General features: G+C 46.9%; 1 protein-coding gene across 1 annotated transcript; it reads right to left on the minus strand.

The window, feature by feature from the left end:
- Positions 1–9754: 9754 nt before the first annotated feature.
- On the minus strand, positions 9755–51367 carry LOC147747296 (uncharacterized). The gene is made up of 4 exons (XM_086925199.1): positions 51340–51367; positions 12881–12982; positions 12002–12130; positions 9755–10209 (listed from the first exon to the last, which is right to left on the minus strand). Exons 1-4 carry the CDS (start codon positions 51365–51367, stop codon positions 9809–9811), a joined length of 660 nt encoding a protein of 219 aa, XP_086781325.1. The 3' UTR covers positions 9755–9808.
- Positions 51368–72089: the final 20722 nt, after the last annotated feature.

Here is a 72089-nt window from a genome sequence, read left to right on the forward strand (position 1 = left end):
ATTTTTGGGCCTGTACTTGTGGCCTTTTCACCAGGGGTATTTGAGTCTAGCATGGGCCTAGTCTTTCTGTGGGCTGTCTTGAATTTAAACATCATGGAGGCCATGGATGGAATGGGATTGTACTGATTTTTCTTTGTTTTTCGAATTTTTTTTTTTTTTAAATTTTGTGTTTTTCGATTTTTGACCTGTTGTTGGGGCCTTGACCAGGGGTAGTGAGTGGTGCATGGGCCTAGTCTTTCTGTGGGCTGTCTTGAATTTAAACATCATGGAGGCCATGGATGGAATGGCATTGTGCTGATTTTGCAGTGTTTTTCGATTTTTGGGCCTGTACTTGTGGCCTTTTCACCAGGGGTATTTGAGTCTAGCATGGGCCTAGTCTTTCTGTGGGCTGTCTTGAATCTAAACATCATGGAGGCCATGGATGGAATGGGATTGTGCTGATTTTGCAGTGTTTTTCGATTTTTGGGGGTGTTCATGGGGAGGGACATGCCATGTGGCTGGTGGCCATTTTGAGTGCAGCTACAGGCACTGGCCATGTGCTGGCAGGCAAGTGGCCATTTTAAATGCAGGCTTTGTTGTTAGGCCTCCAACCATTTTGCCTACTTTTCAACCTTTATTTATGCCCAGGGGTAGTGAGTCTTGCATGGGCCTAGTCTTTCTGTGGGTTGTCTTGAATTTAAACATTATGGAGGGCATGGATGGATTGGGATTGTGCTGATTTTGCAGTGTTTTTCGATTTTTTTGTGCTCTATAACTGAACTGATGTTCCTCTGTCTTCCATTTTTTTTAGGTGCACAAGACTCAAGAGAACCACCAGTGCCAGGAAGAAGTCCTGCAGCGGTGTGTGTGTGCAGCATAATGTCACGCGACGTCACGTCTGGCCTCAGACAACTCTACAATTCGTGCAACTGCGGCCTGCTGTCTGACCTGCTCTGAAGAAGATGGCCCCAAAGAAAGTTCTCCGTAGCTCCTCTAGCAAGAAAGTTGCTAGTAAGGAGCAGAAGAAGCAAGTTACCAAGGAGGCTGGTGTGCCACCCTCCACTTTTTTTGGGAGCAAAAAAAAAAGTACGCCTGCAGCAGCAGGATCTGCTGGGGACCAAGCTGAGAGCAGCACCCCTGCTCCATTGGGTTCAGTGCCTCCACCACCACGCCAACTTAAGTCAAAGCCCTTGAGTGCTTCAGAGGCAGTCAGTGTACTTCTCCAATCACCATCGACCAGTGATGTTGGCTCATCGCAAGAAAGTAGCAGCAATGTCCCTGAATCAACACAGGTTGTTGTAACTCATCTGACAAGTGTTGAACAACCACAGCCGCAACAACAACACCATGTGCAAGTACACGCCCAAGTACATGTGGAAGGAGAGGCAGCAAAAGGAGATGCGCAAGCAAAGGTGCATGGAGGTTCACAAGTGCCCACAATAGTTGTTCCTCCCGAAGTAGGGGCACATTTGGAAATCGACATTGAAGCTGAGGTATCATTGGAAGCCACTCCTCCTGATGATCATTCATTGTCTTCCACATCCCTAGCAAGGAAAAGATCAAGGGGGTGTCTACATCTTCTTCAAGCCCACCTCGTTCTGGTGCAAGTGATCTGTCTTGGGAACCACCACAACTGCGGTCTGACAGTGAGGCAGAGGCACACCATGATCTGACACCGGCACCTAAGCGTAAAAGGAAGGTCGTCCAAAAACTCAAACCTATGGAGTGTGATGAGGCTCAACAAGAAGTGACAGATACTGCTGGTGATGAAGCCTCTCACGATGACGACGAGCCAGTCATCACAAAGGTCACTGCAGCCCCACCGGGCATGCAGCAAAGAGACATTTTGACCCTATCCCGAGAAGCTGCTGAGCGTGATGATGATGTCGGCGAGGAGGCAATGGAAATGGAATCATTAGATTTGGAGTTAAGTAGTACACCAAAACCTACCGCTTCCATATTTCTTCGCAAGAAGGTACCCACCTCGTCCTCGACCTCAATTCGTGGTGGTGAAAGTGCAAAACGTACTGAAGTTCGGCAATCCACATCCTCCACTTCATCTGTCATTAGCAGCAGGACCACCACCACCAGTATCGCCGCCTCCTCCGGCCCCCGAAGACATTTCAAGTCTCCAGTTTGGGACTTCTTTAGTGTTTGCCCAAAAAAGGAAAACGTAGCCATTTGTAGCCTTTGTAAGCTTCTAGTTAGTCGTGGTAAGCTTGGTTCTAACTATGGTACCGGAGGCCAGAGAGGTCATCTTGAGAGAGCGCACCCTGTCCAATGGTTTCCGCACCTAGAGGCGGTCAAGAAAGCCGGAATTGCACGTAATGAAAACGTTGATTTGTCATCTGCTGATGACGAGGAGGTACAAGAAGACGATTCAAACACTTCACTTACACCCAGTTCCCATGTCAGCAGCACACCCCATGGGAGCCACACTAAGAGTGTGGGAGAGAGTGAGACATCAATGCGGAAAAGTTCATCAGCGAGCGTAACTGGGTCGAAGAGATCATCATCATCCCGTAAATCATTGGTCCAGGGCAACATTAAAAAGATGTTGTTTACAGAAGCGCAATATGAACGCAACCACCCAATGACCCGTCTGTATAACACTAAGCTGGCTAAAATGCTAGCTCTGGACCTTCTCCCTTTTTCTTTTGTAGAAGGGGTTGGTTTTCTAGAATTAGTGGCAGTGCTCTGCCCTAAATGGAAGGTTCCTAGCCGGTTCTATTTTGCCCGAGTTGCGGTTCCAGCACTACATGAAGATGTTCTGAAGGTGATTGGGGCAGCTTTGCAGAAGAGTGCTGTTCACACTATACATCTGACAACAGACATGTGGACCAGTGGCGCAGGCGCTGATTACATGTGCATCACTGCACACTGGGTCTCTTTTTCAGGGGCTAAAGCAAAGCTAAACTCAGGTGTTGACACTAACATTGTTTTTAAAGGTGCTCGGAAACATGCAACACTAGCCATGTTTGGTTTGGAGAAACGTCACACAGCAGAAAACATTTTGGATGTCTTTAACACAAAGGTCCTTAACTGTCTGTCCCCACTAAAACGCAAGGTTGGTTATGTTTCCACGGACAATGGCTCCAATATAGTTAAGGCCATGAGGGACGGTTACTATTTCAGAGTGCCGTGTTTGGCGCACTGTATAAACCTGGTTGTCCAAAAATTCTTGGGTAATAAACGCAGTGCAGCGTACAGTGTATTGGAGAACTGCCGAAAAATTTGCAAGCATTTCAGGCATTCTTTTAAGGCCCGGAAGCAGCTGAGGAGCATGCTATATCAATGTCAAATGCCAGTGAAAGCACTCATCCAGGAGGTGGTAACACGTTGGAACTCAACCTTCTACATGCTTGAGCGTCTGTATGAGCAGTATACGCAACTCGATCAATATTTCTTGAAAGAGGGTATAGAGGAGCTGAGGATGGGTGGGCCGCAATGGAACATAGTTGAAAGCCTAACACGCATGCTTCGTCCTTTTGAGGTCTTCACGCGTGCAGTCAGCAAGGAGGACTCTAATTTGGGAAAAGCTATCCCATTGTTGTACATGCTGGAGGACCAACTGAAGGAGGTGTGTTCTGTGTTTCGAAAAGATGACAAAAAGAAAGACTCTTTGCTTCTGGCTGAGCAATTATTAGAGCTCCTACAAGGTGATGAACGTCTTCAAAAGATCCACTCAGAACAGCATTACATTTGTGCTACTATTCTGGATCCACGCTACAAAAAGGCGCTGGCAGGCAGAGCATTCTTTCCTTTTGGTGATGAAGATGTTACAAAGTACAAACGTTGGCTAGCCTTGTCAGCCAAGAAGTTTGAAACAGAACGGCTGGAAATTGAAGGAAATGGCAGTACATCAGCAGGCCATCCCCAGTCAAAACAATCCACTTCTGCACCTGTGGCTGTGGCACAAGTGACCTCTCAGCCGTTAAAGACACCGGCAACCGGATCATCTGCACGAAAGACAACAGAAACATTGGAGGCTGAAGAGGATTGGCTAGCTCTGCGTGGGTTTGGTTCTCAAAAGGTCAGAGGCACAGCAAGAGCTACGCAAAGTGGAGGAACCTTGGACCTTGAGTCGATGGTGAAGGACTATCTGAATGACTCCACAGAGGTCTATGTTAATTCTGACCCATTGGCGTATTGGCATGGGAAAAAAGAATTGTGGCCACAGCTCACCAACCTGGCTATAAACTACTTGTCTTGCCCACTCGCAAGTGTGTCTTCTGAACGGGTTTTCAGTGCGGCTGGTGGGATTGTAACTCCCAAACGGAGCCGCCTCTCGCCCAAAAATGTGGAGAGGTTAACAATGATCAAGATGAATCAGCACCTCATACCACCAGATATAAGAGTACGAGAGAGCGTGCCGGATGAAGAGGAGGTGGCCAGCACCATAGATGAGGGAATTTCTACTCTGTCAGGTGGCACTGACCTCACCCTGGCTGAATTCGCAGAGTATGATGACGAAGCCTTATTCTTATTCCTGGACCGTGATACCGACTTCGAGCCCTGAAAATGAGACAACGAATCAATAACTTTCTTTTTCATCCTTATTCACTTTTATTCCTGTGTGTCTGTCTTTCTTTGTTGTGCACAGTTAATATAATTCAAACTTTAATCAGATAATCACAAAAACAAGCCCATCAGCAGAACTGTCTTCACTTGTTTGCTAATTTATTTGAAGGTGCCGCAGTCTGCATTCCTCAGGTTCACAAGTTCAGAAGAACATGCTCCTCTATCCTCCAGACTCCTATTTCCCTCAAAGCAGAGGGCTGGTTTACGCCCAATGAAGAAAGACTCAGCACTTGTGGGGGTGTTGTTCTACCTCTTTGCAGGTGAGTTGACGGGTCTGGGGCCATTGCTGGGAAGCACTAAAAGTGGTTTGGACCAAATCCGAGGCGGAAAAATTTTTGTGTTTTTGATGACTTGCTTGCCTTTGAGGTGCTCTTAGGGGGGGTTCCGTCTGTTTGTGGGTGAGTTTCGTGGTCTGAGAGCATTGCTGGGACACTCTAATCTTGATTGCATTTGCTTTTCAGGAAATCCGTCGTGCCAACCCCGACTTATGGCCTAGCTACGCAGCGCGTTTGGACCGAAGGCCCAGAAATATTGCAAGTATGAGATTTTGCTTTTGACCTGTTTGGGGGTGTTATGCTTCTTGGCGGGTGGGTTGCCGGGTCTTGGGGCATTCCTGGGAAGGTCTAATACCGGGTAGAAGTGGTTGGGACAAAATCCAGGCCGATTTTTTTTTTTGGCTATTTCTGACATTTTGCTCTATGTAGCGTTTTCGGGGGCCTGTTTGGGGGGCTTCCTGGTGTTTGCGGGTGAGTTTCGTGGTCTGGGAGCACTGCTGGGACACTCTAATCTTGATTGCATTTGCTTTTCAGGAAATCCGTCGTGCCAACCCCGACTTATGGCCTAGCTACGCAGCGCGTTTGGACCGAAGGCCCAGAAATATTGCAAGTATGAGATTTTGCTTTTGGCCTGTTTGGGGGTGTTACGCTTCTTGGCGGGTGGGTTGCCGGGTCTTGGGGCATTCCTGGGAAGGTCTAATACCGGGTAGAAGTGGTTGGGACAAAATCCAGGCCGATTTTTTTTTTGGCTATTTCTGACATTTTGCTCTATGTAGCGTTTTCGGGGGCCTGTTTGGGGGGCTTCCTGGTGTTTGCGGGTGAGTTTCGTGGTCTGGGAGCACTGCTGGGACACTCTAATCTTGATTGCATTTGCTTTTCAGGAAATCCGTCGTGCCAACCCCGACTTATGGCCTAGCTACGCAGCGCGTTTGGACCGAAGGCCCAGAAATATTGCAAGTATGAGATTTTGCTTTTGGCCTGTTTGGGGGTGTTACGCTTCTTGGCGGGTGGGTTTCCGGGTCTTGGGGCATTCCTGGGAAGGTCTAATACCGGGTAGAAGTGGTTGGGACAAAATCCAGGCCGATTTTTTTTTTTGGCTATTTCTGACATTTTGCTCTATGTAGCGTTTTCGGGGGCCTGTTTGGGGGGCTTCCTGGTGTTTGCGGGTGAGTTTCGTGGTCTGGGAGCACTGCTGGGACACTCTAATCTTGATTGCATTTGCTTTTCAGGAAATCCGTCGTGCCAACCCCGACTTATGGCCTAGCTACGCAGCGCGTTTGGACCGAAGGCCCAGAAATATTGCAAGTATGAGATTTTGCTTTTGGCCTGTTTGGGGGTGTTACGCTTCTTGGCGGGTGGGTTGCCGGGTCTTGGGGCATTCCTGGGAAGGTCTAATACCGGGTAGAAGTGGTTGGGACAAAATCCAGGCCGATTTTTTTTTTGGCTATTTCTGACATTTTGCTCTATGTAGCGTTTTCGGGGGCCAATTGGGGGGCTTCCTGGTGTTTGCGGGTGAGTTTCGTGGTCTGGGAGCACTGCTGGGACACTCTAATCTTGATTGCATTTGCTTTTCAGGAAATCCGTTGTGCCAACACCGACTTATGGCCTAGCTACGCAGCGCGTTTGGACCGAAGGCCCAGAAATATTGCAAGTATGAGATTTTGCTTTTGGCCTGTTTGGGGGTGTTATGCTTCTTGGCGGGTGGGTTGCCGGGTCTTGGGGCATTCCTGGGAAGGTCTAATACCAGGTAGAAGTGGTTGGGACAAAATCCAGGCCGATTTTTTTTTTGGCTATTTCTGACATTTTGCTCTATGTAGCGTTTTCGGGGGCCAATTGGGGGGCTTCCTGGTGTTTGTGGGTGAGTTTCGTGGTCTGGGAGCACTGCTGGCTATATATACTTTACTTTGCAAGAGGTTTGAAGCAAATCCATGGTGGCAGAGGGGACTTAGGGCCTAGCTGCAGAGCGCGCGCGGAGTGATTTGGGAAATTTGTGAAAAATTGACTAAGTCCCCATTTTTGTACTTTTGCTCTTTGGCTGTTTGGGGGTCTTCTACTCGTCTTCTCCTGGGTTTACGGCTCTGGGGCCATTGCTGGGAAGCTCTAATACCGGATAAAAGTGTTTTGGACCAAATCCCAGGCGGAATTATTTTTGTGTTTTTGATGACTTGCTTGCCTTTGAGGTGCTCTTAGGGGGGGTTCCGTCTGTTTGCGGGTGAGTTTCGTGGTCTGGGAGCACTGCTGGGACACTCTAATCTTGATTGCATTTGCTTTTCAGGAAATCCGTCGTGCCAACCCCGACTTATGGCCTAGCTACACAGCGCGTTTGGACCGAAGGCCCAGAAATATTGCAAGTATGAGATTTTGCTTTTGGCCTGTTTGGGGGTGTTACGCTTCTTGGCGGGTGGGTTGCCGGGTCTTGGGGCATTCCTGGGAAGGTCTAATACCGGGTAGAAGTGGTTGGGACAAAATCCGCGCGGAAAAGCCTTTAGTTTTGGCACTTTTTGTAACTTAGGGTTCGTTAGGGTTAGCCCTAGCAGCAGGATTGCATGTGTTTCGGGGTGTTCTAGATTTTTCAAACTGAGTTCTGGGGTCTTAGAGCACTCGTGAGAATGTGTAATTTTGGTTGCAAGTCATTTGAAGAAAATCCATGGTGGGAAAGGGGGGATTTGGCATAGTTAAAGAAAGCCTTTGCCACTATTCTTAACTTAGGGTTCGTTAGGGTTAGCAGTATTTCTATTGCATGTGTTTGAGTGGGGGGGATTTCGAGTCTTGGAGCGATGCTGGCTATGGCTACTTTTGCTTGGTTGCTTGCAAGTGGTTTGAATGCAATCCACGGTGGGTAATGGGTAATTAGGGTACTTCGGCCTACTTTTACTTTCAAAGTAAGTTTTGTCACCAGTTTTCTGCTAGGCCTCGTTTTTTGAGATTTGATTGGGGGTCTTCTACATTTTTGCGACTGGCTTTAGTAAGGGTCTGGGTGGGAGCACTGCTAGGAAGATCTAATTTTGTTCTAAAACACAGTTTACAGTACACCTAGCTTGAGGGGCAAGATCCGCTACATTAATTTGCCCATACTTATTTATCCTTCAAAAGGTGACTCAGAGTACGCACTTTCAAAAACATTGTACTGTCTACTAGGAAAAACAAATTGTGACTTTTTGCACTCCACAGCCTACATACCTTATATTTATTTATCAGTGGTGTTGTAATATTATATCACTTCCTGTTTTTCGTTGAATAATTACAGGCCGGGTTTCAGTCTCTGCAATGGGGAAAAAAGGATGGAGTCAGGCTTCACAGTAGCGAGCCACAATTCAGCATCAGGCAGGCAGTGGACAGGGTGTCTTCTGGTGACCAACATCGGTGGACGAAGCGTCGGCTGCAATGGAGGAGTGCCGCTAATAGGAGGATTTTTTTTCTGCGGGCAACTTACTTACCACTTCCAACAGGACCACTACAACCACATAGATACAGTATCCCTTGCCTTTTTCTCTGACTGTGACTGCATTTCTTGCCTCTCTCTCGGCTTCTACATTGATCCCTTAACACATCACTTAGTCCACTCCACTATCTGCACCACACATAGTCATTTGTAAGTGCTCCTACGTAATTCGCAAGTCGCAGCACGCCCCAGGCCGTAGAGGACTGGGATGGCCCCAATGATGAAGCATGTCACCAAGGGGCAACCCTGGTGAGTGAGGGGACACCTAGAAAAAAAGCAATTTCTCCTTTTCTATCTACTATACCTTCTGTCAGGTTACGCAGCCCCTAAGCGCCTACCGTACTATGAAACTACATTTCCCATGAGTAGGCGGGAGACTTGCAGACTATTTAGTGAGACTATATGAGAGTACCCTTGTATGTTAGGACAGCACTTCACTGATGCCTGTCTTGTCTTCTGTTACAGGTCTCCTTTCCCTGCTGACCCTACCTTTACCCATCCCACATTTTTTATTTTAGTTTGTTATTTTTCTCCCTCGCCTAATGCCTCGAACACCCTGTGTTTACACTTCTGGGTGTTGGTGACATTTGGAGGTGGAACCATATTTGCATCGACTGGATCACGGGGAGTAAACCTGACACCTTCCAGACCAACCCCATTGAGTGTTGTTGTGAATGGATTTATAGTGACCAGCAAGGCTCTCGGGTATCTGGCTACAGAGACCTTATGTTGAATATCGTTATCAATAATTCCACACAGGCCCTGTACTGTCGCATTCTTTCTTTCCACAGTTGTCGATGATATATTCTTACTCTGCTTGACAAAGAACCATTGCTAATGTGAAAGAACTTCAACCGAATTAGTAGTTATACTTTACCATTTGTTAGGCTACAATGTGGCACTGCTCTACTGTACTTCTGTCACCTGCTATATTCTCAGTTGTACCGTTGAATTGCTCAGGAGGACAAACCAGATTTCATTTTCTTTTTTTTCATAGGCATGCAACTGCCACTGTGTCACACCACTAGTACCACCGCTATGAGGAAATTTTATCCGACCAAGATTGCCAACGTTATTCGGTGTTTCCCGTGGAGCCAGCCCTGGGCCTAGCCCTACTTTCAAACACAAATTACAGGTAAGATAAGCGTTTGGTGGTTTGGGGGTATAATGGAGTATTAGTACGAGAGACGAGAGACTGAAGGTAGTACTACTAAAGTCCTAGGACTCTTGGATTCACTTCACTTAGTCTGTGAGAGGCACTTAGTGTTGAAAACATTTGGGCATTTACACTTAAAGGAAGAAAATGGAACTAAACTTTCAGGAAAACAGTCAACGTTAAACCCCCACCCACCAGGCAAGCAGTAAAAAACAGGTATGCTCAGATAAAGTTTGAAAAAGTATATTTATATCCCTAACAAAATAATCTCCCGCAAGACCCTCCCTAACCCCAACGATTGTCCTTCAAAAGTCCCCAAAAACCCAACTCCCAATTCCCACCCCCCAAAAGTCTCTAAAAAAGGGGCAAGGGACACTATGGGTGGATGCTGTTAACTTTTTGGGCCAGGGCATCATGCTCCTCGCGGAGCAAGGCGAGCTCCTGCTGAAGGCGGGACACCATCAGGGTAGTGCGGCGCAGGCGTGCCTTCACTGCCTTGCAGGTGCAAGGCCTGTGAGAGGCAGCTGTTGGCCTTGCTGCTCGGCGGTGGCGTTTGCCTTTGGCAGCCCGGCTCAGTCTCGGTGGACCACTGTGCTGGGTGGCAGCCCGTGGGGCCACGGAGGCCGATGCAGACGACGTTGTCGTAGTTGTCGACCGCACACTTTCCACGTCCTCCAGGGCCACCAGCCGCCGATATTCCGCAACAGTGGCCTCGATCCTCCGTTGCCGGGCCGCTCTAGCCAGCTCCTTCCTCCTTGTTCGTTTGGAAGGAGAACCTATATGAAGAAAGAAAGACATAGTCTGTAACCAATGCTCTTTAAGATTAACTCAATCATTCAGCAGAAATTTGTGCTGCAGTACAACTAGCAACTTGCAAGCGCATTACATAACTATTGAGGCCAGTATCTATCTAACCTCACACTTCTTCATCCTTGCTCTAACATTAGTGGGAGTTTAAGGAACAAATTCTATGAGCACTGTGGACTTCCATTGGAGTCGACTATGAAAGTACACCAGTCTTATTCTTCTTCTTATCTCTTGTTTTGGAAAATTGGTACGTTATTTTCTGCAAGCCGGCATAATGCCAGCGCGGTAAACTTGCACCCGAGAAAAAGAGACGCACGCCATGAGGAGTGACCTAGACTTGCGTTGCCGTTGCGTTACTGTACCCGTCCAGTACATGCAGGTGGTGAATCTCTTACTTTTCTATTACGGGTGGCACTGAGAATACTCTGTTACAACTCAAGGGCTACTGCTTAATTAATTTAACTTTCACCCTACAGTGGAAATGAGTACTAGAAATGGAAAATTGAAGAAGATAAATAATCTGATTATCTATCACTTCACATGGGATGTTTTTGCTTATATATGGGATGACTTTAGGTGCTTTGCTTTTTATTGAGTGACCAGTGATACATCCACACATGAATGACTGAGTACTACTAAACTTATTAAGAGAGGTAGGGAGTGGCCACCATAATAACCGGATCTATGCAGTGCTTGCAATACAAACTACTGCTACTATTTATGGTAGTATTTGGACAAAATTAAAAGTTCTTTTCCTTGCCTTTCCTACACTGGAACGGACGTGCGGGTGCAGTGTTACATGCTCTTCAAAGTTACACTTAGTTCATCCACTGACCATCTACTCTCTCTAGATCATGGGTACTCACAAACTTTCTCTCAGGGGCTACATTTACAGTGTAGTTTGGGGCCGAGGGCCGCACTGGTGGGGGCGGAGTCAGAGGGGGCGGGGCTAAAGCAAAACGATAACTTGTGACCATGAGGTTGCACACAGGTCCCTGCAGCAGATGCCCTCATCCACTGAGCCACCAGACCCAGCATTTACATACATCTCTCTCCCTCCTGCTCTCCCTCCTGCCCTCCCTCCATCTCTCTCTCCCTCCTGCCCTCCCTCTCCCTCCCCCTCTGTCATCTAACTGTGTGTGTGTCTATCTGTGTCAGCCTTCAGCCCGGGTTGAGACCGCTTCCTCAACGCGCACACACAGACAACAACACCAAAGTACTTAACAGGTCTTTAAAAGACCATTAACATATTATTGAGGCTTTGTTTGTTTTAGCGCCCCTGCTTCTCCACCCTGACAATCACTGCTTGCCCGGCCCCACAGAGCAGAGGCTTTGTTCTATTTCACCTCTTTGTGGCCTTGCATCTCCACTCTGCTCTGTGGGGGCCGGGGGAGCAGTGATTGTCAGAGTGGAGATGCAGGGGCGCTAACAGGTGAAATACAAAAAAGCCTCTGCTCTGTGGGGGCCGGGGGAGCAGTGATTGTCTGCAAGGTCTGCGCACCGCCAACGAAGGCTTGCCGGGCCACCACCGGCCCGCGGGCCGTACTAGGAGTACCCCTGCTCTAGATACACATATGCTATCTAAGAGTCAGATAGTAGCATGATCCAGGTATATGGACACATACAGTTTCTGTGTCACCCACCCAGGCTGTTGTCCTTCCACCCATCATTGCTTCATCATTCACCCAGCCATGCATCTCATATTCTTGCCTTCCCAGCTAGTCTTCAATCTCAATAAGTAAGGAATATATAAGAGCTTACCTCTGGCCGCCACCACCACCGTCTCAACTCTCACAGCTGCCGCCGCCGCCTCCTCCCCTGAAGAATCGCCCTCCGCCTCCGTGTCGAGCACCACCACCTCCACACTGGCCCCGCCACCAGATGTTCCACCTACAAAGTACATTTAGGAATGTTAGAATGAAGCACTCACTAGTCACTAGTATTTGGTCTAGGAATGAAGACATGTGAAAACAATGCAATTTGTGACTGTCTACGTTAAACTTAAAAAAAATGTCCCTTTTTCCAGGGAAGGTTGTCTTGCTGCACTTTTAGGCACAACTGATGAAGGCTGTTTTTTTAACACGCACCATTTTTCTCCACACAGACAGAAGATGGACTTCTAACAACAAGATCAAGTTGAAACCAGGTGAGAGCTCGGCTCGACCACAAGAAATGTCTTCAATTAATCGTCAGCACTAACCACTTTTCCATTATCAGTTAAACGTTTAGTTTTATTATGACTTCATTTAATAAATGTGTTTACTTTTAATAAAGCTTTTAAACTTAAATACAATCTGTGTTTTTTGGTCCAGACTAGAGTGACTGAGCGAAAGGTTTTGCAATTTTTGCAAGCATGAGTCCAGATAGAACAGTTCAAAAGACATTATGGACAATCCCAGAGGACTGCACTAAGTTGATAGAGCTATTGCTGACTAGAATCATGGGAGTTTCGCCAACCGTGCAATCTTAGTTAGCTACACAGACAGACTAATAAGAATAATCTAGTAATACCACAGGGAGTCATAGTAGAGGCAGGATAAGAATTTAGATACAGTCTACAAGAAGAGCAAAGACAATTTTGAAAAAAGTCAAATGAGGAACGCTAGGAAAAATGGGTACTAGTCTAAAATGAAAACTTACTGGGGCCAGCAGAGGAGCCCTCGCCTGCCCGATCCTGGCCCTGTTGATGAACAGCATCCGCCGCCTGCTGCTCCTGTGTCCTCCTCTCGCCCCTGGGGGGAGCTGACGTACAACATGAAAGAAAGAACAGAAAACATGGATGATTGTTGCTTGTCAATGTCAACCAAATCAAACATTTCAAAAGAACAATAACAAAATATTTCTGCGAAATTATATTGATTATGGTTACTTTTCATTTATTTGCGGACCTGTGACTTCGAAAGTCACGTAACTCACTAAACAAAGTACTGAAACGTTCACCTAGGACTGGCAGGCAGCAGTCCGCAGGCAAGACGCAAAGTGACAGACAAACTCCATTGTGATTTCAGTCAGATCAGTGACAACACTAACAGTTGCCTGCTACATTACCAGTCATTTAAATAGTCAAACTATCAATCCACCGCCACTATTTTTCTTATTGTCAGGGTTACAAAGGAAGGGGCAGATTTAAGCCCTTGCGGCTCTTTTGCGCCGTTCTTGCGTGACTTTAGTGACGCAGCAGCTAAACAAAAAAGGGCGCCATGGTGCGGCGTATAATATTATAACAACGTGACGCATTTGGGAGATGCATCCCGTTATAAAGCCCTGCGCCATCAGGGGGCGTTCCGGCGCAAGGGAGGGCATTCCTGCGCTGGAACACATCCTAATAGTGGCTGAGGGAAATCTACAAAATATCAATCAGTCACCTTTAGGACAATGATGCGTCACACAAACCCTGCACCTGCTTGAAGCAGACGTACGGCTTGACCCAGCATTGGGGAGATAGGGTACCCCAGAGCATTATTGGAGCTGCGCCATCGTTGCGACGCAACTCCAGCAGTAAAGCTTCGGTGACGTTTTGGGCCCATGGTGCGCCGCATTGCAAATACGGCGCACCATGTTTGGTGGTGGTAGCGGGCAGCACAATTAATGGCGCATCCCTGCTACTTTGCAGGGATGCGACGGTAATTGCAATTCTGCCCCTTAGGGGCATACTTACTTACGCGTTCTGGCGCATCTCCAGAGATGCGCCAGATCAAATGCGTCACGCAAAACTACCCTTGCGACACGGCAGATGTGCCTCATTTACAATGCGGCGCGCCCTGGCGCAAGGGTAGGCACTTGCGTGAGGCATCTCGTCACGTAAGAGCGGCGCATCGCTGGAGTCACGTCGCCAACGCAATGCAACTCCAGTAATGCTCAGGGCCACCCAATACTTAACATGCTGTGTCAGTCCTTTCGCCTGCTTCGAGCAGACATAAGGAATTGAATTGACGTAGCAGCGTCGCAGAAGTGCCTGCGTTAAATCTTGTACATTTCACGCAGGCAATTTTGCGAGGCGCACAGCCGCTGGACCGCGGCGCCCACCCTGCGTACTAGGAACGCACCCATTGTGGTGCAGGCCCATGGCTTTATAACATGACGCATCTCCCTAGATGCGTCATGCTGTAAATGACTCGCAGGGATGCGGCACGTTTACGCCGCTGTTGCGTCACGCAAGGCAACGTAAACGTGGCGCAAGGGGCTTGTAAATGTAATCTGCCCCCTAGTGTCTAGCATTACGCAGTTCTGTAAAGTACACTCATACATAATAGTTACTCAGGCCAATGAGACCACGAAATAGAAAACAAATAAGCATAGTAGCAACGCCACTGAGAAGGAGAGCAGTGCACCTGAAATGCACAGAAGATTTTGAAATATAATTTAACTACAATGTAATCGTCATCAGCGGCATTATTGGCTTGCTCCATGTAAAAAACAAATATTTGCAATACAACAACACAGAGCAGGAGAAAACATCATAGTAGTGAGTGATTAAATGGCTACTACTACTCACCAAGCCCGGGGATCTCCAAGCCGAGCTGGTCCAGCAGGTCGCGCTCGCGGTCCAGGAGGTCCGTCCAGCGATGGGTGACCTGGCTGTAGGTGCGCTGGACCCCGTAGAGGTGGGATATGGCCCAGCACACCTTCTCCCACCGCTTCCGGCGCTCCCGCATGTTGTACCCGCCGGCCGCGATCCTGCCGCCTCCCGCGATGGTCCTGGGCAGGCGGCGCTGGACGAAGTAGACCAGCGCGCCCACTTCCTCCGGGCTGAAGATCTCCCGTCGCGTCACCTGCTCCCCCCTCAATCTCCCGCATGCTGTCCTGCCACTGGGTCCAGCACTACTCCCCGCCGCCGCTGCGGCCCTCAAGTGCCTGGGCAGCTTCACGGCGCCTGGCTTGACCATGGTCTGGGCAGGTAAGGTAGGAAGAAGTAGAAAATTAAGAAAGAATAGGATAGGGAAGAAGAAAAGAAAAGAGTTTAAAAAAGTAGTTTAAAAGTAAAGAAAAATAGCAGAAAAGACAAAAATATACAGCTAGGAAAAGAGAGGGATAGATAAGAAGCAAAATCGTAAAAAAAAAAACTGAAAACAAGCAAAGGATGGCAAAGATACCAAGAGGATTAAACACCATGCCCAGACACAGGAAATGAATGAAAAACAAGATGGCCGGCGCCCGTTCACGAGCGCGAAAGAAAGTTCGCGCGAGATTTTCCTCGCGATCTCGTGCGAACCTGTAGATTTCTCGCGCGATCTCGTGCGAACCTCTACTCGCAATGCGCTTAGTGCGCGAGATTATACATAGCGGGCGGAAACGGAAATACGTCACGGAAACAAAATAGCCGCGCCCGTACTCGACCTTGGGGTAAATTCGCGTGTTGCGCTGCAAGCGGCTCGCGAATACTGCAAAAAAACTCGCGAAACAACAAGCCGCAAAAAAAATAAAATGCTCATTCGCACGAATTGGCGGCTTCCGCGGTCGGTTTCGCACGACGCCGCGCCCCGCGAATAGCGCGAAAAAAACCGAAAAACGATTTCAGCAAAAGCAATGAGCAGGTGCAAAAGGTCAACCTCATGATTTGTAACGATTCTTTGTAGTGCTTCCTGAGGGGGCCCTCCAGAATTCGGTTGCCTGCTTGCAACTATTTTGTGTGACCCTGCTCTGACCTTAACTGTATGCCACAAAGGTCCTGATTTACAGCTAAAGGAGCAGACAAGCAGGTGCCAGGCTGGAACTTTAAATTCTTTCAGTGACACATTAATTAGCCCCTAATTCATTATTGTCAGTTGGGGCAGGGCAGGTGTTGTAACTAATTTTGCAACAATGAAAGCACTTAGCAAGTGCAAAAGATCACTAATCAGGGCGCACTAAGGAAGCAGGTGCCAGCTAAAAAAATATTCTGTGACACATTAATCAGCCCCAAATTAATTCAGGTCACTTGAGGCAGGGAAGGTGTGCTTTGCTTTGCCGAAAATAAGGTACACTGGACAACCAGAGGGTGTGGTGATGAAACAGAGGGTGGCATGGGTGGGCCAGGGGGTGGCATGAGTAGTCAGAGAGTGGCAGTGGTGACAGAGAGTGGCAGTGATGAAGAAGAGTGTCCCAAACAGGCTGGACATGTAGAAACAACAAGTTCGCAAAACTTGCGACCCGAAAGGTAAGTTCGCAAATTGCGAAATTGTAAAAACCCTCGCGAACTGGCAGAAACACGGGCGAACACAAAAAAAAAAAAATCCGCAAATTCGCGGGAATTCGCGGATTTTGCGGATTGCGAATCCGCAAATCCGCAAAATTCGCGAACGCGAGATCCGCAAAATTCGCCCATGCTTACCTGGTACTCTGCCCCGCAGCCTCTCCGTTCTTCTTCGGCGCATCTGATGGTAGTCCCGAGGTTTCAGAGAGTCAGGATGGGTGGCTGCTCATTTAGTGTTGCAGCGGCCAAACTTTGGAACTCCATGCCACTCTCCTTGAGAAGCCACAGGGACTACTTTCCGTTCAGGAAAGCGTTAAAAACGCATTTGTTCCCTAAAAGTGTTTGAGCAACGAAGAGTGCAACCGTTCAAGTTCAAAGCGCCAGGATGCCCTATGGGTGACAGGACTGCGCTTTATAAGTACACAAAATAAAATAAATAATAATAAATAAAATTTGCAAAAAACACGGTTGATGGACAGAATGTAGAACAATGTCATACATTCACCCCAGTACAAGGATCTGGGCCTAAATCCATCGTTTTTTTGCACTCCACACCACCCTGGGTTAGACACTGGCTATATGCAAATCAGCTCTGACCCTGTGCCTCATGGGAACAGTCCAGTCCGAACTACCAAGCCATGTCTTTCCCAGACCAGAATCAAGCATCCAAGGACCGGTTTCTGGCTATCAGCCTTCATTCAGCCTGGACAGCTTGAATCCAGTGGTGTGGAGAGCCTGGGACTCACGTCTGAGTATACCCAGCCCACTCAGGGTGAAATTTGCAAAAACCACAGTTGATGGTCAGAATGTAGAACAATGTCATACATTCACCCCAGTACAAGGATCTGGGCCTAAATCCATCGTTTTTTTGCACTCCACACCACCCTGGGTTAGACACTGGCTATATGCAAATCAGCTCTGACCCTGTGCCTCATGGGAACAGTCCAGTCCGAACTACCAAGCCATGTCTTTCCCAGACCGGAATCGAGCATCCAAGGACCGGTTTCTGGCTATCAGCCTTCATTCAGCCTGGATAGCTTGAATCCAGTGGTGTGGAGAGCCTGGGACTCACGTCTGAGTATACCCAGCCCACTCGGGGTGAAATTTGCAAAAAACACAGTTGATGGACAGAATGTAGAACAATGTCATACATTCACCCCAGTACAAGGATCTGGGCCTAAATCCATCGTTTTTTTGCACTCCACACCACCCTGGGTTAGACACTGGCTATATGCAAATCAGCTCTGACCCTGTGCCTCATGGGAACAGTCCAGTCCGAACTACCAAGCCATGTCTTTCCCAGACCGGAATCGAGCATCCAAGGACCGGTTTCTGGCTATCAGCCTTCATTCAGCCTGGACAGCTTGAATCCAGTGGTGTGGAGAGCCTGGGACTCACGTCTGAGTATACCCAGCCCACTCGGGGTGAAATTTGCAAAAAACACAGTTGATGGACAGAATGTAGAACAATGTCATACATTCACCCCAGTACAAGGATCTGGGCCTAAATCCATCGTTTTTTTGCACTCCACACCACCCTGGGTTAGACACTGGCTATATGCAAATCAGCTCTGACCCTGTGCCTCATGGGAACAGTCCAGTCCGAACTACCAAGCCATGTCTTACCCAGACCGGAATCAAGCACGGTGATGGATTAAACCCAGATCCTTTGACTGGGTGTGAGTGTTTGATTGATTCATATGCTCCGTCCATCACCACCCCCTTTTGTACCGCTTTTGGCCGCCATAAGTGTGGCAGGGTATGCTCAGACGTGAGTCCCTTGCTCACTTTGCCACTGGATTCAAGCAAGCTGGGCTGAAGACGGCTGCAATGCCAGAAACCGGTCCTCGGAAGCTTGTTTCCCGTCCAGGGAAGACGTGGCTTGGCAGTTCGGGCTGGACTGTTCCCATGAGGCACAGGGTAAGACTGATTTGCATATAGCCATGTCTGAACTGAGGTGGCAGAGTGGGCTAAAGAACGGTGATGGATTAAACCCAGATCTTTTGACTGGGTGTGAGTGTTTGATTGATTCATATGCTCCGTCCATCACCACCCCCTTTTGTATAGGTTTAAGAGGCAGCAGCAGAAGCCTTGTCCATCTGAGCTATCAGGGCATCAACCTCCTCTGGGTCACGCAGGTTGTGAATCTTCTTCCTCCACATGAGTATTAACATCGCAGGAAATTTCATCTGTATATTGGCCCCCTTTTTCTGTAGGTCTTTATCCTCGTTCCAATATCAGACCTCACTTGATAGGTGAAATCTGCGTACTTCAGAGTTTTCTCCCTTAGTTCACAACCTCGGACCAGCCCCTTTACTGCATAGGTAAGGAAATTTACAAGGATTTCTCTAGGGGATTTCCTGTTGGCTGTTAACTTAAGCGGATCTCTAAGGACTCTTTGGATCTCCTTATCCAAGTCCACATTCGGTCTATCAAGCAATAACACTACTCTCAATAATTTACTGACAAACTCTTTCACATCCCCTTTCTCAGCACCTTCCAGGATATTAAATAATCTAAGATTGTTGTGCCTTGAATGACTTTCCAACCTTTCAAGATCCTCATGAATTCTGTAGCTTCAAAGCCTCAATATCCCGATAATTTGTATTCACCATTGCAGTTATTTGTTTCAAATTCTTCTCTAGGGTTGACATATGTTCTGCAAGGTTTTCTAGTTTTTTGTGTAAGGCCACTCATTTTTCTTGTATGCCTTTCTGATTTACTTCTGTTATCTAAAATGTATTATCATATAAGATCTTATATTCAGCAATATTTTCTCTAAAGGGTCTTGTGTTCCTCCACCGAGTTGTGGGTTATCTTTCAAGACTTGTAGGTTATGTTCATCAGAAATGTCTGTGGTGAGTGTCCCCACTGTTTGTTCTGTTGTGCCCTACTCCTGTTCATCTAAGTCAGCCAGAGGATCAAAACGATTTCTAGTGGCAATGAGAGTTTATTTGGTCCTTAACAAATGTCCTGGTCACCCACCTCCTTAGCTACATATCTCTTACTCCCCTGCATCTCTTCAGCGATTTTTGCCTACTCCATGATTCTAAAAAAAGGAGTTAAGCGAAAGTGCAGGCTTAAAAAAAGTGGGACCTTCTTTTGAACCACAATGTTTTGGCTTAGCAGTGCTTTTTTATGCGTTTTTTTATTGAGACGACCATGATCGCTTCCTTCCCAAGGAGATCTTTAGCCCTTAGGCTCCATACCCTAAATAAATTGTGGATAAAACAATGGTCAATAGTGAGGGCTAGTGGATTTATGTGATTCTGTGGCTTCAGCATTTAACATATAGTGTGGATTTACTGCATTTGACCTATAATTTACCAGGTAATTTTCAAATTGGATGGGGTGGGGAATTATTGGGTGCAAAAAGTAAAGGTCCCATGCAACATTTGCTTTCTGCTACTGGAAAATGTGCTAAGATCTATTTAAATAATTACACACTGAATTTAGCATTCAAAGGTTTTTGGATATATCTGCATGACAAAGAGATATAAGTGTGTTTGGACTGGTTGAATTTGTTATATTTTGACCATTAAGCCAAGGGGAAACCACCCAAAAGTATGTGGAACTTGAGTGGCTGTTTGGTACTGAATATTTTGGTCCACCTGACATTTTTTGCTACTGTATGACGTCTTTAATTGAGAATGTGCTCTGTGCATATCACTATGGGAGAAATCTTCTTGGGGCACACACCGCAGAGGGTACCGGGAAGACCTTAGTGGGTCCCCGCAGTCAGAAACTCCAGGCAAATGCAGTTGCCCCTGAACGCGCAGTGCAGCTACTAACACCACAGTGCTTCCTCCTTCCTAAAACAGTGCTACACAGCCTCCACGACCACCCGGGTCCGATGGTCAATAGAAGCTATGGTCGAGGTCCAGGCTGCGAGGAGAACAGCTCAGGCTCCAAGATCTTGCGGGTCTGGTTCTTCACAAGCTCAATACCTGCTGTGAAGCAACAGTGACAGCTTGACAGGGGGAGCTGCCTTTGGCTTCTGGTTGAATGCTGGGCTCCTCCTGGCGTCATCCACATCACTTGAGGTGTGGGACAGAAAGCGAGTTCCTCGAGAGATGCATTAGCCCTGGGGGTACTGTAGAGGGCACACTAAACATGCTTACGGTCACCGGCCAACAGAAAAGAAATAGCCGGTGGTGCTTTCCCTTGGCACTGGGGAAAGTTGTTTAGCAAGGAACAGTGCCACCAAACATGACTCTTACTCAATCAAGTGTGGCGTGCTGAGTCCTGTGCTCTGTTCTGAGTTCCAGAGGTCAACATCCAGCGCTCACAAACATTGATATGGCAGAGACAAGGACCCGGGAACCACATGCTGGGGCTCCTTGGGGAATACTTCAGGGGACACTACATAGGCAGCAGTAGCCAGGCAGAACAGAACAACAAAACCAGTAGTCCAGATCTTTCCTGACAACACCACAGTGCCAAAGTCAGGGAGCAGCTAGGAGCAGGGCAATAACAGAAAAGCAATCCAGTGAGTACTTTACACCACCCAGCACTTAGCAGGCAGCAGGACAACAACAGAATAGCAGTCTAGATGGTTACTTTGGGCAGTGGGCCTCTGTAGGTGGCACAGTCGTTCCCCTCTATGTACGCAGATCCAGATCTGCAGCGCTGCTCACTCACCGCCATGCATTCATTCCGGGAAAACTCCGGGCCTGGCCCCCCCAGACAGCTATGGGCAGCCCCGGGGGCCACCGCGCACTCAGTATCGCCCCGTACGCCGAGGCAGCATTGCGTGCTCAGCCGGATCATCTCAGCCAGCGTCTGCGGCTCACCTTGGCACTACTGTATACTGTGATTGGGTGTCTCCCGCAGCGTCTGCTCAATAATCGGCAATCTTTACCCGCTGTTCGGAAGGTCCAGAGCCTCCACCGCGGCAAGCAAGTACAGCTCGCGTCCTGCTTCCACTGTCAGTCGGCCGCGCCCGCCGACCATCTTGCGAGCTGCAGCTCCGGGAACGGGTGGCAGGTTTCCGAGTCTTTACAGCCAGCACATCGCCGCTTTTGATCCTAAATCAATGCTGCGCTGTCTGCACAGCCATATTAGTGCAATTCAGACATTTTCCGTGTGAGATGACCAGGATACCAAGCGGATGGCGGCCCGAACAGCAAGATCCTCACGCAAGTGTGGCTATCTTGCTTGGCGCCCTCTAGCGCCCCCGTGAGCACTCCTGCTTGTCCTTATATAGTAGGGACTTTCAAAGACTTGCTGTGTTTCTTAATATTACTAAATTATGAGATGAGAAGATATTTTTTAGTCCCCCCCCATGCTCCCAACACACAGTGCTGTCCCCTCCTCCCCCAGGGAAACCCTCCTTCCCAGCTTAATGGCGATTTTGTCTGCCGTTGGCAAGCTCCCTTCCATGGGTGTAAGGTGCGTATCTCCATTACATGTGCTTAACATACATAACTATGTACATTTCTTTTCAAGTTTCTTTCTCCTCCAACTCAAAAAAGATGCCTAGGTTTTAGCAGCAGCAGCAGAAGCCTTGTCCATCTGAGCTATCAGGGCATCAACCTCCTCTGGGTCACGCAGGTTGTGAATCTTCTTCCTCCACATGAGCATTAACATCGCAGGAAATTTCATCTGTATATTGGCCCCCTTTTTCTGTAGGCCTTTATCCTCGTTCCAATATCAGACCTCACTTGATAGGTGAAATCTGCGTACTTCAGAGTTTTCTCCCTTAGTTCACAACCTCGGACCAGCCCCTTTACTGCATAGGTAAGGAAATTTACAAGGATTTCTCTAGGGGATTTCCTGTTGGCTGTTAACTTAAGCGGATCTCTAAGGACTCTTTGGATCTCCTTATCCAAGTCCACATTCGGTCTATCAAGCAATAACACTACTCTCAATAATTTACTGACAAACTCTTTCACATCCCCTTTCTCAGCACCTTCCAGGATATTAAATAATCTAAGATTGTTGTGCCTTGAATGACTTTCCAACCTTTCAAGATCCTCATGAATTCTGTAGCTTCAAAGCCTCAATATCCCGATAATTTGTATTCACCATTGCAGTTATTTGTTTCAAATTCTTCTCTAGGGTTGACATATGTTCTGCAAGGTTTTCTAGTTTTTTGTGTAAGGCCACTCATTTTTCTTGTATGCCTTTCTGATTTACTTCTGTTATCTAAAATGTATTATCATATAAGATCTTATATTCAGCAATATTTTCTCTAAAGGGTCTTGTGTTCCTCCACCGAGTTGTGGGTTATCTTTCAAGACTTGTAGGTTATGTTCATCAGAAATGTCTGTGGTGAGTGTCCCCACTGTTTGTTCTGTTGTGCCCTACTCCTGTTCATCTAAGTCAGCCAGAGGATCAAAACGATTTCTAGTGGCAATGAGAGTTTATTTGGTCCTTAACAAATGTCCTGGTCACCCACCTCCTTAGCTACATATCTCTTACTCCCCTGCATCTCTTCAGCGATTTTTGCCTACTCCATGATTCTAAAAAAAGGAGTTAAGCGAAAGTGCAGGCTTAAAAAAAGTGGGACCTTCTTTTGAACCACAATGTTTTGGCTTAGCAGTGCTTTTTTATGCGTTTTTTTATTGAGACGACCATGATCGCTTCCTTCCCAAGGAGATCTTTAGCCCTTAGGCTCCATACCCTAAATAAATTGTGGATAAAACAATGGTCAATAGTGAGGGCTAGTGGATTTATGTGATTCTGTGGCTTCAGCATTTAACATATAGTGTGGATTTACTGCATTTGACCTATAATTTACCAGGTAATTTTCAAATTGGATGGGGTGGGGAATTATTGGGTGCAAAAAGTAAAGGTCCCATGCAACATTTGCTTTCTGCTACTGGAAAATGTGCTAAGATCTATTTAAATAATTACACACTGAATTTAGCATTCAAAGGTTTTTGGATATATCTGCATGACAAAGAGATATAAGTGTGTTTGGACTGGTTGAATTTGTTATATTTTGACCATTAAGCCAAGGGGAAACCACCCAAAAGTATGTGGAACTTGAGTGGCTGTTTGGTACTGAATATTTTGGTCCACCTGACATTTTTTGCTACTGTATGACGTCTTTAATTGAGAATGTGCTCTGTGCATATCACTATGGGAGAAATCTTCTTGGGGCACACACCGCAGAGGGTACCGGGAAGACCTTAGTGGGTCCCCGCAGTCAGAAACTCCAGGCAAATGCAGTTGCCCCTGAACGCGCAGTGCAGCTACTAACACCACAGTGCTTCCTCCTTCCTAAAACAGTGCTACACAGCCTCCACGACCACCCGGGTCCGATGGTCAATAGAAGCTATGGTCGAGGTCCAGGCTGCGAGGAGAACAGCTCAGGCTCCAAGATCTTGCGGGTCTGGTTCTTCACAAGCTCAATACCTGCTGTGAAGCAACAGTGACAGCTTGACAGGGGGAGCTGCCTTTGGCTTCTGGTTGAATGCTGGGCTCCTCCTGGCGTCATCCACATCACTTGAGGTGTGGGACAGAAAGCGAGTTCCTCGAGAGATGCATTAGCCCTGGGGGTACTGTAGAGGGCACACTAAACATGCTTACGGTCACCGGCCAACAGAAAAGAAATAGCCGGTGGTGCTTTCCCTTGGCACTGGGGAAAGTTGTTTAGCAAGGAACAGTGCCACCAAACATGACTCTTACTCAATCAAGTGTGGCGTGCTGAGTCCTGTGCTCTGTTCTGAGTTCCAGAGGTCAACATCCAGCGCTCACAAACATTGATATGGCAGAGACAAGGACCCGGGAACCACATGCTGGGGCTCCTTGGGGAATACTTCAGGGGACACTACATAGGCAGCAGTAGCCAGGCAGAACAGAACAACAAAACCAGTAGTCCAGATCTTTCCTGACAACACCACAGTGCCAAAGTCAGGGAGCAGCTAGGAGCAGGGCAATAACAGAAAAGCAATCCAGTGAGTACTTTACACCACCCAGCACTTAGCAGGCAGCAGGACAACAACAGAATAGCAGTCTAGATGGTTACTTTGGGCAGTGGGCCTCTGTAGGTGGCACAGTCGTTCCCCTCTATGTACGCAGATCCAGATCTGCAGCGCTGCTCACTCACCGCCATGCATTCATTCCGGGAAAACTCCGGGCCTGGCCCCCCCAGACAGCTATGGGCAGCCCCGGGGGCCACCGCGCACTCAGTATCGCCCCGTACGCCGAGGCAGCATTGCGTGCTCAGCCGGATCATCTCAGCCAGCGTCTGCGGCTCACCTTGGCACTACTGTATACTGTGATTGGGTGTCTCCCGCAGCGTCTGCTCAATAATCGGCAATCTTTACCCGCTGTTCGGAAGGTCCAGAGCCTCCACCGCGGCAAGCAAGTACAGCTCGCGTCCTGCTTCCACTGTCAGTCGGCCGCGCCCGCCGACCATCTTGCGAGCTGCAGCTCCGGGAACGGGTGGCAGGTTTCCGAGTCTTTACAGCCAGCACATCGCCGCTTTTGATCCTAAATCAATGCTGCGCTGTCTGCACAGCCATATTAGTGCAATTCAGACATTTTCCGTGTGAGATGACCAGGATACCAAGCGGATGGCGGCCCGAACAGCAAGATCCTCACGCAAGTGTGGCTATCTTGCTTGGCGCCCTCTAGCGCCCCCGTGAGCACTCCTGCTTGTCCTTATATAGTAGGGACTTTCAAAGACTTGCTGTGTTTCTTAATATTACTAAATTATGAGATGAGAAGATATTTTTTAGTCCCCCCCCATGCTCCCAACACACAGTGCTGTCCCCTCCTCCCCCAGGGAAACCCTCCTTCCCAGCTTAATGGCGATTTTGTCTGCCGTTGGCAAGCTCCCTTCCATGGGTGTAAGGTGCGTATCTCCATTACATGTGCTTAACATACATAACTATGTACATTTCTTTTCAAGTTTCTTTCTCCTCCAACTCAAAAAAGATGCCTAGGTTTTAGCAGCAGCAGCAGAAGCCTTGTCCATCTGAGCTATCAGGGCATCAACCTCCTCTGGGTCACGCAGGTTGTGAATCTTCTTCCTCCACATGAGCATTAACATCGCAGGAAATTTCATCTGTATATTGGCCCCCTTTTTCTGTAGGCCTTTATCCTCGTTCCAATATCAGACCTCACTTGATAGGTGAAATCTGCGTACTTCAGAGTTTTCTCCCTTAGTTCACAACCTCGGACCAGCCCCTTTACTGCATAGGTAAGGAAATTTACAAGGATTTCTCTAGGGGATTTCCTGTTGGCTGTTAACTTAAGCGGATCTCTAAGGACTCTTTGGATCTCCTTATCCAAGTCCACATTCGGTCTATCAAGCAATAACACTACTCTCAATAATTTACTGACAAACTCTTTCACATCCCCTTTCTCTGCACCTTCCGGGATATTCAATAATCTAAGATTGTTGTGCCTTGAATGACTTTCCAACCTTTCAAGATCCTCATGAATTCTGTAGCTTCAAGGCCTCAATATCCCGATAATTTGTATTCACCATTGCAGTTATTTGTTTCAAATTCTTCTCTAGGGTTGACATATGTTCTGCAAGGTTTTCTAGTTTTTTGTGTAAGGCCACTCATTTTTCCTGTATGCCTTTCTGATTTACTTCTGATATCTAAAATTTCTTATCATATAAGATCTTATATTCAGCAATATTTTCTCTAAAGGGTCTTGTGTTCCTCCACCGGGTTGTGGGTTATCTTTCAAGACTTGTGGGCTATGTTCATCAGAAATGTCTGTGGGGAGTGTCCCCACTGTTTGTTCTGTTGTGCCCTACTCCTGTTCATCTAAGTCAGCCAGAGGATCAAAACGATTTCTAGTGGCAATGAGAGTTTCTTTGGTCCTTAACAAATGTCCTGGTCACTCACCTCCTTAGCTACATATCTCTTACTCCCCTGCATCTCTTCAGCGATTTTTGCCTACTCCATGATTCTAAAAAAAGGAGTTAAGCGAAGGTGCAGGCTTAAAAAAAGTGGGACCTTCTTTTGAACCACAATGTTTTGGCTTAGCAGTGCTTTTTTATGCGTTTTTTATTAAGACGACCATGATCGCTTCCTTCCCAAGGAGATATTTAGCTCTTAGGCTCCATACCCTAAATAAATTGTGGATAAAACAATGGTCAATAGTGAGGGCTAGTGGATTTATGTGATTCTGTGGCTTCAGCATTTAACATTAGATGCCTCATTAGGAACGCGGACGGACTTGCGTCCGTACGCGACCCCAGAGGATGAGGGAACGTCCGCATGGGCTGCGGCGTTCCCTCATGTGCGATTAGGATGTGACCGCCACCCTGGCGGTCACATCCTGGATATTTAACATTGCGGCGGGTGCTGCTTCAAGCAGCACCCGCTGCAATGTTAAAAGTGCATGTTTAACATTTACATGCACAAAGCGTCAGGCACCGCGCGATGCCTGCCGCTTTGTGCAAGTAAATGCTGGGGGGTACCATAGGTACCCCCCATGTGCGCCCCCCACCCGCCAACACCCTGGGGGCCCGCAACGGGCCCCCCAAAATCAAAAGTACACATGCTTTTCCACGGCGGAAAAAACGCCGCGGAAAAGCATGTTTACAAATGCTTCCTAATTTGGCTGGCGGTGTCTGATAGACACTGCCAGCCAAATGAGAGCTTTTCCGCCGCGGTTGTAATCTGACCGCGGCGGAAAAGCAGCGGACAGTAACCAAGACCCACTGTGGAAAAAGGTAGGGCTAAGACCTTTTTCAAGATGTGCCCGGCGCTAACCGCCCTTGTACCATTCAAATTACCAAGCAATGAGGCAGGCGCCGGAGACCAGAAGGCAGGAAACAGAAGTTTTATTCCGACGGAGCAGAACACATCAGATCAGACAACAAGGTATCGTCTCGAGGTGCTCTAACAGCCTCTCGGAGGCCTGGCCTCTTATACACTGTTTTATTGCATGTGACCTTCCTTTATTACAATCAGATCATTGTGAGCAGCAAGGAAAAAGACATCCCCGTAATCCTCGTGTCAATCCCACCCCACATGCCTCTACAATAGAGATCCTCAACCTGCTGATAAGAGGAGGGGGTCATCGCGCAGCTGAGTGTTCTGCCGATTCTTAGGATGTGTGCGCCTGATCATATCCCGGGGGGGGTGGGGAGGTCTTGATCAATAGAGGATTCTTTGAAGAAGAGCGACTTCATACAATAAGGGGCAGTAAATGATATCTCCCGGCTTAGGCGATGGCCTCGGACCTGTGTGGACAGCTGGACACGGGGGAAGGGGTCATCAAAGGAGTGGTATTCATGCCGCGTGGACAATCGAGCGCGGAGGGAAGGTTCATCAACAGAGGGGCATTCATGGGAGGAGAGGAGATGCTGGTCAGGCGCAGGCGTGACTCCCAAGGACAGGGTCATGCAGAAGGGTTATGCTCATGAGAGGGAGGGAGGGGGAGCAAGGATGCACGGAGGATGCCTGCTGGGTCAGAGGGGCGCGCTGGCGATCGATCGTGGACAGGGAGACCATGATACCTAAAATGGTTGTCGTGCACGTTGTACATGGGTGACAAGCTGGCGCAGATGATGTTCAGTTCGTAAACTAAAATTCCACAGTCCTCCCTTTTAACATGTCTCGCCAACTTGTCAGTTCGGATTTATCCCCATAAGGCCACGTATTTCTACTTCGTAGAGGGGACTCATGTGCTCAGTTCGGAAGTCCAAAGTCTTTGGGCACATACAGTTAGAAACGAAGCTGCACAAGGAGGGTAGACATTGAACACCCAAGCAACACCCACATAATATCACAACAGGTATCAGTATGAAGGAAAACAACTTCCAACCCCAGCCCTTCAAAGTGTCCCAAAACCAGCTTCCAAGCGACCATCCTTCTTGTTCTTGGTGAACCTCAGAGGAAAGTCTGTGGAGGTGCTCAATCGCCTTGTAGACTGAAGGCGAGTTGTCAGGCACGTAGGTGCAGCAGCTAGATCCGATGATGCGGCATGCTCCTCCTCGGTCGGCTAGGACCACGTCTAGGACAAGGCGGTTTTGAAGTGTCACAAGGCGGACCGCTTGAAGCTCAGCCGTGTTGTTAGCGAGGATGCCAGCCGTGATGTTGATCGTTGTTTCTACTGCCTGGGTCAGGTGTCGGATAGCGCGGCTGTTTGCCATTGGGCCCCACAGAGGAACAAGTCCCTTTGCTGCATCTAGGAACTGTGCTCCAGTGGAGTCGGCTTGTCCAATGTCATCTGCACGCCTCTGCCGGTGATGGTTGGCAGGGGCTACATACGTGGGCGGAAGAACGAAGGCAATGTAACAGACACCCTTCCAACCTTTCGGGAGCCAGGTGTAAGCTTTGGTGCCACACACAAAGTACATGTTTGGAGAAGCAACAAAGGAAGGGGGGTCGGCTGAGTCCAATGTTCTGATGATTCGGCAGGAACTGCGACCCACCGGCTGTGTTCCCTGGCCTTCGAGACACACAAGACCTGTAGCATTGATAACAGACAGAGCCACAGTCAGAGTGGCGGTGGTTTGTTTTTGCAGATGAGAGAAGGTGGATCTAGCTGGATTGTGGAGCACCTGTACTTCGACTCGTTCTTTAGCTGGAATGTCTTTAAGGAAGGTGGCGCCTGTGAGCGCAGGACACAGAGGAGCAGAGGTCTTTCCGGTTTTGTTCAGCCAGAACCCAGAGTAGAAGTGCGACACCGTCTGGCTGGAGGTGGCGTTGTCCTTGTGGCTCTCTTGCATGAGAATCAACCAGGCGAGGCAGGAGCCGTGAACTGAGAAAGGAGAAGGGATGAAGGGGATGGAGTGTCCAGTGGCATGCGGGAGCAACCCGCAGATCCAGCAGTTCGTAGCATTTGCGGCAAGGTTGTGTTGGTGCAACAGTTGCACGAAAGAATTGTTCCAGAATTCCCTGCGCCTTTCTCGCAGCTGAGGCGACAGAGAGACTAGGTGATGCTCTTTCAGGGGTGTTGGTTGTGCAGTAGGTAGCAATGCCTCATGAGCCGGTGTGCTTTCCTCCAGAATCCAGAAGGAGGTCATGAGGAGGAGGCAGAAGAGGAAGACAATAAAGAGGGCGATTGTCTTTGATTTGTGCAAATTGTCAGTCTTTGGGTTTCTATAGTGGGTATTTCCTGTTGCTTCCATCATCTTCTTATCTGGCGCTTCCATCATCTTCTTATCTGGCGCTTCCATCACCTTCAAGGGGCTCGGTAGCGGGCAGACCCACGGACTTCGTATAGCTTCTCTCCCGGCAACCCTTAGTTGTGCTTAGGTCACCGTTCTGAGATTCAACTTAGTCCGAGGCCTACTTAGCCGAAGCTCCCTCCTTTCGACGCAGGAAATACCCTTCTCTGGAAGGCACAGTGGGATCAGAGAATTTTGCAAGTTCGAGTGCCTCAGTATCGGGATAACAGTTCAATGTCGGTCGGTCTTTGTTCAGGAGCTCTTCTTGGGTGTTGACGTTTTCTGTCGCGGTTAGGTTTGCAGAGACCTTCCGGCAGTGATGCGCGTGCAGCCAGTGCCTCTTCCCCTCCACTCGAAGCGCCGTCCGTGTGGTAATCAGCACTTGCCAGGGGCCCGTCCACCGGGGTTCCAGACTCTTGGTCTGCTGGAAATTTCGTATTAGCACGAAATCTCCCGGCTGGATGTCGTGGCCGGGGCCCCTGGAAGCATCGGGGATGGCCTGCTGCACCTGTTGATGAATGACAGACAACGTTTTAGTTAACTTGCACAAATAATCAGATAGTAGGACGTCCGGGACGTCATGAATGGAGGTCGGTTTGGGAGCAGTCCAGAGATTCATCGGTCGCCCAAATACGACCTCGTAGGGGGTCAAATGATGCTTGGTGGGAGTGGAGCGCATTGATAACAATGCCAGTGGGAGGGCATCCGGCCATTTAAGTCCAGTGGTGGCCACTATTTTTGACAATTTCAGCTTCAGTGTGGCGTTATGACGTTCCACCAGGCCGGCGGATTGGGGGTGGAAGACCGCATGAAACCTTTGCTTCACCCCCAACCCCTTTAAGATTAATTGGATAACCTCAGCTATGAAGTGGGGGCCATTGTCGCTCCATAAAATTCTACAAAGGCCATAGCGAGGGAAGAATTCTTTCAGTAGTACTTTGGCAGTAGTCATGGCAGTGTTGTCACGGGTTGGATAGGCCTCTACCCATTTGCTGAAGGCACATACGATGACTAGTACATACTTCAAGCTTTGGCATCTCTCTAGTTGGATGTAGTCCATCTGAAGGACCTCAAAGGGGTGATTGGGGATCCCAAACCCTCCCCGGGGTACCACAGTTCCTTTCCCGGGGTTGTGTTGCAGACAGATAAGACACTGTTGGACTAGGTGTCTGGCTGAGTCGGGGATGTTGTCGTTGTGCCAGACCTTGGAAATGAGCTCGATCATGGGTTCAGATCCTATGTGTGCGGGGGAATGAGCCATCGTCAGTATGGGGATCAGGTATGAGTCAGGCAGCAACCATTTGTTTGCATCTTTTGTTCGCCAGCAGCCCTCATCGTCCTTCAAACCCTCCCTTGTCCACTTAGTCAGTTCGTGAGGGGTGCTGGCCGACTGGATGTCTCTGATCATTTCCCTTGCGTCAGTCCATTTTTCTGCTTGTGACCTGGTCACATACATGCGGGTCACCGTCCAGCTGTGGTTCGTGCAGTGATGTCTGCCAGTGCATTCCCTTGTCCGACTATGTCTGTCACCCTTTTGTGCGCCTGACATTTGATCACCGCTAATCGTTTGGGGAGGGAACTGCATCAATCAGGGCGGAGACTAGATCTCCGTGGAGGATAGGGGTGCCGTGGGACGTCAGGAATCCCCTCTCCCTCCACAGGAGCCCAAAATGGTGAACCACCCCGAAGGCATACTGGCTGTCTGTATATACGTTCGCAGTGGTCCCCGTGGCTATGATGCATGCTCGTGTGAGGGCTATCAGTTCAGCTGCCTGGGCAGATCGTTGTGTGATGCAGGCTGTCTCAACTACTGTTCGGGCTGTCGTGACTGCATAGGCAGCTGAAGTGGTGCCATCTGGGAGTTTGATGCATGAGCCGTCTACCCATAGCTCTCCATCGGGGTCAGTGAAAGCAGTATCTCGGAGGTCAACTCTACTCCTAGTTTGTTCGTCCGTGAGGGTCACACAGTCGTGTATGGGAGGAACGTCGGGGTCATTTTCAGGCAAGGGCAACAATGTGGCAGGATTCAAAGTCGTGCATCTCTTTAGTGTGATGTGGGGTGCAAGTAGCGTCAGTTCGTACCCTGTCAGTCGTGCGCTAGTCAGGTGTTGAGTCTTGGTTTGGTTCAGGAGAGTGTCGACAGTATGGGGTACTAGCACAGTGAGGGAGTTGGAAAGTACGATTCCCTCGCTCTGACGGATAGAGACAGCAGCGGCAGCTACTGCTCGAAGGCAGGCAGGTAAAGCTCTGGCTACAGGATCAAGAGTGGCGGAGAAGTAGGCGCAAGGGCGCTGCTTAGGACCAATTGATTGTGTCAGGACAGACAATGCACACCCCTCCCTTTCGTGGGTGAAGAGGGAGAAGGGTTTGGAGTAATCCGGGGTTCCCAGGACGGGTGCTTAACAGAGTGCATCTCGTAATTCCTTAAAGGATGCTTGACACTCAGGGGTCCAAGGGAGCGGGAAGGAGGCATGTTTGGTTAATAGGGCAAGTAGGGGTTTTACAATGAGGCTGAAGTTAGGTAACCACTGTCTGCAAAAAGAGGTTAGGCCAACCAAAGAGCGGACTTGCTTTTGTGTTTTTGGGACGGGGGTGTCTAGGATGGTTTGGATCCGGTCGGGTGTGAGTTTCCTCCCTTCTTTGGACAGGAGATGGCCTAGGTAAGTCACTTGTGGCTGGCAGAACTGTAACTTCTTTTTGGAGACTTTATGGCCATTCTCTGCAAGAAAATGTAGGAGTTGGACAGTGGCTGCGATTGCAAGTGGGGTGGTGTCGGCCGCCAAAAGGATATCATCGACATATTGGATCAACACCACTCCATCTGGTAGCTGGAAGGCATCCAGCTGTCTTTTGAGGGCCTGGCTGTAAATGCTGGGGCTTTCAGTGTACCCCTGGGGAGCTCTACAGAATCGGTACGAGCGGGATTTTAAAGTGAAGCCGAAGAGATAGCGGCTGTCTGGATGGATGGGGATAGAGAAAAACGCATTCTTAAGGTCGATAACAGTGAAGGTGGCGGCAGTGGACGGGATGAGGGTCAGAATGGTGGTGATATCGGAGACAACAGGGTATTGGGGTACAACCACTTTGTTAATTTCTCGCAGGTCGATGATGAAGCGGTATGCTTTCTCATCTCCTTCGCCTTGCTTCTTAACAATAGGTAGGATTGGGCTGTTGCAGACGTTGCTAACCACTTCTTCAACCACTCCTGCATCTACCAGAGACTGAATGATCGCTACCAGTGCCTTCTCGCCCTCTGGGGATATCCGATATTGTGGGAGTTTCGGGAGCATAGCGTCCTGTCTTACAGTTATATGAATAGGGTCAATCATCATTCGTCCCACATCAGAGTCACTTTTGGCCCACAGGTACGGAGGCAGGGTGTCAAGCAAGGACAGGTCAGCGTCAGTTATGGAGCACATGTGTTGTGAGGGGCAGGATCTGGGCATGCCTGGATTGTCGTACAGGATGACTCGGATTCCATCTGGGGAGCACCTAATGGTAGCTCGAAAATGTTTCAGTAAGTCAATGCCCATAATGGCGTCAGGGGAGTTGGAGGAGAGCAGAAATGTCGTGTCAGTGGTGTTGCTTTCTAGGTCAAAGGTGATAGGTACGGACAGGGGGTTAGTGGAGGGCGTCCCATCGAAACCTATCGATGTAATGTGTGAGCCAGACAAGGGTGCCCTTGGAATCAGTCGTTTCGATAACACACTACGTGTCGCCCCAGTGTCTACCAAAAATGGAGACTCTGTACCCAGGACCTTAGCGGTGACATAAGGACCTTGCTGGTCAACACAGAGCTCGACTGGATCCCTCCCTTGCCCCTGGCAGTCCTATGCAAAATCGGGGGCATTCTCACCATCAGATAGTTGGTATTGGTTCTGTCGGGGGCGGTCAAATGTGTTCAATCTCCCTGATCTGTCATTGTTGGTGTCGTTTGTGTGCCCTCGTCCTTGTCCTCTGTTTCTCTGACCACCTGCCACATCCCTGGGGTCCCTATTTCTATTCATCTCTAGCAGAACCGGACACTCGGATTTCCAGTGGCCGAATCCTTTGCAGAAGGCGCATTGGTCATTGCTAATGTCTCTACGTCCAGTGTGTGGTGTTGGGGAGTGATCTTTAGGAGGTAGATTTCTGGGGATGGTCGATTGGTAGTTCCCCCTTTGGTGTTCCCGTCCTATCGCTATACCTTGTATCTGGGCTATCATTACCCTTTCTTTTAAATCTTTCTTCTTTTTCTCGGACGCCCTATCATTCTCATTCTTTTGGTGCTCGTAATACTGAGCCATCTGAAGGATAGCTGCGGGTTTGGAGGCCCCCCAACTACTCTCACTCGTCTGCAGTTTTTGGGAGACCTCTTGTGTTAGGCCCTTTATATAATTTTGTACAAACAGGTGCTGTCCGGTTGCGGTGGTCATGTCTTGGCCACTGTAGTCGGAGAACACTGTCTCGAATCGGGAGAAGTATTCTGACACATCTTCCTGGGGTTTCTGTCGACAGACCGTGACTATCGACCAGTCTACCTTTCTTTCTGGGATCAGTGTCTTTAACTTCTGAACTAGTTTATCTGGGAGTTCCAGTATATCCTTTACTGGTTTCCTTCCTGGTTCTCGCTGTCTGTCTAGTTTACCGAGTTGGTCCCAGGTATGCCCAAACAGATCCGTGTGGTCAGCCTTCCGGATTTGCTTCCACACGTCAGCTGGCAGGCATAACCCGAAGAACAAGTCAATGTCCGCTAAAGTCATTATCGTCGAACCCAAGGCTGTGCCTAATTCGGTATAGAATGCTGTCGGGTTCTTTCTCAAATCGGGCAGAGTTTGTTTAAAGGTTAGGATATCTTGTCGGTCCCATGGTTGGTAAACCCAATTATACACAACTCTCCCTTTTGCGTCTGCGTGATTAATATCGTTGCTTGTTCCCAGGCCACGTGGCGGGATCCAATAAGGGGCCGCCTCTCTGATGGGCATCATAGTATTGGCTACTTCTACTGAGGTCGTTTCAGGGTCTGTAACCTTGGCTTCTGGTTTTTGTTCCGTGAGGTGGCGGAGGACCTCAAGCATCTGCATGAAGAGCTCCGTCGCCTCACATTCAGTCCCATCTCCAACATCAATCTTCCTATACAGCGTTGTTAGTTTAGCGGGGCCCTTACTTTGATACCTATCTTCATATGCGTTCAGGATGTGGTAGCTGAATCGCAAAATGAAATGCCGTCTGTGGCTGTCGGCATGTGAATTATATATGCTCATTGTGTATTCTTCGCTCTCCCTTCGTTCTACTAATGTCTTTGCTATTTTGTCGATCCCATCCCGCTCATCTTTGCTCAACCTATTTGGTCTGGTTGGTGGTTGTTTGCTAGCCTCAGGGTCGTCTGACGATGTTGTTAATGTGGCTGGTGCGGAGGCCGTGAGGGCCGGTGCACTAGCACTAAGGTCACTTTCGCTCGCACTCGGGGCTTGCAAGTTTTGTTGGCAGGGGGCATATGGAGGGGGCATGTAGATGATTGGGGGACCTAGTAGTAACTCATCGTTCGCCCGCTGTTTGGAGGGCAATTCAGGGTAGAGCGCAGAGGGGGTCCTAACAGGACATTGACCTGTCGACCCTAATTCTTGGTTTTGTGCGGCTTCCTTTCTTTCTTTTATTTCTTCTTCTAGTTGCTTAGCGGCTAAGTGGGCTGCCTTTCGTAATTCTTTCCCTATTTTTGCTTCTTCCCTTTTCTTTCGTTGTTCCGTTTCTTTGCGCCACATGCCAATACTGTCGAGCATAGTGGGCGTGGTCTTATTTTTCTGGAGCGCTATTTCCAATGTTTTTATTTTATTTTCATCGAAGGAACCTATCAGTGGCCACTGACTTTCAGGGTTCTTCTTTGTATATTTATGCCATAGCTTAGTATAAGCTATAGCGACTAGTCCATGCTTAGTGAACATGTCCTTATTAGGGGTGCCTTCCAGTGGAGCCGGATGGTTCATCTCTAATAAGCGGTCCGGGCTGTACAGGCTACCAATCAGTGGGGAGAAGATAGGCATGACGGGTTACAACGGGGACAAAGGTCTGCACTACCTATCTTATCACGGCGGGCAAAGACTAGACAGAATATTTCTATTCTCCGTTGTTTGCCGGCGGTGAATACCTCAAAAGAACCAATACCGAACAATCAGTGTTCGGTCAATCAAACAATCAGTGGGGAGAATAAGTGGGTACAAAAAGTTTGCGTTACCCACCCTTTCTCTACCTGCAAAGAGAGACCTTGTTCTTCCCTGTTTGCAGACAAAGAATCTCTAGACAATAATCCACGAACGACAGTTCGGGACAACAGTGGGGGAGAAAGATAGGCACGACGGATTACAATGGGGACAAAAGTCTGCGTTACCTATCCTTCACTGCTTGCAAAGAGAGAGCCTGTTATTTTCTCCGTTTGCAGACGGTGAATCTCCAGAGGGTTCAACAAAGCGTAATACTAGTATTATCCAAACCAAACAATCTTTTCTCAGTTCGTCGTGTCTACACGACCTTACCCGGACCGCAAGGACGGTTTCCAGTCTTCTGAATCCAGCGCCCGATCGTCCTCTCTTCTTCGTGATGTTCGTGGCGCTCCTGATGGTTCCCAGTCAGGACCGTAGATCACTCGAGAGAGGTCTGTTCGGAACTAGTGAAGGTCGGATGATCGGCTGTCAGACGAGGGTCTATCGGACACGAGCTCTCCTGATCGTTGCAGTCGTTCACTCTGTCGTTGGGACCTCTCCCACTGGATCCACGTGTCGCTGATGGGCCCCACGTTTTTGTGGAAAAAGGTAGGGCTAAGACCTTTTTCAAGATGTGCCCGGCGCTAACCGCCCTTGTACCATTCAAATTACCAAGCAATGAGGCAGGCGCCGGAGACCAGAAGGCAGGAAACAGAAGTTTTATTCCGACGGAGCAGAACACATCAGATCAGACAACAAGGTATCGTCTCGAGGTGCTCTAACAGCCTCTCGGAGGCCTGGCCTCTTATACACTGTTTTATGGCATGTGACCTTCCTTTATTACAATCAGATCATTGTGAGCAGCAAGGAAAAAGACATCCCCGTAATCCTCGTGTCAATCCCACCCCACATGCCTCTACAATAGAGATCCTCAACCTGCTGATAAGAGGAGGGGGTCATCGCGCAGCTGAGTGTTCTGCCGATTCTTAGGATGTGTGCGCCTGATCATATCCCGGGGGGGGTGGGGAGGTCTTGATCAATAGAGGATTCTTTGAAGAAGAGCGACTTCATACAATAAGGGGCAGTAAATGATATCTCCCGGCTTAGGCGATGGCCTCGGACCTGTGTGGACAGCTGGACACGGGGGAAGGGGTCATCAAAGGAGTGGTATTCATGCCGCGTGGACAATCGAGCGCGGAGGGAAGGTTCATCAACAGAGGGGCATTCATGGGAGGAGAGGAGATGCTGGTCAGGCGCAGGCGTGACTCCCAAGGACAGGGTCATGCAGAAGGGTTATGCTCATGAGAGGGAGGGAGGGGGAGCAAGGATGCACGGAGGATGCCTGCTGGGTCAGAGGGGCGCGCTGGCGATCGATCGTGGACAGGGAGACCATGATACCTAAAATGGTTGTCGTGCACGTTGTACATGGGTGACAAGCTGGCGCAGATGATGTTCAGTTCGTAAACTAAAATTCCACAGTCCTCCCTTTTAACATGTCTCGCCAACTTGTCAGTTCGGATTTATCCCCATAAGGCCACGTATTTCTACTTCGTAGAGGGGACTCATGTGCTCAGTTCGGAAGTCCAAAGTCTTTGGGCACATACAGTTAGAAACGAAGCTGCACAAGGAGGGTAGACATTGAACACCCAAGCAACACCCACATAATATCACAACAGGTATCAGTATGAAGGAAAACAACTTCCAACCCCAGCCCTTCAAAGTGTCCCAAAACCAGCTTCCAAGCGACCATCCTTCTTGTTCTTGGTGAACCTCAGAGGAAAGTCTGTGGAGGTGCTCAATCGCCTTGTAGACTGAAGGCGAGTTGTCAGGCACGTAGGTGCAGCAGCTAGATCCGATGATGCGGCATGCTCCTCCTCGGTCGGCTAGGACCACGTCTAGGACAAGGCGGTTTTGAAGTGTCACAAGGCGGACCGCTTGAAGCTCAGCCGTGTTGTTAGCGAGGATGCCAGCCGTGATGTTGATCGTTGTTTCTACTGCCTGGGTCAGGTGTCGGATAGCGCGGCTGTTTGCCATTGGGCCCCACAGAGGAACAAGTCCCTTTGCTGCATCTAGGAACTGTGCTCCAGTGGAGTCGGCTTGTCCAATGTCATCTGCACGCCTCTGCCGGTGATGGTTGGCAGGGGCTACATACGTGGGCGGAAGAACGAAGGCAATGTAACAGACACCCTTCCAACCTTTCGGGAGCCAGGTGTAAGCTTTGGTGCCACACACAAAGTACATGTTTGGAGAAGCAACAAAGGAAGGGGGGTCGGCTGAGTCCAATGTTCTGATGATTCGGCAGGAACTGCGACCCACCGGCTGTGTTCCCTGGCCTTCGAGACACACAAGACCTGTAGCATTGATAACAGACAGAGCCACAGTCAGAGTGGCGGTGGTTTGTTTTTGCAGATGAGAGAAGGTGGATCTAGCTGGATTGTGGAGCACCTGTACTTCGACTCGTTCTTTAGCTGGAATGTCTTTAAGGAAGGTGGCGCCTGTGAGCGCAGGACACAGAGGAGCAGAGGTCTTTCCGGTTTTGTTCAGCCAGAACCCAGAGTAGAAGTGCGACACCGTCTGGCTGGAGGTGGCGTTGTCCTTGTGGCTCTCTTGCATGAGAATCAACCAGGCGAGGCAGGAGCCGTGAACTGAGAAAGGAGAAGGGATGAAGGGGATGGAGTGTCCAGTGGCATGCGGGAGCAACCCGCAGATCCAGCAGTTCGTAGCATTTGCGGCAAGGTTGTGTTGGTGCAACAGTTGCACGAAAGAATTGTTCCAGAATTCCCTGCGCCTTTCTCGCAGCTGAGGCGACAGAGAGACTAGGTGATGCTCTTTCAGGGGTGTTGGTTGTGCAGTAGGTAGCAATGCCTCATGAGCCGGTGTGCTTTCCTCCAGAATCCAGAAGGAGGTCATGAGGAGGAGGCAGAAGAGGAAGACAATAAAGAGGGCGATTGTCTTTGATTTGTGCAAATTGTCAGTCTTTGGGTTTCTATAGTGGGTATTTCCTGTTGCTTCCATCATCTTCTTATCTGGCGCTTCCATCATCTTCTTATCTGGCGCTTCCATCACCTTCAAGGGGCTCGGTAGCGGGCAGACCCACGGACTTCGTATAGCTTCTCTCCCGGCAACCCTTAGTTGTGCTTAGGTCACCGTTCTGAGATTCAACTTAGTCCGAGGCCTACTTAGCCGAAGCTCCCTCCTTTCGACGCAGGAAATACCCTTCTCTGGAAGGCACAGTGGGATCAGAGAATTTTGCAAGTTCGAGTGCCTCAGTATCGGGATAACAGTTCAATGTCGGTCGGTCTTTGTTCAGGAGCTCTTCTTGGGTGTTGACGTTTTCTGTCGCGGTTAGGTTTGCAGAGACCTTCCGGCAGTGATGCGCGTGCAGCCAGTGCCTCTTCCCCTCCACTCGAAGCGCCGTCCGTGTGGTAATCAGCACTTGCCAGGGGCCCGTCCACCGGGGTTCCAGACTCTTGGTCTGCTGGAAATTTCGTATTAGCACGAAATCTCCCGGCTGGATGTCGTGGCCGGGGCCCCTGGAAGCATCGGGGATGGCCTGCTGCACCTGTTGATGAATGACAGACAACGTTTTAGTTAACTTGCACAAATAATCAGATAGTAGGACGTCCGGGACGTCATGAATGGAGGTCGGTTTGGGAGCAGTCCAGAGATTCATCGGTCGCCCAAATACGACCTCGTAGGGGGTCAAATGATGCTTGGTGGGAGTGGAGCGCATTGATAACAATGCCAGTGGGAGGGCATCCGGCCATTTAAGTCCAGTGGTGGCCACTATTTTTGACAATTTCAGCTTCAGTGTGGCGTTATGACGTTCCACCAGGCCGGCGGATTGGGGGTGGAAGACCGCATGAAACCTTTGCATCACCCCCAACCCCTTTAAGATTAATTGGATAACCTCAGCTATGAAGTGGGGGCCATTGTCGCTCCATAAAATTCTACAAAGGCCATAGCGAGGGAAGAATTCTTTCAGTAGTACTTTGGCAGTAGTCATGGCAGTGTTGTCACGGGTTGGATAGGCCTCTACCCATTTGCTGAAGGCACATACGATAACTAGTACATACTTCAAGCTTTGGCATCTCTCTAGTTGGATGTAGTCCATCTGAAGGACCTCAAAGGGGTGATTGGGGATCCCAAACCCTCCCCGGGGTACCACAGTTCCTTTCCCGGGGTTGTGTTGCAGACAGATAAGACACTGTTGGACTAGGTGTCTGGCTGAGTCGGGGATGTTGTCGTTGTGCCAGACCTTGGAAATGAGCTCGATCATGGGTTCAGATCCTATGTGTGCGGGGGAATGAGCCATCGTCAGTATGGGGATCAGGTATGAGTCAGGCAGCAACCATTTGTTTGCATCTTTTGTTCGCCAGCAGCCCTCATCGTCCTTCAAACCCTCCCTTGTCCACTTAGTCAGTTCGTGAGGGGTGCTGGCCGACTGGATGTCTCTGATCATTTCCCTTGCGTCAGTCCATTTTTCTGCTTGTGACCTGGTCACATACATGCGGGTCACCGTCCAGCTGTGGTTCGTGCAGTGATGTCTGCCAGTGCATTCCCTTGTCCGACTATGTCTGTCACCCTTTTGTGCGCCTGACATTTGATCACCGCTAATCGTTTGGGGAGGGAACTGCATCAATCAGGGCGGAGACTAGATCTCCGTGGAGGATAGGGGTGCCGTGGGACGTCAGGAATCCCCTCTCCCTCCACAGGAGCCCAAAATGGTGAACCACCCCGAAGGCATACTGGCTGTCTGTATATACGTTCGCAGTGGTCCCCGTGGCTATGATGCATGCTCGTGTGAGGGCTATCAGTTCAGCTGCCTGGGCAGATCGTTGTGTGATGCAGGCTGTCTCAACTACTGTTCGGGCTGTCGTGACTGCATAGGCAGCTGAAGTGGTGCCATCTGGGAGTTTGATGCATGAGCCGTCTACCCATAGCTCTCCATCGGGGTCAGTGAAAGCAGTATCTCGGAGGTCAACTCTACTCCTAGTTTGTTCGTCCGTGAGGGTCACACAGTCGTGTATGGGAGGAACGTCGGGGTCATTTTCAGGCAAGGGCAACAATGTGGCAGGATTCAAAGTCGTGCATCTCTTTAGTGTGATGTGGGGTGCAAGTAGCGTCAGTTCGTACCCTGTCAGTCGTGCGCTAGTCAGGTGTTGAGTCTTGGTTTGGTTCAGGAGAGTGTCGACAGTATGGGGTACTAGCACAGTGAGGGAGTTGGAAAGTACGATTCCCTCGCTCTGACGGATAGAGACAGCAGCGGCAGCTACTGCTCGAAGGCAGGCAGGTAAAGCTCTGGCTACAGGATCAAGAGTGGCGGAGAAGTAGGCGCAAGGGCGCTGCTTAGGACCAATTGATTGTGTCAGGACAGACAATGCACACCCCTCCCTTTCGTGGGTGAAGAGGGAGAAGGGTTTGGAGTAATCCGGGGTTCCCAGGACGGGTGCTTAACAGAGTGCATCTCGTAATTCCTTAAAGGATGCTTGACACTCAGGGGTCCAAGGGAGCGGGAAGGAGGCATGTTTGGTTAATAGGGCAAGTAGGGGTTTTACAATGAGGCTGAAGTTAGGTAACCACTGTCTGCAAAAAGAGGTTAGGCCAACCAAAGAGCGGACTTGCTTTTGTGTTTTTGGGACGGGGGTGTCTAGGATGGTTTGGATCCGGTCGGGTGTGAGTTTCCTCCCTTCTTTGGACAGGAGATGGCCTAGGTAAGTCACTTGTGGCTGGCAGAACTGTAACTTCTTTTTGGAGACTTTATGGCCATTCTCTGCAAGAAAATGTAGGAGTTGGACAGTGGCTGCGATTGCAAGTGGGGTGGTGTCGGCCGCCAAAAGGATATCATCGACATATTGGATCAACACCACTCCATCTGGTAGCTGGAAGGCATCCAGCTGTCTTTTGAGGGCCTGGCTGTAAATGCTGGGGCTTTCAGTGTACCCCTGGGGAGCTCTACAGAATCGGTACGAGCGGGATTTTAAAGTGAAGCCGAAGAGATAGCGGCTGTCTGGATGGATGGGGATAGAGAAAAACGCATTCTTAAGGTCGATAACAGTGAAGGTGGCGGCAGTGGACGGGATGAGGGTCAGAATGGTGGTGATATCGGAGACAACAGGGTATTGGGGTACAACCACTTTGTTAATTTCTCGCAGGTCGATGATGAAGCGGTATGCTTTCTCATCTCCTTCGCCTTGCTTCTTAACAATAGGTAGGATTGGGCTGTTGCAGACGTTGCTAACCACTTCTTCAACCACTCCTGCATCTACCAGAGACTGAATGATCGCTACCAGTGCCTTCTCGCCCTCTGGGGATATCCGATATTGTGGGAGTTTCGGGAGCATAGCGTCCTGTCTTACAGTTATATGAATAGGGTCAATCATCATTCGTCCCACATCAGAGTCACTTTTGGCCCACAGGTACGGAGGCAGGGTGTCAAGCAAGGACAGGTCAGCGTCAGTTATGGAGCACATGTGTTGTGAGGGGCAGGATCTGGGCATGCCTGGATTGTCGTACAGGATGACTCGGATTCCATCTGGGGAGCACCTAATGGTAGCTCGAAAATGTTTCAGTAAGTCAATGCCCATAATGGCGTCAGGGGAGTTGGAGGAGAGCAGAAATGTCGTGTCAGTGGTGTTGCTTTCTAGGTCAAAGGTGATAGGTACGGACAGGGGGTTAGTGGAGGGCGTCCCATCGAAACCTATCGATGTAATGTGTGAGCCAGACAAGGGTGCCCTTGGAATCAGTCGTTTCGATAACACACTACGTGTCGCCCCAGTGTCTACCAAAAATGGAGACTCTGTACCCAGGACCTTAGCGGTGACATAAGGACCTTGCTGGTCAACACAGAGCTCGACTGGATCCCTCCCTTGCCCCTGGCAGTCCTATGCAAAATCGGGGGCATTCTCACCATCAGATAGTTGGTATTGGTTCTGTCGGGGGCGGTCAAATGTGTTCAATCTCCCTGATCTGTCATTGTTGGTGTCGTTTGTGTGCCCTCGTCCTTGTCCTCTGTTTCTCTGACCACCTGCCACATCCCTGGGGTCCCTATTTCTATTCATCTCTAGCAGAACCGGACACTCGGATTTCCAGTGGCCGAATCCTTTGCAGAAGGCGCATTGGTCATTGCTAATGTCTCTACGTCCAGTGTGTGGTGTTGGGGAGTGATCTTTAGGAGGTAGATTTCTGGGGATGGTCGATTGGTAGTTCCCCCTTTGGTGTTCCCGTCCTATCGCTATACCTTGTATCTGGGCTATCATTACCCTTTCTTTTAAATCTTTCTTCTTTTTCTCGGACGCCCTATCATTCTCATTCTTTTGGTGCTCGTAATACTGAGCCATCTGAAGGATAGCTGCGGGTTTGGAGGCCCCCCAACTACTCTCACTCGTCTGCAGTTTTTGGGAGACCTCTTGTGTTAGGCCCTTTATATAATTTTGTACAAACAGGTGCTGTCCGGTTGCGGTGGTCATGTCTTGGCCACTGTAGTCGGAGAACACTGTCTCGAATCGGGAGAAGTATTCTGACACATCTTCCTGGGGTTTCTGTCGACAGACCGTGACTATCGACCAGTCTACCTTTCTTTCTGGGATCAGTGTCTTTAACTTCTGAACTAGTTTATCTGGGAGTTCCAGTATATCCTTTACTGGTTTCCTTCCTGGTTCTCGCTGTCTGTCTAGTTTACCGAGTTGGTCCCAGGTATGCCCAAACAGATCCGTGTGGTCAGCCTTCCGGATTTGCTTCCACACGTCAGCTGGCAGGCATAACCCGAAGAACAAGTCAATGTCCGCTAAAGTCATTATCGTCGAACCCAAGGCTGTGCCTAATTCGGTATAGAATGCTGTCGGGTTCTTTCTCAAATCGGGCAGAGTTTGTTTAAAGGTTAGGATATCTTGTCGGTCCCATGGTTGGTAAACCCAATTATACACAACTCTCCCTTTTGCGTCTGCGTGATTAATATCGTTGCTTGTTCCCAGGCCACGTGGCGGGATCCAATAAGGGGCCGCCTCTCTGATGGGCATCATAGTATTGGCTACTTCTACTGAGGTCGTTTCAGGGTCTGTAACCTTGGCTTCTGGTTTTTGTTCCGTGAGGTGGCGGAGGACCTCAAGCATCTGCATGAAGAGCTCCGTCGCCTCACATTCAGTCCCATCTCCAACATCAATCTTCCTATACAGCGTTGTTAGTTTAGCGGGGCCCTTACTTTGATACCTATCTTCATATGCGTTCAGGATGTGGTAGCTGAATCGCAAAATGAAATGCCGTCTGTGGCTGTCGGCATGTGAATTATATATGCTCATTGTGTATTCTTCGCTCTCCCTTCGTTCTACTAATGTCTTTGCTATTTTGTCGATCCCATCCCGCTCATCTTTGCTCAACCTATTTGGTCTGGTTGGTGGTTGTTTGCTAGCCTCAGGGTCGTCTGACGATGTTGTTAATGTGGCTGGTGCGGAGGCCGTGAGGGCCGGTGCACTAGCACTAAGGTCACTTTCGCTCGCACTCGGGGCTTGCAAGTTTTGTTGGCAGGGGGCATATGGAGGGGGCATGTAGATGATTGGGGGACCTAGTAGTAACTCATCGTTCGCCCGCTGTTTGGAGGGCAATTCAGGGTAGAGCGCAGAGGGGGTCCTAACAGGACATTGACCTGTCGACCCTAATTCTTGGTTTTGTGCGGCTTCCTTTCTTTCTTTTATTTCTTCTTCTAGTTGCTTAGCGGCTAAGTGGGCTGCCTTTCGTAATTCTTTCCCTATTTTTGCTTCTTCCCTTTTCTTTCGTTGTTCCGTTTCTTTGCGCCACATGCCAATACTGTCGAGCATAGTGGGCGTGGTCTTATTTTTCTGGAGCGCTATTTCCAATGTTTTTATTTTATTTTCATCGAAGGAACCTATCAGTGGCCACTGACTTTCAGGGTTCTTCTTTGTATATTTATGCCATAGCTTAGTATAAGCTATAGCGACTAGTCCATGCTTAGTGAACATGTCCTTATTAGGGGTGCCTTCCAGTGGAGCCGGATGGTTCATCTCTAATAAGCGGTCCGGGCTGTACAGGCTACCAATCAGTGGGGAGAAGATAGGCATGACGGGTTACAACGGGGACAAAGGTCTGCACTACCTATCTTATCACGGCGGGCAAAGACTAGACAGAATATTTCTATTCTCCGTTGTTTGCCGGCGGTGAATACCTCAAAAGAACCAATACCGAACAATCAGTGTTCGGTCAATCAAACAATCAGTGGGGAGAATAAGTGGGTACAAAAAGTTTGCGTTACCCACCCTTTCTCTACCTGCAAAGAGAGACCTTGTTCTTCCCTGTTTGCAGACAAAGAATCTCTAGACAATAATCCACGAACGACAGTTCGGGACAACAGTGGGGGAGAAAGATAGGCACGACGGATTACAATGGGGACAAAAGTCTGCGTTACCTATCCTTCACTGCTTGCAAAGAGAGAGCCTGTTATTTTCTCCGTTTGCAGACGGTGAATCTCCAGAGGGTTCAACAAAGCGTAATACTAGTATTATCCAAACCAAACAATCTTTTCTCAGTTCGTCGTGTCTACACGACCTTACCCGGACCGCAAGGACGGTTTCCAGTCTTCTGAATCCAGCGCCCGATCGTCCTCTCTTCTTCGTGATGTTCGTGGCGCTCCTGATGGTTCCCAGTCAGGACCGTAGATCACTCGAGAGAGGTCTGTTCGGAACTAGTGAAGGTCGGATGATCGGCTGTCAGACGAGGGTCTATCGGACACGAGCTCTCCTGATCGTTGCAGTCGTTCACTCTGTCGTTGGGACCTCTCCCACTGGATCCACGTGTCGCTGATGGGCCCCACGTTTTTGTGGAAAAAGGTAGGGCTAAGACCTTTTTCAAGATGTGCCCGGCGCTAACCGCCCTTGTACCATTCAAATTACCAAGCAATGAGGCAGGCGCCGGAGACCAGAAGGCAGGAAACAGAAGTTTTATTCCGACGGAGCAGAACACATCAGATCAGACAACAAGGTATCGTCTCGAGGTGCTCTAACAGCCTCTCGGAGGCCTGGCCTCTTATACACTGTTTTATGGCATGTGACCTTCCTTTATTACAATCAGATCATTGTGAGCAGCAAGGAAAAAGACATCCCCGTAATCCTCGTGTCAATCCCACCCCACATGCCTCTACAATAGAGATCCTCAACCTGCTGATAAGAGGAGGGGGTCATCGCGCAGCTGAGTGTTCTGCCGATTCTTAGGATGTGTGCGCCTGATCATATCCCGGGGGGGGTGGGGAGGTCTTGATCAATAGAGGATTCTTTGAAGAAGAGCGACTTCATACAATAAGGGGCAGTAAATGATATCTCCCGGCTTAGGCGATGGCCTCGGACCTGTGTGGACAGCTGGACACGGGGGAAGGGGTCATCAAAGGAGTGGTATTCATGCCGCGTGGACAATCGAGCGCGGAGGGAAGGTTCATCAACAGAGGGGCATTCATGGGAGGAGAGGAGATGCTGGTCAGGCGCAGGCGTGACTCCCAAGGACAGGGTCATGCAGAAGGGTTATGCTCATGAGGGGGAGGGAGGGGGAGCCAGGATGCACGGAGGATGCCTGCTGGGTCAGAGGGGCGCGCTGGCGATCGATCGTGGACAGGGAGACCATGATACCTAAAATGGTTGTCGTGCACGTTGTACATGGGTGACAAGCTGGCGCAGATGATGTTCAGTTCGTAAACTAAAATTCCACACCACCAGCCATCGCAATGCGGCGGTGGGTCTTTGGTGAGTCCGCAGAGGATTTTCCGCCTCCTCCGGGTCGGAGGTGGCTTTCCCCGGCCCGGAGGAAGTGGAAAATCCTCCTTCATAATGAGGCCCATAGTGTGGATTTACTGCATTTGACCTATAATTTACCAGGTAATTTTCAAATTGGATGGGGGTGGGGAATTATTGGGTGCAAAAAGTAAAGGTCCCATGCAACATTTGCTTTCTGCTACTGGAAAATGTGCTTAGATCTATTTAAATAATTACACACTGAATTTAGCATTCAAAGGTTTTTGGATATATCTGCATGACAAAGAGGTATAAGTGTGTTTGAACTGGTTGAATTTGTTATATTTCGACCATTAAGCCAAGGGGAAACCACCCAAAAGTATGCGGAACTTGAGTGGCTGTTTGCTACTGAATATTTTGGTCCACCTGACATTTTTTGCTACTGTATGACGTCTTTAATTGAGAATGTGCTCTGTGCATATCACTATGGGGGAAATTTTCTTGGGGCACACACACCGCAGAGGGTACCGGGAAGACCTTAGTGGGTCCCCGCAGTCAGAAACTCCAGGCAAATGCAGTTGCCCCCGAACGCGCAGTGCAGCTACTGACACCACAGTGCTTCCTCCTTCCTAAAGCAGTGCTACACAGCCTCCACGACCACTCGAGTCCGATGGTCAATAGAAGCTATGGTCGAGGTCCAGGCTGCGAGGAGAACAGCTCAGGCTCCAAGACCTTGCGGGTCTGGTTCTTCACAAGCTCAATACCTGCTGTGAAGCAACAGTGACAGTTTTACAGGGGGAGCTGCCTTTGGCTTCTGGTTGAATGCTGGGCTCCTCCTGGCGTCATCCACATCACTTGAGGTCTGGGACAGAAAGCGAGTTCCTCGAGAGATGCATTAGCCCTGGGGGTACTGTAGAGGGCACACTAAACATTCTTGCGGTCACCGGCCAACAGAAAAGAAATAGCCAGTGGTGCTGTCCCTTGGCACTGGGGAAAGTTGTTTAGCAAGGAACAGTGCCACCAAACATGGCTCTTACTCAATCAAGTGTGGCGTGCTGAGTCCTGTGCTCTGTTCTGAGTTCCAGAGGTCAACATCCAGCGCTCACAAACATTGATATGGCAGAGACAAGGAGCCGGGAACCACATGCTGGGGCTCCTTGGGGAATACTTCAGGGGACACTACATAGGCAGCAGTATCCAGGCAGAACAGAACAACAAAACCAGTGGTCCAAATGGCGATCTTTCCTGACAACACCACAGCGCCAAAGTCAGGGAGCAGCTAGCAGCAGGGCAATAACAGAAAAGCAATCCAGTGAGTACTTTACACCACCCAGCACTTAGCAGGCAGCAGGACAACAACAGAAGAGCAGTCTAGATGGTTACTTTGGGCAGCGCAGCAATCCTTCTGAAAGAGGTCCAGACCCAGTTCCAAACCGACGGTATAAATGTGGGGTCAGAGCTCAAAATGTCTTTAATGTAGGGGTGACTTCAAAAGAAACCTTAGAAGTGAACAACACCTTCTTTCAACCCCATTCCTGGCTCCAAACAGCAGTATGGTGTGAATGAGAGCCTAAACAAACGTAAGTGTGCCCCACCTCCCTCTCTCCCAGCCCAGGAAGGCTATCAGTATGCAGATGCCTCTTGTCACACCAAGCCTTTACTGTGTTGTGGATGTCTGAAAAGTATGCACATGGTGTAGCTATCCCTCTTCCCTCGATGTTTATTGGAGTCAGGCTGCAAAACACTCGAGTTGTAAGCACAGAGAAATGCTAACCTTCTAAAAGTGCCATTTCTAAAATAAAAATAAAAAATCCACCTACACCTACACCAGTAAGCATGATTTTCACTACCTTTATAAACATACCAAACGTGGCAGTGCTACCACTTTCAGATCAAGAGTTACCACTTAAACATACGTAAGGGGATTCCCTATGTTAGCCTATGAAAGGGGCAGACATCACAGTAGTGAAAAAATACATTGGCTGTTTGTCACTACCAGGACATGCCACACAATAAAGGGCACTTGTCTTACCTTTTACCTACACAGCACCCTGCCCATAGGGCTACCTAGGGCCTCCCTTAGGGTTGACCTGTATGTAGTAAGAGGGAAGTTTTACATTTGGCAGGTAGTTTTAAATGGCAAGACAAAGTGGCATGAACTGCGCACACAGGCCTTGTAATGCCAGAGGCCTGAGACAGGTGTTAAAGGCTACTTCTGTTGGTGGTGCAAGCAGCGCTGCAGCCCACTAGTAGCATTTAATTTACTGGCCCTGGGTATATGGGAGGCTAAATGAAGAATGTATGGGTATGCTTGACAGTAGAATATGTGCGATGTTACTAAACGAGTCTGTTGTACAGTTTGTCTGAAGGTATGCAGGAGATTGTGGGGTGTGTATTTAATTATTTATTGTGCTTTATGATTGTTTGATCTTGATCTTTTTTGTAATGAAATAATACATTGAAAACTTTGAATGGGAAAAGAAATAAAATAATGTTTGTATTTTCCAAAAATTGTGGTCATGTTTCTGGTATCAGTGAGCTCATCTCTGCATTCTGTAAATTTAGGACTCTGACCGAGCCGCCACATTAAATATAGGGGGCAGTCATTTCTTTGTGTTCTGACAGTCCTGGGTATATGGGATACCACTTTACAAGGGACTCACAAGTAAATGTAATATGCCAAACAGGGGTAAACTATGTGTACCATGCTTTAAAGGTTAGAGCCCAAAACTTTAGCACTGATTAGCATTGGTAAAGTGCCCAGATTCCTAAAGCCAACACAAAGAGGGTACGAAAAGTAGAAGGAAGGAGACGAAGTATAACCCTGCAAAAAGGGCCAGGTCCAACACAGGTGTAGAGGTGTGAGTGGGCAGGTAGGTGTGTGTTTTTATACCCTTTGCATACCACTCATATTAGGGAGGTACAAAAGGGTATATAGTTGAAAGTCTCCTCTGAGCCAGGCATCAAATACCTTAAGCAATTTAGGAAAGAGGTATTTAACTAGACTACCCCATAATGCAGTAAAAGCTCATGTCTACTCTCCAAATCCAGCTACCCTCTAGCAATCCCAAGGTGCTCTTCCAGGGGGTAGTGTTGTCAAGCAGCCTTAGGCTTATCAGAGAGGAGTGTTAGACATCTCCAAATATGCACAATGGCCAATAAATGATGCACACAACTCAATAAGGAGATCCACGCCAATTTATAAATCTAACACATATCTTCATATAGAATTAATACAATCAGGTAAGTGCATTTTGCAAGCGAAATACGTTTATTGAGACATTTTTCAGAAGCTTCAATGTTTTCCTTTGGTAGGAAAAACAAGTACAGCATTCAGGTATCATAAAGCTACTTACACAACCAATCTCCTGGACCTGGGTTAGTATGGGGCAAGGTCCAAGGCAGGACCAGCAGGATACCTCCAGTGGCACTAAGGGGTGCAATACAGTGCCAGGTGCCCAATTTTAGTCAAGGGACATCGAGCTGTGGAAAAAGAAGCTGCAGGCTGGATTGGGAGGCAAGGCAGGTTGAACCAAACAAAGGGCTCAAGTCTTGCAATGCTAGGGAATGTGGGGACACCAGTGGTCCTCTTCTCCTTGGACCAGGGCAGTAAGGTGTAGAGGGTCTTTGTGTTGTCGGGTTTCCTTCTTCGGGAGCACTCGCTGTTGAAGGGGGTCCTGCAATGTTGGGGAGTTCCCACGGTGTGAAACCAAAGTGGACTCTGTATCTTAAGGGTTTCGGGACCACACTGACAACATTGGCCCACTTCAACATGGGCTGTTTGGCTCGGGTGCAGTCTCGCTATGTGGCCTCTGGTTTTGGTGGTTTCAGATCCTCACTGTTCTTCTTGGGTGTCTGCAGAATGCAGGGCAGCAATTCTACTGCTCAACTGGAGTTCCTGAGTCTTTATTGAAGTTTGCGGTCCTCCCAGGTTCAGGAGACATGACTGGTTTGAAGGGGAACAGCAGTTTAGCCAGCAGGGCTGGTGCGAAGTCAGTTTCTCTTGTTCAGTTTTCTGCTTTGGTGGCTCTTCAGTGTCCTTCTTCTTCATAGGTTGTCAAGATCTGATTTTCTGGTGCGTGCCAAGGGCTCCCATAAATACTGGATTTTGGGGGGTTAGGAGAGTGTAGGGTAGTAGCCAAAAGCTACTTGCCCCTTGGGTCACTATGCCCCCTAAACGACCACTTCTAGTGGGAAGTGGGCATAATCCTATCCCAGAGTTCCTAAGTTTGCAACCACCAAAATGGATAACACTGAAAAGTCGCTTCCACTTCAGGTAGCCCACCTCAAGGGTGGTTCTGGCTTGATGATGGGCTCGTCTACGAGACTAGCTAATTTTTCCACCTGTCCAAGTGCCAAAGGGTTCTAGACAAAGGGGGTCGGCTTCCTCTCCTGTGTGAGAAGCCATATTTGCATACCAAGGGCTGTGGCTCTTCGAAGCTATCCTGCCTTGGAATGCTAATCTGCAGGTCATCCTGTGAGCGAAGGTGTCTATTCCACTCCCTCTGCCTGAGCAGGCTTGATTTATGGACTCCTGAAAGCAAAGGCCCTCACTCTTGAGGGTCAGAAACTTGTCTCTGGCGGCAGACTGGCAAAAACCAGTCAGTTAGTACTAGCTGGTAGGATTTCAGGGGGCACCTCTAAGGTGCCCGCTGTGTACATGTATCAATAAATCCAACACTGGCATCAGCCTGGGCTTATTAATACAAGATGCTTGATACCAACCATCCCTATTTTCAGTGAAACCATCATGTAGCTGGGGAACTCGTTTTCACCAGTGTCCAGTACAGGTCATTACAATGGCTCCCCTGTTCTCTTGTACTAGTCGCAATAGAACTCACCATCAACTGGGCATATCTGCTCACGTCCTCACATGTAGTATAGTGCGCCCTGCCTTAGGGTTGTAAGCCTGCTGTAGGGGTGACTCACCTGTACTGCATGCAGTGTTTGTGGTCATTGCACTTAGGGAGGAGGGCCATGAATTAATGAATTAATGATGCAATTTGTAAAGCGCTGGAATTTTCCCTGAAGGGGTATCTCCACGCTAGAGGTGCAGGAATGCATGCCCAGTAAGATCAGTTACTGAAGAGTTCTGTTTTCAGGAGTTTCCTGAAAAGGAGGAGATCTTAGCACTTACGTAGTTGTACAGGTAGTGAGTTCCAGTACCGTGGGGCGAGGTAAGAAAAAGCTTTCAACTCTGCACTGAGTTTCCTGTAACAGGGGATAACAAGAAGAGCTTTCTCCACTGAACAAAGAGATCTGCCGGGCTGATAGCAAGTACGTTTTTCTCCAAGGTAGCTTGGACCTCTGCCATTAAGTGCTTTATGGGCAAAAGAGAAAACTTTGAACTAAATTATTTTGCGGATGAGTAGCCAATGAAGACGTTTTAGCAATGGCACGGAAGCTGTTTTAGGGAGCCTATTAAGAGCTAAATGAGCTGCTGTGTTCTGAACCACCTGCAGCCTGTTCACCATAGGTTGATTGCAGCCGCTAGAAGGGCATTACAGTTATCGAGGCAACCAATTACCAGGGCTTGAATCAGGGTCCTGCATACAGATAGAGGGAGAAGATGGAACACTCTGTGTAGAAGACTCAGCGTGTGGAAACAAATGCCTGAAATGACTGCTACTTGATCTCTCATAGTAACCGAGTTTGTCCAAGCGGATGCCCATGTCTTTTTACACAACCTTAGGGGTAGTGGTAGGGGCTAAGCCCAACTCAAGGGGTCACCAATCTGAGGACCACAAAGTTTGAGAGCTGCTAAATAATATAATTTCTCTTTTATCGGCATTAAGCACAAAGAAGTTTTCCATCATCCAGACAGAGAGTGCTCGCATACCATCCACAAAGAGAGATTTGGTTGAGGCTGTACTATTATCAAATGATAAAAGAAGTTGGGTATCATACGTATAAGAAAAGGGGGTGAATCCATGATCTCTAATGATCTTTGCAAGAGGGGCCACATACACATTGAACAGGGTAGGGCTACGAAAAGAGCCCTGTGGTACCCCCTTCATGAGCACCATTATGCGGGAGTGGAGAGGACCCAAGTTAACAGTTTGGGTACGCTGGTCTAGAAAACTTGATAGTAATTTTAGAGCAAGGGTATGGATTTAAATCTCCTTCCATCTTTGGAGTAATTTATGGTGAGACACTGTGTCAAAAGCTGCAGACAAGTCCAACAGCACTAACAGCACCATCTTATTGTTGTCAAGGGAAGGTTTGATGTAATCCGTGAAACCTATAAGAGTAGATTCAGTGGAATGCTTTGGTCTGAACCCAGACTGAGATGAATCTAGGCAGCCTTGGAATTCTGTGTACTCCATAAACTTTGTATTAATATATCCTTCCAGGATTTTACTCATAAGCGGAAGAAGTGAGATGGGGCGATAATTTGTCAACTCTGCTGTGGGTACATTTGCCTTCTTACAGATCGGAAGCACTTGTGCCACCTTCCATTCATGTGGAGGTTTTCCTTCACTCAAAGATAAATTTAATATAGCGCAAATGGAAGGGGAAAGTTGCATCGCTAATAATGCAAACAGATTAGCTGGCATTATATCGAGGGGTGAGCCAGATTTTACTGTTTTCAGCATCTTTTCCACTTTTGATATCTGCGGAGCAGGGAAACTTTCTAAGCAGGCATCTTTCTCCCTGAGAGATGTAGAAAGTAAGGCAGTAATATGCTGTGTGTCAGCGTCTTTGGGAAATTTATCATATATATTATTCATTTCTTCTTCAAAATAGTTGGTAATCTTGTCACATAAATCTTGAGAGGGAAGAATCTGGTTAATACAGGCAGTTGAGTTGGTAAAAGATTTAAGAACTTTTTAGAGTTTCTTAGTAGAGTTACCTTCTTGATTTAATCTAGAGTTAATATGAGCTTTCCATGCATTTTTAATATTTATGTAGTAAAGTGCTAAGGCATTTTTAGAAATGTCTTTCTCCTTCAGAATTTGTGATTTCTGCCACTTCTTGTCCAATTTTTTCCAATTACACTTTTCCCTGCCAAGTTCAGAAGTTTACTAAGCCGCATGATTTCGCTGGGAATTATGCGTGTATGTATCTATGACTGATTTTATGGACTCATGAAATTCATTTAGCCTTCTATTAATATCACCAGGTTCTTCGAATACGAGGGTATAAAATCTTTCACAAAAGAATCTTGTGTGATCATGTGCCATTGACTCCTCAGATTATCGATGGGATTAGTAAAGGTGCAAATACATCGGATGCCAGTAGTCTGAACATCAATCAAAAAATGATCAGACCACTCGGCAAGGAAGTTCTTAAAATATACGGGTGAGTTAGTAAGAATAAGATCCAAGGTATGTCCAGCGGAATGTGTAGGCCCTATATTGATTTTTTCCAATCCTAGGGAAGCCATGCCTACAAGGAAATGAACGAAATCGATATTCACGCTATTTTCACTGTGAATATTAAAATTCCCCATCACAAAAAATTGTTTGGAAGAAATGCTATGAAAAGCTATTCTTTTCATCAGTTTTAGAGTAAATTCCTTGAGAGAACCAGGCAGGTGGTATACAAGAGCGCCCTTCCAACAATCCTGGGGCATGAATTCAATCTTGAACAAACAAATCTCTATATTATCATCTGAGACAGAGTGAATAATGGAAACTTTCATCAATTCAAACAATGGCAATGCCTCCCCCCACTTTGCTATCCCTGTCCAATCTTAAAATACAATTATTTTCAGGAAGTGCTAAGGTAATGGCCTGTATAGAAGAGGGTTTAAGCCAGGTCTCAGTGAGGAAACCTAGATCAAGGGAATCGGAGTTAATTAGAGACAATATTTCAGTGGCATGCTTAGGCAAAGATCTAACATTTGGTAAAAAGCCTCTCCAGTTGTGAATAGAACTATGGAACCACAGACTGCCAATAGAAAAGGGTATGGCTGCTACTAACTCAGACTTGTCAGGAATACCCTGAAAAGCACACTGCTCCATAGACACCTGTCCGTCTTTAAGGCTTTGAAAGTGGCAATATTTGCATGCAAACGGTCCCTCGAGATTAGGAAAGGGAATAGTCATGTAACATGTGTAAGAAGCATCAAATGTGTTAGCAAGCCATCTGACTTGTTTAAGTTCTATAGCTGAGTAGATGCATCTAGATGGGGAGAGTAAGGCACAAGAAGCAGGGGTCCTGGCTACGGCAGGGCGTGGATGGGTGTAGACGGGCTTGCCTTTGTTGCACCAGCAGCGGGCCCGCTGCACATCAGTGGACTGAGTCACTCTACATAAGTACTTGAGACTCCGAGACAACTAGTCCGTCAACCCTGCAATTCCGCAAGATCCGGAAGCAGGAAATGGGCTTCAAATAACTTGCTTGCTCTCTCCACTGAAACGGGAGAAAACATGCAGTGGAACGGAGAGCGAGCAGTTGGGGAGACGAGAGAAATGCAGAAAGCTAACCGAGTAAATGCTTAAAATAAGCTTTAAAAAAAAAGTACACAATTAAGGACGCTACTAGCCTGAATATCCGCTATAATATTGCCATGTCGAATTTTCACTTAGGTCTGGACCAAGAAACACAGACTGCATTGGCAGTCTGTATGTGGTTGGTTAGTGGGCCTTCAGGGTGGCATAATTCAGGCTGCAGCCCTTAAGGACTCTCTTTAGCCTCCTCGCCATAGGTACCAGGGTTATCACTTACTCGGGATTTAGAGGGGGTGCTATCAGTACTTCCAATTGGAGTACAATTGCATAGTTTTAGGAAAGAGATCTTGCACTGGGGACCTGGTGCACTTCCAGTTTAAATCATTTCAACTTCTAGGCAAAAAGTGGGGGTGGCCATGTAGAAAAGTACCACTTTCCTACACAGCCCCAATGTCATTACATGATTTCTTCATGAGCAGGCAGTTGGAAAGGCTGCTGCCATAGGCCGTTGTTGCTGATGGTGTTTGGCCAGTAGATTTGGAGGATTTTCTCAGATAGGTGTTGAGGAAGGTCTGGACGTTGTTTGGTGTGGATAACCTTCAGTTTCACTGTGAACACCCACATGTGGCGTCAATTTACTCAGGTCCCTAAAGTTCTGCAAGGTATAATGGCCTGGGGCATTGGGTCATAGGTCACAAAGTGGAACCGAGATTCTCTGTTCCAAAAAGAAGAATTTGGACAGACCTTGGCAGCCCCTTCTTAATCAGTCCTCCAAAAACTTTGCATTTGCTGCCCTATATTGAAGAAACGTGATCTGTTATGCCAACCCAATTAATTATCACTGAAGAGCGGTGGTAGTTGTTTCCAGATTCTTAACTAGTGTCTTGGTGGGCACATCCCTAGACCTTAAGCAAGTCACAATGCCACAGGCTGGCACTCAAAGCCACTGAGTACAACAGTCCTGGCTTTAATACATTAAAAGCGAAACTACAAGTCCCAGGATGCCAAGAGTTGATGTTAAAATGTCAGGACTGGCTCATTGTGTAACATAACATGGGACATTTGGCAGGGGTAGGTAGATGTGTGTGTGAGACTGTGAAACCAATTGATACACTCCAATGAAAAGTATTACTCACCCTTGAGAAGTGCATGCACTCGTAAGACTGTGAAACCAATTGATACACTCCAATTAAAAGTATTACTCACCCTTGAGAAGTGCATGCACTCTCCTTCTCAAAATAAAAAAGTGCTCAGCACCGGACAGTACCGGCCCATTTAAAGCACCGGTTACATCTCTAGTTGCTTGCACATGTTGGAAAACAAAGAAAAGCCATACAGTCTAAAATTTATATCACGTGTAGACATAGCAATTTCACCAGCTTGTCTCTTAGTTGTATTTTTGTTTTTGCTCTCTCTATATGATTCTCAGTTTCTAGCAGCCCCATGTCATGTATAACAGCTGCAACCAGTCTTGGCTATTTTGCAAACAGTCCTTTGCACTGAAACCTCAATATTTGTATGCACGAAGTGAAACAAGTGCACAGGTAAGATTATCTACATAGGGCAATTAAAAATTCAAACCATTCGTCAGTATAAGTAACCGAAACAAGAAAACATACCTAAATCCTCGTTTGTATTTTGCCTCACCAGGTATTTCCGGCCTGCATTGACAGGGCGAAGGCTGGTATGTTCGAAAAGGCCAAACGCTGACTCCCCTGAATGTCCAGAAAGTGCACTGTTCTTATAGATTCCCTAAAGCTTTTTTATTTTAAGGTCTCTGGTAGATAATCCCTCCAGCTGTAATTATACACTGTCTTATACACAGTTCAAACAATGAAAGTACCCTGCAAGTTCAGGCACACTGAGGGGGATATTCTCAAGAACATGTGATAATTATCGCAAAATTAGCTTAACGCAACTCTTCACATCGCAGACTATCATGGGAAAATAACGCTGTGTTAACTAGCCACGGCCGGTAGTAGGTGTAACTGCAGGGTGGTGACGTTGGGAGGTGAGTTGTATTGTATGGATTACAGACTTTAACAGGTAAGTAAACATATAATTAAATAAAACGAATTTCATTGCGCGCACTGCATTGCATTTGATGATGCAGTGCGCGCAACGAATTTCGTTTTATTTATTTATATGTTTACTTACCTGTTGAAGTCCGTAATCCATATATTTCAACCCCCCACCCTGCCCCTCCCCCTCCCTACGTCCCCGCCCTGCAGTTACACCTACTACCGGCGGTGGCTGGTATTAACGTTGTATCCTCAACACGGCGGTACCATGCGATAGTCTCACAATAACGCGTCAAATGACCATGTCAAAATCAACGCGACGGTGCTAAAATGCGAAAAACGAATGCAAAAAAAGCTGCGATGTCCCAAACCGTGATACAAAAATCAGCGATAACCATCAACAGGTCTGCAATTCCCACACGTCATGTGGGAAAATGCACGATAAAAGCAGAGACAAAAAACGGTGAGATGACAATGAACGAGTACAAGCTCACATCTGTGAGGTAGAACAAATGTCCATTGTACCGCATCAAATAGGCATCTCCTCACAATCTGTCAAAATGCACATTGACATGCAACCTATATGTAAACTGCGCCAATGCGTAAACATACATGGAACACACGGTGAAACCGCATCTCCCATTCACATTGCAGAGGGACAATCAACACCTCCCGCACACAGACGTCACATGTCTATGACCAATCAAGTATGAAAGCCTGGACAAATGTAGGGGCAGTGACTCCCCCTTACGTACATGTTGCCCATGTTGTGGGACTTGTGTCACAGGGTGCATCCTTGCATCATGGTGGTACAAATGTGACCCCAAAAGAAGCCCTGTTATCACTTGTAGGTCACAAATGACAGCCAATATGTAATAATGTGGGACAACTGAAATGCCAAAGAGTGGAATACCGTACGATCTGTGACACAAAAGAAATGGCATTTCGAATATGTGACACACTAAACAGCCTCTCTGTACAGAGGTGACTCACCCACCATCTATTATCAAGTCATGAAACTGTTAGCACTACATGTTGCACTTACACTTGTCTGAGTGATGTGCGTGTACAGATGAGTGACATGCACTCAGGGAATGTGTGGTGTAATGCATTTATTTTCACATGCTGTGCCTGTGGTCATTTTGTACTGTCCGATGATTGCTAAGGAGTCAGGACTATCACAATGTGACGTGCTCATATGAAGAAATTGTCAATAAAGGTGTGTTCAAAAAGTACTTTATTCGGTTAAAAAAATCAATAACCATAAAAGCAACAGATAAAAGAAATACATTTACAGTGTTGAATAGTGCAGATGTTTGTAAAAGGAGAAGTTATCGCAGTTCATGTAATCCATAATATATACAATATTAAATTTCATCTAAACAAATTGATTTCCGATATTTAAAAACTTGTTTAAAAAACTCAGATAATGAAGCAACAGTAAAAACATTGTACATTTTTTGTAATTCTAAAAACGCTGGGCGACATCTATACAGGTTCATCTCTTTTAGGATAGGGACAATAAGTTTCCTACGAGGCAAGGTATAAAATTTACAAAAAAATAAAACATGCATATTAGATTGTACAGATAATTCATCACAAGGACATACAGGCATTTCTTTAGACCAAGAATTCATTTCCGGGAAAGTGAATAATCTAAAAATAAGAGGAATCTATCATAATTAGGCATATGTAGGGTTAGGTATGGCTGTAATTTGTATCTGGTTAGAATTAACTGATGTGAAGAGACAGTCTTTTTCTTAGTTTCTTCAAGCAGTCTTTTATCTCTCAGATACTCCATACATAGTTTTTTCAATGTTTTTCTGGAAATGTGTGCCATAGTAGATGGATCATCGTAATATTGTGAGCGGTCAATTTCCATCAGGAATGTTCTGATGTAATTTAACCATTCAAGTCCATTTACTTTTCCAAGTTTTAGCACATTCTGTAATATGGCGCGATTTAATACACATTCATTTACAGTCCAGACCTTGTGCCGCAAAATAATGGGCTGTATTCTAATAATGTCTGTAATGTACGGCAACCCCAGCTCAGCATGGCAAATAAAAGTCACTGTACTTTCTGGTATTGACAGGATATGCCGTAAAAATTTATTTTCAACCGTTTGGAGTGGTTTTATATTGGAGTAGCCCCAGAGCCCTGCTCCATTCAATGCCACCGATACACACGTTGCAATATAAATAGTTAAAATTTCCCTAATCGTTTTTTTCCCGAGTTTTCTTATGAAACTTTTTAGTGCCATTATTGCACCTTATGTATTGCATGTTTAAGTTCTGTAAGGGCCTTAGTAAAGGTCCTGTCAAACCATCTTGTACTATTCTTGGACCCATTCTTTGACGCTAATTTCAAGTTCTCTTTGATAGTGGATGCAATGATTTTAAAGTGCTCTATTATGCTTTCACTATCAGAGTCTTCGCCCAGACAAATTTTAAAACTATTGGGACAGGTATTTTCCAGCTTTTTTAAGAATTCTTCCGGTACCACCTTACTCCACTTGAGAGTATACCCGTTTTGCCTCCCCAGTGCCACATCTGGGGCAACCTGTGCTGGGGTAAGATCGTTCCGTCGTGCCACAAAAAGGTTCTCAATCTCAAGTATTTGAGGTAGGTGGTCACTCATTGGTGCGTCCAAAATTTAAAAACTACCTATCTTATGACCGTAACCATTTGAGCCGAGGCTAAAGTCAATGGTAGTGGATGCTTCCCTCCCAATAAAAGTTGATGAAAAAGGTGTTGGTTGCTGAGTCATTTCATTTACAAAACCCAAATCGTAATCAAACAATAATTCATTCAATAAGTCCCCAGTTTGTGTATGTTTAAAATGTGAGAGGTTAATGTCCTGCTCTAACATTAAACCACAAATGCCTTTTTGGCCTTTTGTACATAATGGACAATTAAAATCACCCCCCCCAATAAAATCATTACTTCCTTCTCCTTGCTGTCTAATTCACATTGTAAATCGTTAGCTAACATTTTCAAAATATCCTGAGGCATATTACCTGGGATAATATTATAGAAATTTATAATTACAAGCTTTAGTATCTATCACTAATTTATGGTAGAAATCACATAAAAACGTGCCTTCTCGTACAATAAACCATTAGAGAGGTACGTAATTAGGCCACCCTTAGGTCTCCCATATGCGCCACCTACTGCTGGGGTACAGAATGTTTTATAACCATTAACATGTATGGGGTTTGTAGCCCAGGTTTCTTGAAAGGCCATAATATCCAGGCCATTTGTAGCGGTTTCCCAGGAAGGATTAGTAATTTTCGATTTCAAACCTGCCACATTCCAAACATCAAGGTACATATGTCTTTATTTAAGTCCATACCACCATTATCTATTTCCCTCCCCTGATTTACAAATGTGTTATTCCTGGGGGTATTAATAACTATAGCGGTTTGCTTTCCATTGATCCTGGTGTCTACTCCATTACATCTTTTATTCTCCCTCCACAAGGTATTAGTCACATTTGTGTTATCATTTTTATTCGGTGGCCTTTTTTCACTTTCCTTCCTTGTGCTCATATCAAGGGGTAGCTGGTTTCCACTACAATCCATTGACTTACTAAGGGTGAATACGGATGAAGGGGACTGTAGGGACCCATTTTGTTCTGGATGTTAGTCCATTGCCTCCAATTCGCTAAACCGATTGAAGCAGGGGATGGTAAATTGAACATATTTTGGGCCCATCCATTCAGCATGTCTGTATCGATCACCATAATGTGTTCTCCCCACCCTTCGCTGTATTGAAGTCCAACCATCATTTACCCCTTCTCCCCATGTATTTTGAGTTGGATCCCCAAACATTTCATGGCCCCAACCTCCCTGAGGATAATTTGAACCCCTCATCCAGCTCCATCTGTTGTCTGTAGACTGAACTGGCATGTAGAAAAAAGAGAGTGGTCTTGCCACAATTGTGACTCCATTATTTCTCTTTGCCCCCAGACAAATATGGTCCACTGTTCTAGGATCTTCAACCGTTACCACCACACTGTCTCCTTGAATTCTCTTTTTGGTTTTTCCCACCCAAGGGACCCTCTGTACCATTAAGATGTTACTAGTTATGTTTGGTGGAAGGGTGTGATTAGAATTTAACCAGTGAAGCACCTTATTTTTAAGTGTCCAAAATGATTCCGTGGCCTGAGCAGCCAGTTCAGGGACCCCAGTTAGGATTACCACATATCGGAGTGGCTCGGGGGGCAAGATGGCAGACGCGAGTGTGTCCGAGTGAGCAGCGCGGCTGGAGGCTCCTGACCGGCTTCGCAAAAACCATTACGATTATAGCGGTGAATGATGGAAAGAGACCTTGCTTCTTGCTCTTTCAAACGTGACGAGGCGAGAAAATAAACTCATGCTTTACAAAACAGTTTTCAGGCTGCTGCCGGTTCTGGCATGAGGCTAGATCCGTGGAAATCCTATTCGCGTTTCCTCCGCTCGGCGTGGCAGCGGCGGGCTCACCCCTCCCCTTCTACCTCACCTGATCAAAGGATACGCCGAGAAACGCCGAAGGTCGGGGAACGCGACCTTCTGCAGCGGTCACAAGTACAGCAGAAAGAGCGCCATTCCACTGAACAAGAACAAGCAATGGCACCGAAAAATCCCAATATTGGCGCATAAAGGCAGCAGAAGCCAAAAACGAGGGCATCTACAGCGGCAACACAGGAGATTATTCAGCCTATGGGGGAAGCAGCACCTACTGTATCTTCAGCAGCTGGCACAGTGAGTACAACTGGCACAGTCTCTGTTGGAGCCTCGTGGGGGGATTTATCCCAGAATATGACTGAAACAGGTAATCTTTGTAACACGGCCCCCTCAGAAGTACCAATAGTAATAAATGAACAAGAATCAAACATGGTGAATTCTGGGAGTTGTAGGCAGGGTGCAACTCCAAAAATACCAGGGATGATTACAAAAAAAATCGGCAGTGCAGCTAATTCTTCAAAAGCCCCTGATATCCCAAATGTAACTAAAGATAAAGCGCCCGTTATGGAGTCAGCTAATAACAACGCAAATATTTTGACAAATGATGAATCGGCGCAATTGGAGGCCGCACCAGGTCAAATGGGCTCAGGACTCTCTAACCTAGGGGAGGATTTGGAATCTATAGATTCTGCTGGAAATTTCTATTCCATGACTGATTTGTCTCAAGCTCTTGACTCGGATGGTACGGAAGAACTGGTAGTGGAAAGAAGGAGTCAATCACTGCAGGATTTTGAAAAATCTTTCTCTGATCTGGAGCAGAATGACTTAATTGAATCTGAAGACTCAGACCTAGAAGAATCTCCTAACAAACTAAGACAGGATGATAATGGAGCCAATGGAGCTACTTTACCCTCTACCTCTACCTTTAATCCATCTAGTATAAATAAAGAGGGTCTTGAAACATCAGAAACACCAGAAATAACATCGGAAATCTTGTATCAGGTTATGTTTCATCATAGGGGCAGTAAGGAAACTGCAAAATAATCTAAGGAAAGTAATGAAGGTATCGAATGATACAGTTGCGAGAGTTGCTGAGACAGAAACTAGGATTTCCCAATTAGAAGATTCAATGGCTCAGTAAAATTCACAAATAAAGGCAATGGAAGGGATAAAGGAAGATATCAACTGGAAGATGGTTGATTTGGAAAATAGATCACGTCGGAACAACCTCCGAGTCCTTGGTGTTCCTGAAGGAAATGAGGGCTCTAACCCTAGACAATATATGATAGAGCTCTTCACAGACGCTTTTCCTGACTTAAAACAATGGAGATGGGAGACGGAAATCCAGAGGGCTCATAGATTCCCATTTCAAAAAAATCGGCAAGATGCGGCTGCAAAACCTAGAGCTATCCTGATATCATTGAACAACTTCCTGGCTAGGGAGGCCCTTTACGATCTGGCCAGGCCAAATAGAAAGCGTAAAGGCAAAGATGTTGAATTTTTTGTGCGTCCTGACTTTTGTCACGCTACAGTTCAACTTCGCTGGCAATTACGCCAGCTCATACCCCAATTTCAGGCAAAAGGAGCACAGGCCTTTTTGTTGAATCCTGCAAAACTTAAAATAATTCATAAAGAGCGCACTTATTTTCTAACCTCAGAGGGGGCGGCTAAAGAGTTACTAACCTCGCTGTGAGATATAAAAAAAAGAGAAGTAGGGGGGAGAAGAAAAAGGAAAAGAAAAAGGGAAAAAAACAAAGAAAGAGGAAAGAAAAAAAAAAGAGAGGGGGGGAAATCATCTCTTTTGATATGTAAGTTGGAAAAGGGAAAAGAGGGGGTCTTTAAGATATGGATTTAACTTACACCAATTAATCATCTCTTTTGATATGTAAGTTGGAAAAGGGAAAAGAGGGGGTCTTTAAGATAAGGATTTAACTTACACCAATTAACTCAGGGTATATGGCTCAGTGTGTATACAGATACTATATTATATCGTGCTAATCAAGAAAATTGTCATTTATTAGCTTTATTTGTATTGAGCCCTCTTCTCTTATCTCGTTATCAGCATCAAACTTGGTTGGGGGGGTCACTTTTTTTTTTTTTTTTTGCTGAATCTCTCTAGAATGGTTAATATAAAAGCTTAAATATTATGCTGACAGCACAAATGTCTTAGATGCTGGGGTAATGTGATTCTTTCTTTTTTTTTTTTTTGAGATCGCTGGGTAATAACAAATATGTTGTGGAGCCATGAGATGAGAGCCTCTCAGCACTTATCACATCATCATGAGAGGGACTAATCAGTCCCTTTGCCCTGATAGCTTGGGGGAGGGAGAACGGGTGGGTGGGCTCTGGTTGAGCTCTGGATGGGGAGGATGGGTGGGAAGGGGGAAAAAAAGGGTTGCAATCAAAAGCAGAAACTACTTAAGGTTGTGTATATTAGAATCTTCGTTTTTTTATTTGTTGTATTTGCTTGTTTCTTAAAATTTTTGAAAGGTTCGAGATGCACAGAGAGATCCGAGATGAACAATGTGATCAATGGTCTCATTATCTCTATATTTAGGTTATACTTGTTAGAGAGAAGGGAAAAAATATTTCAATTAAATGGAAAAATTACGAATTTGTTCTTGGAACATTTGTGGGATTAATAATAGAAAATAGAGGGGAGTCGCCGCACAGATTATACGGACTATGAAATTGGATATTTTATGTGTACAAGAGTCACATATTGCATGGAACGATAGAAAAATGTATGAGGAGTTGGGGATGAAATTGTTAGTTTGCACTTCACAAGGCACAACGACGAAAGGAGTGGCAATTCTAATCAGAAAAGGTCTGGGGGTCCCAATTCGTAACAAGGCTGATCAACATGATAGATGGGCAATAGCAGATTTAAAAATTGATAGCAAAATATGGACTATCTGTTCAGTATATGCCCCAAATGTAGATGATCCGAATATATTGAACCTATTAAATCTGGAATTAGCTAATTGGTCTCCATCATTAATACTTTGTGGGGATTTCAATCTTCATATAGATATTAAGACAAATGTTCGTAATATTTTACATTATCAAGGGATAAAAAAAAAATCCTTCAAATCCCTACATACTTTGATAATGGATCACGGTTTGTTTGATGTTGCTCATGAAAAAAATCCTCCAATATCCGGATTCACATATTTTTCTTTTCCCCATAAAAAATCTGTACGCCTTGACTATTTCTTTATAAAAAAAATCTTATTAGGTGATACTAAATTTGATCTTTACCCGCGAATAATCTCAGATCATAATCCAATAGTAATCAAAATTAGGGTTAATTCATCGACTCCTCAGGTTAGGTCCTGGACCTTTGACAGAAAACTGTTAGCGGACCCCGAGTACTTAAATATGATGACAAAATGGATAAAAGAATTTCTTGATATAAATAGAGGAACGGCCTTGGTTCAAAATGTATGGGACGCTTTTAAAGCGAGGATCAGAGGGGAGTCATTATCTTACGTCATTAAAAAACAAAGAATAATACGAGAAAGGGAAGACCAAGGTTTTAAAAATTTACTATCATGGGAAAAAAAATTATCAAGTGCTATTATTCAAAAACAACAAACTGTAGACATTGAAACGAATTTAGCAATTTATAAAGCTGCCCTATATGAATCTTTTGCTTTAAAATTGGCAGGAATAATAGCGACCCATAGATCTCAATTGTATGAGACGTCGGAGAATGCAGGGAAAATTCTGGCTAAAAGAATTAGTCAAAAAGAAGTATATAATACAATAGATGCAATTAAAGATGAAAACGGACATATACATAATAATCCCGAGGCGATCCTTGAAACTTTTCGACAATTTTATCAAAACTTATATAAATATAATGATGACTGTTATTCATCACAAGATTGTATGAACATTGCCAGAGCTAACGTTTTACCACTTGTGACTAATGAGCAAAGGTTATCTCTAGAAACAGTAATCTCTTGGGAGGAAATCGAAAATGCAATAACATCTTTAGCATTAGGAAAAGCCACGGGACCTGATGGCATCCCATTGGAATTTTATAGGGCTTTTAGAGATGTTATAAAACAAGACCTACTTATCACCTTTCCGGAGGCACAGAGAGGTTTTCCACCGGACTCATGGGCCCAGTCACTGATAATGACATTTTTTTTAAAAGAAAAGGATCCACTAAATCCCGCGTCATATAGACCAATATCTTTAATAAATACAGATAGCAAAATTTATTCAAAAATATTAGCAACACGACTATCAAAAATAATAGCAACAATTGTATCTCGTTGGCAACATTGTATTGTATTGTATTGTATTGTATATTGGATTTATATAGCCCTAATCACCCAGGGGTCTCTAAGCGCTTGCCTTGGGAACCCGTCCTGGCTTTTCCCTGTGAGATAGCCCCTACAGGGCATCCCCAAGGTGAAAGCCAGGCATCCCGCCGCTGGGGGCCGTTGTGGAGATTAAGCAAGCTTAATGCCCAGAGTTGCAGAGTGTGAACCCATGATTAGGTCAGGCACTGAAGCGAGAATTATCGAGTCCGTGGACATTTGAGCTCAAGACCCTGCCGCGTTGGGAATTGAATCCTGGTCCCGGGTCTGACCTCTGCTTCAGGGTCTGCCTACTCTAACCAGTGAGCCACACTTTTCCACTAAACATGGGTTTATCCCAAATAGGGATACAGCAGATCATGTACGGAGGGTTGTTGCTATTATGGACTGGGCTGAGGGTACTAAGACATCAATGGGGGTCACCCTACTGGATGCTGAAAAAGCATTCGACAGGGTGACATGGCCCTATCTCTGGGAGTTGTTAATAATAAAGGGATTTGGTCCGGGGATTACAACCGCTTTCAAAGCTTTATATAGAAATCCAATGTCATCGGTTAAAATTGGGGCTAATAATTCAGCGGTATTTCCTATCCAACTTGGAACACGCCAAGGCTGCCCATCCTCCCCTCTCCTCTTTGCTATATATATTGATATTTTTCTTAACCAATTAAATCAAGATGAACATATTTCTCCGGTGGTCGTGGGTGGTATAAATTATAGAGCCCTCGCCTATGCAGATGACCTAGTGGTACTTACTAGTGATATTGAGAGAGCGTTCCCTAGAATTGAAGAACTGGCCACAAATTTTGGCTCCTTCTCAGGATACAAATTAAATCTATCCAAGACGCAAATAATTTATGTGGGTCAAGATCCCCCACCCCTTAATAATATAGTCTGTGAAGCAACATACTTGGGAATTAAACTAACTACTCCCATATTAAAAATCCCAGATCTTAATTTTGCCCCGGTTATGAGGAAGGTCAATTCAACTTTGGAGAGAATAGACCATCTGCACCTATCTCTACATGGCAGGAATAATGTGTTAAAAATGTTGATATTGCCAAACATCATATATCTATTTAGAACAATTCCTTTGGAGTTCCCGCTGGAATACTTTAAACAACTTGAAAGAATGACAGGAAGATTCTTATGGGGGTACAAAGGTATAAGAAGAGCTTATAAAAAAATTATACTACCAAGAGATAGAGGCGGATGGTCTGTTCCACATTTTTTATTTTACTATCTTGCTACAATTTTTCCGTGCATATCGCCACTAATTATTGGCAAAAAAACTCCCATTTCAAATGCACATTCTCCTTCGATCTATGAATTAGTATCAGGTTTGGATTCTAATAATCAATTTCTAAGAATAATAGAACCAAGCTACTACAAAAAAACAAAATTCAAGATTATATCGGTAGCTTTTAAAGCATGGAGAATCATTAAAAAACTGGTGGGAATTCCTAGGATTACAAGATACACTCCCTTAAACTCTCCACATTGCTTCCCTCCCATATTTAGAGATCCGGTGATGAAAAGGTGGAATAATAGTGGTATATTTTATTTGAGTGATTTATATTCAGTTAATTCTAATACTGTATCATCTTTTTCTGAACTTCAACAAAAATATAGAATACCTCCACAGGACTACTTTAAATATTTACAGATATATAGTTTTTTAAACTCATCGAGGCCCAATGAATATCAGGGGTTAAAATCGATTTTGCTGATAGAGAGTCTGTTTGTTAAAAGAAAAATAGGTTATTTTTATAATCTTCTTATAACATTTCTCCCAGATGATCTTTCAGCAACCCAACACAAATGGGAGGAAAAGTTGTGTGTAGATGATTTGTTGTTGAAAGAATCAATTATAATAGCTAACAATATTTTAATTACAGGAAGATCAAGAACTCAGCACTATATGGCTATGTTTGATCTTTATCATACTCCAGCAAAAATCATGCTGGTATAAATTGTAATCGATGTACACAGATGGGTGCAGATTCAATACATATGTTTTTCTCATGTGTCAAATTACATGGATTTATTCAGCAAATACAAATTTTCATTGAGATAATTACAGGGAAAATGATAACCCTTACACCAGAACTGATTTTATTTGGACTATCATCAGATACAGTACTAAGTGAACAACAATACTTGATCTTTATTCTATTAGCTGAATATAGAGCATGCATTACACAGGAATGGATCAACTCAGTTCCACCATCGTTTTCTATGTGGAGGGCCCGCTTGTTAGCAAAATATAACTTCGAATCAGCTATATATGCAACCAAGGGAAGGAAGAAAAGACAACTAGGGATGAAAATTTGGGCTCCGGTACAACAGTGGATCCAAGAGGAGACGACTTAAATTTTTTTATTTAAGTAAAATTTCTGTTGTATGGTTATGCTGTGCTGATATATATAATATGTAACTGTGTTAATTTCTGTGTGTTTGCAACCTGAAAATAAAAAAAAAAATAAAAAAAAAGGATTACCACATATGGGCATGCATCTGGTGGTAAATTGATCCCTCTACGTTTTTCAGTCCTATCTTGTTAAAGTTTATCAGGACTGTGGATGGGGGCATTTACGGTGGCTGGTTTGTTTGTATTTGCCTCAGTGGTTGGAGTATTTTTAACCGAATTTTTACTTGTCACAGGAGGGCAAGGGTTTAGCAAAGGTGTTTTGGGAGCTGGTTTTTTAGTTTCAGCTAAGGGCTTATTTATTATATGTGGTTTATTTACAGGCAGAGTTAGGTGGGCTACTTTTTTAGTCTGGGTCGAACGCAAGGCTTCTATATTCTTATTTAGAACATTTAATTGGGTTTCTATTGCCAGGAGCTTATTTTCCAGAGGAGACAACAAGGATTTAATGAGAGTCTTTAGTGTCGATATAAGCAGATCTTCCCTATCTATACTAATGGCTGTACTATTGGGTGTGGTGCTGTTATTAAAAATATCGGCCAGAGTGTCTTCTAAGATGGAATCATCAATAGTCGAAGGCATTGTCCTAGGGCCAACCTCTTCTTTTCCTGTGTCCACTTTGGATGCTCCCCTCACTTGTTCTTTAATAATATCGGCTCCCGGTTTATGCACAGTTGCCTATTTTGTCTTCTTGCAGGTGCTAGTATTGTTTTTAGTGTGCCTAATCTTTGGAATTGCTCCCTCCCTTTTCCTTTGCGACTCATTATTACTACTTTCTGCCTGGGAGTCTATTTGTGTGGTAATGAGGATGTTCCCCGATGGTGCCAGGTGCTGAGAATCACAGAGAATAGATTCCCGGAGTGCCAGCTGAGTAGACGTGTTATTATGGACCTCTACGAGTGTCTGCAAAGGGGTGTTATTGCTTGCTACATTTTCCGGGCTACGGGTCCTCAGCTATGTGGCCCATAGATGACCTCTTTGCAAATGCTAGATCCTGGGATACCCTTCTCTCCATAAGCACAATTCCCTGATCTATTAATGTGTTTGTACGTACTATAAAGTTGTCGAGGAGTCCTGTCAACTTTGTCCCTCCAGCAGCAGCCTTACTTCTAGTTTCACGAGCCATTGCACAAGAAGAGATTAAGCTACAATCACAGTTTTATAGTCAGCCTCAAGTGACCATAATGTACAGAATGGGCTAATCTGTATATTGGAGATGTATGCTCACATGGCCATGGCGATCCAGCGGAGAATTGAGCAAAGTTTTGGGCCCAGCCAGCCTCCTCCGGCCTCTGACGGCCACAGACGGCTCGCCCTTTACCCGGGCTTAGCCCGGTGTGCCCCGCACGCGTGATCCCGCGACGCGGGTATGAGGTCCAGTTTATAGTGCCTCCGGGCGCAAGCGATGACATAGGCGGCTTCGGCCGCAATGCCCCCTGAGAAGGCTAGTCCTCCGCTCGGCAGCCGCTGAAGGTAGCAATGCGGCAGGGGGAGGACTAGCGGTCGGGCGGAATAAGAGGGGTAGCAAGTCACCAGGGACAAGTCCTGCCAAAGGTATGGACGGCGGTTTTAGAAAGAACACACCGCTCCACCGGTGTGAGGTCCAGTTTATAGCGCCTCCGGGCGCAAGCGATGACGAAGGCGGCTTCGGCCGCAATGCCCCCTGGGAAGGCTAGTCCTCCGCTTGGCAGCCGCTGAAGGTAGCAATTCGGCAGCTGGAGGACTAGCGGTCGGGCGGAATGAGAGGGGCAGCAAGGCACCAGGGACAAGTCCTGCCAAAGGTATGGACAGCGGTTTTAGAAAGAACATAAAGGTGTGTACTCTAGGTATTCCTGCTGTGGCTGCAGTGTGGTGTGGTCCCCCTGCCTCATCTTCATCATCATCGTCCGGTGCATCTGACACTTGTATCCATGGGGCATTGGTGCATACACGTATGTTGTGCAACACACAACATGCACCGATTATCTTGCACATGATGTCTGGGCTTTACAGGAGCCTTCCACCTGTGATGTCCAGGCACCAGAAATGTGACTTTAACACACCAAATGTGTGTTCCACGATGCTCCTGGTGCATTTGTGGGCCGCATTGTACTGCATCTGGGCCTTTGTGTTCAAGGCTTGGAGGGATATCATCATCCAAGCGCAGAGTGCATATCTTTGATCACCTATGACAGTGCAGAGAGACATGAGTCAATAGTTGGTCCTGCATGATGTGTTGGCAGGGTCACTGGAACATACGTCTGTGATATGTGTGACTTAGGGATTCCTGTTTGACATGTACTGCTTGAAGCAAATGAGCGGCATCAATGTGTATTAAGTAGCCTCATTACTGCTCCTCCATCCCCCCGGGCCGATTTACTAGTGTGCGTAGCACGGTTGCATCACTTGCACCCCTCTGGAACGAATATGACACTTTACAGCGCACCCGTTACAACACGTATCATTACACCAAATTTCTTACATCGCAAAATCCATTACAATGCATGTTGTTACAATGCACATCATTACAATGCATAACCTATTACAACCCAATTACTATTCTAACTCTGCTGGGGCGTTACTTTAGGGAATGCATTGTAATGGATTATGCGATGTAATGACATGCTTTGTAATGGATTTTGCATTGTAAATCATTAGTTGTAATTGCACATGTTGTACACGTGTGTTGTAAACGATGTTTCCCCTACGGAGCACCATTGTCATGCCTGTTTGCACATTCCACATGCCTGACAACGACACTGTGATGTTGTGCGCTGAAGGTGGGCGGCCACGTGTGTGTTGGCCTATGGTAAGGATAGGGCCGACACAGATGTAGAGTTCATGACTGACTGAACTCGCCGTGCGGTTGAGGGTAGACCTTAGCGTATGCAGCGGTAATAGCGACTCACACAACAGTTGGCATGTATGAGGCCTAACCCCAAGCGGGCTTGCGCTCCCTCATTTATCCCTTCGGCTGAGCACGAACTCCCGGGGGCATGCTACATTGCAAAATTGTGCATTGCGGGACAGGTGGCGCTGACACTACAACAGATTAGTTAGTTACAACACATTAGTTACTTCCTTGGCAAGGCCAAAACGTAACCACGCCCAGAACCCCGGGTTGATCAACCACACCCCTGCGCTTGACTGTCATACGCCAGTCCACGCCGCTTACGCTTACATGGGGGTACGACACTGCTACAAGTCCACGGTCTACCCCACTTTCTGAGGTGACATGGTTGCGACTGCTGTACACAGCACAATGTAATTTGGTAGGGCCCGGGACCCTCATGCATACATAATGACCACACTGACACACTTAGATAGTTTGTGGGACTAACTACTGGCACGTACGGCTGGACCCTTTTATTGCCAGGACTACATGTCCAGTGACTCCTGTGCTGGATGGGTGTGGGGTGAGTGTAAGCAACCCCTCAGGGACTGGCTGGTGCTGGCAACAACTACAACAGTGATCAGACAATAAGAAGTTCAAAGTTCAAACAGCAAGGGTCCATAACATGAGCTGCACGGAGTTAGTGGCCCTGGATGCACTGTGGCCGGCACAGGCACACCGCCAATGGACGGTGACTTGCAGTGCACTGAGGTAGGGCCTCGTCGATGTCCAAGGTGAATGTCATGGAGGGATGTGGGGGACAGTGGAAGGTGTTCTTCCAGGGCATGATGCAGAGGGCAGGACCATGCAGAAACAGGCAATATGGAAGAGATGAATGCTACAGACTCCTTTTTTCCATCAAGTCAGTATCAGCTACATGATGATGAGGACAACCCCCAGGCCATATACTTAGACGCCACCAAAATTCAACCAGTGAGTGTCCATGCATGTTGGTGAACAAACTTTGTGGCACTGGAGCTGATAGGGTATGCAGTCTGCGATGAGGCCTGAACAGTGATATTAACTCTGCCATAAATAAATGAAGGCTCTGTTTCACATGTGTGACCTACTCAACTGCAGTGTAGGCCGCAGGCAGCGGACAGCAGGAGCATACAGCCACATGTCATTGGCCTGCGATGCACAGAGTGTGACACCAGAGCAGTTGTTGGTAGTGTTAGATC

Source organism: Lissotriton vulgaris, chromosome 1_1 (assembly GCF_964263255.1).
Source record: "Lissotriton vulgaris chromosome 1_1, aLisVul1.2, whole genome shotgun sequence".
NCBI classification, from domain to species: Eukaryota; Metazoa; Chordata; class Amphibia; order Caudata; family Salamandridae; genus Lissotriton; species Lissotriton vulgaris.

Excerpts from the sequence above, each read along its gene's own strand:
- LOC147747296 (XM_086925199.1), bottom strand. The coding sequence starts at position 51,367 with ATGACCACAAACACTGCATGCAGTACAG. Across the intron at positions 12,983-51,339 it reads AAACACTGCATGCAGTACAG|CTCCCCCCAGGGGCGAGAGG; the intron begins GTGAGTCACCCC and ends GTTGTACGTCAG. Across the intron at positions 12,131-12,880 it reads GGGCTCCTCTGCTGGCCCCA|GTGGAACATCTGGTGGCGGG; the intron begins GTAAGTTTTCAT and ends TGTACTTTGTAG.